Here is a 72089-nt window from a genome sequence, read left to right as displayed (position 1 = left end):
ACTTTGTGTTTCTATGGGGGTGCAAACTGTTGAAATCTTTACTTAATGTATACTAAACTGATCCTCTGTAAAAAAAATAAATAAATAAATTATCAATTCCCAACTTGACTCTCACTGGGATTAAACATGACAATAGGTCTGATCTGATTTCATCATCATTTAAAAAAAATCTTCTATTATTTTTCACTTTATGTTTCTGTGTGGGAGCAAACTGTTGAAATCCTTACTTAATGTATGCTAAGCTGATCTTCTGTATATTAAGATAATGGAAAATGAATCTTGATGTGAATGGAAGGGGAGAGGGAGTGGGAAAGGGGAGGGTTGTGGGTGGGAGGGACGGTATTGGGGGGGAAGCCATTGTAATCCATAAGTCGTACTTTGGAAATTTATATTCATTAAATAAAAGTTAAAAAAAAAGAAAAGAAAAGAAAACATCAGAGGAACTTTGCAAGATATTGGCACAGGCAAAGACTTCTTGGAAAAGACCCCAGAGGCACAGACGGCCAAAGCCAATATTAACAACTGGGGTTACATCAAATTGAGAAGCTTCTGTACAGCAAAAGAAATGGACAGGGGGCCGGTGCCGGGGCTCACTTGGTTAATCCTCCGCCTGCGGCGCCGGCATCCTACATGGGCGCTGGGTTCTAGTCCCGGTTGCTCCTCTTTCAGTCCAGCTCTCTGCTGTGGCCGGAGAAGGCAGTGGAGGATGGTCCAAGTGCTTGGGCCCATGCACCCGCGTGGGAGACCAGGAGGAAGCACCTGGCTCCTGGCTTCGGGTTGGTGTAGCTCTGGCCGTAGCGGCCAATTGGGCGGGGGGGGGGGACCAATGGAAGGAAGACCTTTCTCTCTGTCTTTCTCTCTCACTAACTCTATCTGTCAAATAAATAAATAAATAAAAAGAAACAGACAGGAAAGTGAAGAGGCAACTGACAGAGTGACAGAAATTACTTGCAAATTATGCAACTGATAAATGATTAATAACAAGAATCTACAAAGAAATCAAGAAACTCCAGAACATCAAAACAAAAAACCCACTTAAGAGATGGGCCAAGGACTTCAACAGACATTTTTCAAGAGAGGAAATCCCAATGGCCGACAGACACATGAAAAAATGTTCAGGATCACTAGCCACCAAGGAAATGCAAATCAAAATCACAATGAGGTTTCACCTCACCCCAGTTAGTATGGCTTTCATATAGAAATCAACAAACAACAAATGCTTGTGAGGATGTGGGGAAAAAGGGACACTAACCCACTGTTGGTGGGAATGCAAACTGATAAAGCCACTATGGAAGACAGTATGGAGATACCTGAGAAATCTGAATACAGTACTACCATGTGACCCAGCCATCCTACTCCTTGGAATTTACCCAAGGGAAATGAAATTGGCAATTAAAAGAGCTGTCTGCACCTCCATGTTTATTGCAGCTCAATTCACAATAGCTAAGACATGGAATCAACCTAAATGTCCATCAGAGGAAGACTGGATAAAGAAACTATGGGATATGTACTCTATGGAATACTACAAAGCAGTAAAAAAAAAATGAAATCTGGTCATTGGCAACAAAATAGAGGAATATGGAAAACACCATAGCCACTCCCAAAGGGACAAATATCATGTTTTCTCTGATCTGTGACAACTAACTGAGCACCTAAAAGGAAACCTGTAGAAGTGAAATTGACACTAAGAGAAGCAATGACTTGATTAGCCCTTGTCCTGACTGTCAAGGAACAGCTTACTATTTTATTATTTTTATTGTTTTCTTTTTCTACATTTTTTAAAGAATTATTTTATTTACTTGAAAGACAGAATTACAAAGAGAGGTAGATCCAGAGAGGGAGAGGTCTTCCATTTGCTGGTTCACTCCTCAAATGACCGCAATGGCCAGAGCTGAGCCCATCTGAAGCCAGGAGCCAGGAGCCAGGAGCTTCTTCCAGGTCTCCCATGCAGGTATAGGAGCCCAAGAACTTGAGGAATCTTCTACTGCTTTCCCAGACCATAGCACAGTGCTGGATCAGAAGTGGAGCAGTCTGAACTCAAACTGATACCCATATGGGATGCTGGCACTGCAGGCTGGGGCTTTAACCCATTGAGCCACAGTGCCGGCCCCAGTTTTCTTTCTCTACTTAATACCATCGGTTGAACTCTCTACTTAACACAAAATTATTCATAGGTGTTTAAATCCAATTGAAAACTGATCCCTGTAAAAAAAATATGAGTGGAATAAGAGAAGGAGGACATGTATAGTTCCACACATGTTTCCATGGACTTACCCCTAAGGATAAAGCTAAAACCTTGCCATGAGACTCCAAATCCCACTAAATTGGGTGGTACCATGCCATCTTACTAGTTAAAGTGAACATTTTAAGTTTGTAACTGATCATAAAGTTAGGAATCATTGTCAAAAGGATCGCATAAATAAGACCAAGTGTCTGCTAATAACAATAGATAGAATAAAAAGGAGAGAATGATCCAATATGGTAAGCAGGCCACACAGCAGATTCATAGATTGACAAACACTCTAAACAGTACCCTGATGTCAGAATCAGCCTTTAAGGCATTTGGGTCTGGCTAAAAGTCCATGATAGCATTTCAGGCATGGAAAGACAAGATATTGTGGCAAAAAATGACCTACATGAAAGATCTCTTGTGAGTGAAATCCCAGTGGAAAGAAGGGGCCATCAAAGAAGGAGGTACATTTCTCTGAAGGGAGGAAAGAATTTCCACTTTGCTTATGGCCCTGTCTAAATGATGACAGAGTTTGTGAACTCAAAAGGCTCCTGTAGCCTTGGCAGCTCATGACAAGAGCCTCGGGTGATCACGGACGTCATAAATAAGAGTGTCAATTGTTAAATCAACAAAGGAGTCACTGTGTACTTGCTACCCATTTTGGACCTCTGTGCTTAATGAGTTGTACTATGAGAATTAACTGTAAAACTTGAATTCAAATAGTACTTTATACTTTGTGTGTTTGTGTGGGTGCAAACTGTTGAAATCTTTACTTAGTTTAGAGTTGGTCTTCTGTATATAAAGACAATTAAAAACAAATCTTAATGAAGAATGGGATGGGAGAGGGAGTAGGAGGTGGGAAGGGAGTGGGTGAGGGAGGGCGGGTATGGAGGGAAGAATTCCTATATTCCAAAAGCCATACACATGAAGTTTATATTTCATATTAATATTTTATATTAAATAAAAGCTTTCGAAAAAGAAATGTTAATATTAAAAAATATTTGGGGTGCTCCAAGGAAGCCTTACACAAGTCCTATAGCCATAGAGCAATAGCATCACTGACAAAAACAAAGAGAACTAGCTCTGTACTCTTATCAGGCACAAAAGATTTCTGAGGATAAAGTTAAGCTTTAAAGTTGGTGAATATAGTAATCACAGTTTTCTGAAACATACATTTATTGTAATTGTTAATCCTGAAACCACTTCACCCTCATATTCTAGATTTTAAGAAGCATGACATACTATCCCTTGCCTCACCTGAGATTTTATTTGCATTTCCTTTCAATGTTTAATAACTAGAAGATCAAGAACAAATATTGTCTCAAAGGAAAGCTCTGAGGAGCAAATGATTCTGACATTTTATTCATGTCAGCCACACAATTATTCATTCATTCACTTTTGGTTACCGACTATGAGCCAGATACTGCAGGTTTATGATTGAATGTTAAATTATCTCTATCCCTACAAAAGACTCAAAGTCTAGGCAGATAAATAGCAAAGTGACTAAATAAATTAAGTTCAATATGGAAAGTGCCAGAACAGGGATATGATTCAAATGCTCAGTGTAAGCAATTAATTTCTTTCTGAGATGGGGAAAAGTGTGAGTTTTCCCAGGGACAGAAACACTCTTATCTGGCTTCTATTCCCACTGATTTGTTAATATTATCATTGTCAAGAATACTGCAGCTATATGATTTATTCTTTACTTCATAGCTAACATAAAAAGACTAGTAGCTACCATTTCCTATGCTCTATGTGTCACAGATGTTGTCCTTACGTTTCAGTTAATGTCTCCAATATCCATCTAGTTAATCAGATCAAAAACCAGAAATCACTCTTAAGTCTTTTCTTTCCCTTACCTGCTCAATGAATCCATTAGCAAAGCCTCCTGTCTCCATGTGCAACATAAATCCCCACTCCCCTCCTCCATACCTTTCTACTGCCACCATCCTACACTGAACCTCTGTGACTGCTCACCTGAATCGTTGACATGGTCTCCAAAATATCCTCACATTTCCTTTTTGTGCTCCTTATCAAATCATTATTCTCATATAGACCGAGTGGTCATTGATAACACAGTTCAAATTATGCTACTTCTCATCTTAAAGTCCATTGATGTCTTCTATTCATACTTGGAATAAACAGAAAACTTATCACCACAGCCTATAAGAAGCCCCACGATCAGTTCCTGTATCCCTAAAAACTTACAACATACGAATCTTTGTCTCCATTCATTACTGGACACACTTACGTTCCGGATGCATTTTATCACCTCTGAGTTTTTCATCCTAAATCTTTCTGCCTGTGACTCTCTTCCTTTAACTTGCCACTTATGTGATTCACTGCCATTTTCAAGGTTGCAGATTAAAAGTTAACACCTTAGGGAAGCTTTTCTAAAATCACACTCTCCCATTAGCCCTATCTCATTATACTGACCATATCATCTTCACTGTTTTATTTATAAAACATATTAAGTTGTCAAATGTGGTGTTGAGAAGAGGACTTATAGTCACCTTTAACCTGTATCAACATATTCAAAGTCAAATCAAATAACATATAATCTACAATAAAAATATGACTTTCATATGGACACAATTTCTTGTTTTATTTTTATTAACATAAAGATAACAGATTTTTTGCATTCCATAGGTACAATTCCAAGAAGACAGCCACACTTCCCTCACTTACCTGCTCCCCTCATCATTCCCCCCTCCTTCTCTCCCCTCTCTTCATCAGTTTTTGCAGCACCATAATTTTAATCCACTCTGTATACACAGGTTTAATTCATCAATAATCATGATATTCAATAAATAAAATTTAGGAAGAGCACAGTTCCACAGAAGTATAAATGAGGGCTAGAAAATGATAACCATATCTCAAAATGACTATTTCATTCTTACACATTTATGGGCACAATTTCAAGACAACATCCTCAGTTACCCCATCATCTTCCAAACAGGTAAAATAGTCCCTAACACCTAAATAAGCTTCTAAAGGTGTAACTGATTATCCTCAAATATTATTCCATGGCTCATTTTTAAATTTATTTTTTGTCCATCATATTAGAATGTAAGCTGCCTGAAATTCCCAACAAATGCACAGTGCATGGTATCAATAAATAGTAATTAAGCAAATATATGAATCAATTATACAGACATAGTCAGAACTACATTATCGGTAGAATGTGAGGCTCATCATCCTTCTATTACTTTTTCTCTTCAATCCTTAGCTTTTCATTCACTATTCATTTCACTTAGTGAAAGATTACATTTCTAAGATCTCAGGCTATAGAAAGAAAGAAGACAAACTCCTGCTCTCAAAGATCTTATTTTTTCTTATGATTCAGTTGATATAGATGAATAATAAATAAATTAAAAACTATATAATAAATCTATCATTAAAAAATCTAGGTGAGGAAATGAGAGATACCAAGGGAATAGGAACATATTTAAATAGGGAATTGATAATGAGTGACACCTGAACATAGAGCCAGAGCATGTAAGTTATAAATGCAATTGTTAGGATAAGTTTCAGTAAAAATGGTACTGTGCTTGAATGTAAGTCATAGAAATGGAGCTTGAAGAAACACTTTATTTATGCTGCATCCCCACTGTGTCTCCACTCACATTTGCAGCAAGAGAAAAACACAAATTGACTCCCTTACCTCAGACTTCTCCAAAAAGACAGTGAGGATTTCCCTATTCTACTTTATTTCTCATCCCACCCTAGACAAAGGATTAGAATGATTTCAAAATGCTCTGTACAGAGCACTATACTAGTCATGGCCCACAGCCTACAAGATATATGTGATTTTTTAAAAGGAAGCTAGAAATTTGGAAAATGTTGAAACACTTTTAAACAATAATAAATCAAGTTCAGGGATGCAGAGTTACCACGGTATCTCCTTGCTTTCAAAATGATATTCAGCTGCTGAATTAATAAAACCATGAGGCCCAAGAGAATCTCTGGCAAGCTAACAGGCAGTCAGCAAATGCACAGATAGTACCAATTCAGAATTTCCTACTCTGTCTCCCCTGAAGATAAGTTTAAACATTTACATGTTTTAAAATTCCCTAATCTGACTTACCGCAATAATTCTATCCTTCTCATGCTTTCTGATTTGTAATCATTATAAGTCGATTTCTCTCCCAAAGGCAAAATCTGGAGAAACATGTATATAGAGAGATATACATAGCACAGACATTTATATATATTCATCCCAAGGCAGACTACAGCTGATGCAGTTTTTCTCTCCTATTTTTATGTTGCACAGAGAGAAGCTGCAAATCAATGTAGTGCCTTTTTGCCACCTAGTGGGAAATTTAATTTTTCATTTCTTCTCCATCTCTTGTTTTCCAAGAGATGATGAAAGTCTATGCAAATGAAAGAAGGAATGAGGAAGGACAGGTTCATGCCTTCAGCATGCAATCTCAGAAAGACAACAAATATCTCTGAAAGATCTCTCAGAAGCTGGAAGTGCAAGAGTAACATCCTCCTGCTGCATTCTCAAGTCTAGTGTTTTTTGATATCATGGTCCTGTCATTTCTTTCTGCATTTATCTTTTAGATTGCATTTCATCAGATCAATACTGTACATAAAATCTTATTCTGAAGAGTATAGCTGTAATAAATTAGTTATATTCATATTCAGGGTGCTTATGAACTTCAAAGACTCTTAAAAGAAATGGGTGGAAAAGGCCAAGGCTAAAATGTTCAGCTATTAAAAATCTACATCAATAATAATAAGAACTTCAATTTAAGGAAAGTTGATGGTCTACAGGGTGCAATATGATATATGTGAAATGTTGAGCATAGTGGCTGTCACACAGTTATGAACCAATAAATTATTGCTATTTCATGTCAAAAACTGTGTTAATTACCTCATATCTATTATCTTGCTTTATCCTCACTAATTCCTTCAAGGTAATAATTACTTTTCCCTGTTTTATATGACTAGAGAAATTCATTAGTAAACAGAAAAGACGAAATTTTAACCCTTGTGTGTCTGGAACTCATATATGTTTTATAATCTCTATTTTTATTGTCCAAATAAATGAGTTTATAAATTCCTTCTGCTCTTGGTAAGTGGAAATTTTTCCAATATATGATCACACAGTAATTTTATACAGCTGTATATCTTTCTATCCCTATGGATATATTAGACCAAGGAATGATAAGGCTTATAAATACCAAAGCCTGTGAACACATAAGTAATGATCTTTGTGGTTCTCAGTGGCTGCTAAGAAAAGGCCCCACTGCTTCAGAGGAACTTCTGATGGAATTATTACTACTGTTCAAAGCAATATGGTATCAGCATAGTGTCTGACTACCATGAACGGGGCAGTAGTATATTTTGGTGGCATACGAGAGGCCATACAATAGTCACGGATGTGGACTCTGGAGCCATGGAGCCTGTGTTTGAATGATGGATCTGCCATTTGTTAACTGTGTGGCTATCTGCAAGTTACTTTTAATCACTACATGATCCCATTTCTTCACACTTAAAAGAAATAATAAGTAAAATAACTCACCATATGAGTAATTTAGTGTAAATTCCTTAGAATGATGCTTGACAAATAGTGTCAATAAATATTGAGCATCATAAATACATAATTCTTTTTTTCTGGTTGGTGACTTCATATCCAATCTGTTCTTCAGCCCATATAAGGAAAGAGAGAGATCACTAGACTTAAAAGAAATGAAACACTAAAAATATAGAGAAAATTTTACTTATAAGAATTTCTTCTAGCAACAAAGCTCCACTTTGACTGTAAGGATGGACTCATAGGTGTTTGATGTAAAATTTAGGGCTTCTTGATTCCAACCCAATCCAGAGGATATTGGTATTGGCTTCCATAAATTGCTTCAAACTGAGAGGCAAAAATGTTCTGTGTGATAGAAAAAAATGTGAAATACAGAAGGTGAGCGGTAAAGGGTGGGTGGTTGGGAAAATGCAGGAATTAGGCAGTCAGAGGATATTGGGGCGGAAAGTGAGAGAAACAAAACTTCTTGGAGGCAACAATAGCAGAGAAAGTTCACAAAATGGTCTACGAAGGGAACTTTGAGTGTTAAAATTGATCCATCATTCTTATTTCTGTGAAAAATCCAAAGAAATTCTGTATTTCTCCCTAATGCTTTTGTGTGAGGAAAGTGTTTTTGAAATATTCAAAAAGGTGTTTATTCTTGGATTCGGGTAGAAACCTGGAGAACAAAAATAAACAAATGACCAAAAATGCACAGAGGTGAGAACTAAGACAAGGAGCCTGTAAGAGCTGAAATCTCCAGGTATTAGTGAAGGTTGTGAAGAAAGTCATTAGCATTCAAGGTCCTGGGAATGACTAGGGTTTTAGTGGCCCTAACCTCTTCCTTATTTCAATGACTTTAGCGATGTTTTAAGGCTGACAAAAGATCAAGACTTTATTTTATCTTACTATTGATTTTTTTAAGTACAGGAATGTACTCAGCAGGATGTACAAACACAGTTTTTTTTTGATAAAGATATGACATCATATATTATTAAGAATATAGACTGAGAATATTCTACCAAGCAAGAAAATACAAGAGAGAAACAATGCAAAGATCAATGGGAGCCCATTATGGTAATAAGGCAAGTTAAAAAGCTGAATACAGATTAAAGCTCATTTCAATTAATAACAGACATTTTAAAACTTCACAAACATGTTCACACCCATTATTTCATTTATTCCTTCTGCTAAGCCTATTATTGAGATGGGGCACCAATAATTATTCCCATTTCTTAGAAGCAGATCCAACAAACTTTAATAAATTAAATCTTTAGTAGCAAAAACAACTGCAGGCCCGCGCAGTGGCTCAATAGGCTAATCCTCCGTCTGCGGTGCTGGCACCGGGGTTCTAGTCCCGGTGGGGGCGCTGGATTCTGTCCCGTTTGCCCCTCTTCCAGTCCAGCTCTCTGCTGTGACCTGGGAGTGCAGTGGAGGATGGCCCAAGTCCTTGGGCCCTGCACCCACATAGGAGACTAGGAGAAGCACCTGGCTCCTGGCTTCGGATTGGCACAGTGCACGGCGGACATTGGAGGGTGAAACAATGGAAAAGGAAGACCTTTCTCTCTGTCTCTCTCTCTCTCACTGTCCACTCTGCCTGTCAGAAAAAGAAGAAAAAAAGAAAAAACAACTGTAATGTAAATCCACATCATCTGGTCACTGATCTGGAGTTTAGTTTTTCTTTCATTCAACAAGTATGTATTGAGGATCTACTAATGGCCAGGTTCCATGGCATGGTCAGTAATGCAACGTCTCTTGACTACAAATTATGCTTTCTTGGGAACAAAACTATCAGCGCCAAGAGCTCAAGAAAATCTTGCTAGTTATGTGTCCAGGATTTTTTCTTAGTGTTTATACTCAGAAAGAAAATGTATCATTGAAGCAGACATAGGCTACATGTCACACTACATACCAGAATGAAGTTCCAAAGGACATGCCAGAGGATACCTAGATATGACCAAATGTATGCTTTGGATACTCCCTTACTGTAGTTACTCAGTTCCAAGGGCATCTTGTTTTTTAGCCACTAAACACCACTATATAATTTTTAAGTTCATTATCACTGCTTTTGCCTGATTTAAACAAATACAGTTTATGTTTTCACAGTTATACATGGGACATTGGAGACTAGTTCCTAAACTACTTCCAACACAAAAATAGGTAAATCTGTGTCTCTGATCCATGGTTTCATTATTTGTTAAACTGGAATAATAATAGAACCAAATTTGCATGGTTACTATCACATTGGATACACAGAAATATCAAACATATGGCAAGTACTTAATAAATATTTGGGGGGATATACTATTATTTCAATGAATATCCTGTTATATAGATAAGGAGATGAATTATTTAACCAAGATCATGTAAGTAGTCCGGAGTAGAGGCTGAAATCCCATTGATTCTAAAGCTATGGATTTTAACCATTCAACTATCCTGAAGCAAAAAATGTAATTATGTCTGGCAAAGAGACTGAAGCAGAAGGTCAATAAAAATGAAGTTAGAATGGTGAGCATCAATAATAGTATCCCCAAAAAACCTTTACAATAACTTGACAATCAAAGCAATGACTACATTCAGTGAAAAGAAATGCAAGCTAACGAGCCTCAGGGCAAAAAAGCAAGAACAAGGATTATTATTTTAATGGCTCATTTGCCTCTAAACATTAAATCAGTGAAGGATTTCAAGAATATTGGGGGCTAACACACATTGGAAACCTTCCTTACTTTTAAGAAATCATAGAGAACATTGAAAGGCAATACGGGCAGAGTTGATAAGCTAGCAAAAAAAAAAAAGGCAAGGAATTTATAATGGATGTTTTCACATGAAAGTTATAAGAAAACTCTTAAATATACAATAAATTTTGAAAAAGAATTGTCTTATATATTAACATTAAACAAGGAAAAATGATTTAAAAATTACATAGCAAAATGCCCTGACTTCCTAGGTTTCAGTATCCTTTGCAATGACTAATTGTAACACACTTTTTCAAATAATATGATTATTTACTCAAAGGACAGATGTACCAGAACATATCCATTGTCCTTTATTTCTCACTTTTAGCTATTAATATATTTTAAGTAGCTATACTTGTCTAATATTATGTCCTAAAACCTAATGCTACTACAATGATGTCTTATATTTCATATATTTCATAATTATCTGGGTTGATTGATTCTTAGCTTCTTGGCCTGTGTTCACCTGTTTGTTTTATGTAGCCATGGTCAACTGGTACTGCTAGAATGGTAGCACTTCTCTTCCCATGTGACATTTGATCTTTTATTTCTCTAGCATGGCAACTTCTGCACAATGCCTCAATAGGTCAAAAGTAGAGGCTGCACAGAAGAGGAAGTCAGTCTGAATTTCCCACGTGGATGGCAGGAACTCAACAGCTGCCTACCAGGGTGTACATGAGCAAGAAAACTGGAATTGGAAGAGGAGCCATGACTTGAGGCAAACATTCTTACATGGGATGATTGGGTTCCAAGCAGTGGCTTAACCACTATGCCAAACATCCACCCCACAAAAATGTTAATTCACTGAGGTGGTAAAGACAAGTCAAAATATATGTGTGTTAGGACAAAACAATTCTTTTACACAAGATTTGAGAGTCAACGTTAATACATGATGACACAGATTGTTGTAAAATCTTGAAAGAAATTATGTGAAAGATATCAATTTGCTTTATTAATCTCATGTAGCTTTGGTCTATTTCAGTGTTTTTTTAATCCATTTAAATACATATCATGAGACTGAGGAAGAGATGTTGGTGGCAGTAGTGACAGCAAAGTCAATTGTCCCTGAGAAAACCAATTGCAACTTACACACTTGTCCAAACATAAGGATGTCCTACCATACATGAGGGCTTTTCTGAAATTTGGAGCAGAGATAATGCAATTTTAACTGGTCTCACTTTGGGGAAGAGTCTAAGATTAGTAAGAAAATGAAAAAAAAATGAGTAAATGTTCCTTACAAATGTCCATCTTGCAATAAAACTGACACTGTTACTTTAAAAAAGGATTGTGGACTGACTGGGATATAAGGATACTATAAGAATTTCTTTCAAGTTAGACCTAGCACAAAATGCACATTTACTTAAAATACTATGTGCATCTTCCAGAGTAAAGGATTCCAAGCTGTGGTGTCAAAATGCCAATAGCTACCTAACAAGATCTTCACTGATGTGTGTTATCTAGTTCCATACCTAACAAACCACACACCATGGGAATAAGAAAATTGCTGACAAGGTGCAACTTGAGTCTGTTTACTATCTCATGAGTGATGCTTAGATGCTTGGTCAGAATATTAGCAAGCACTTTTCTTGTTCCCTGGAGACATCTCAAAACTGGCAGTTGAAAAAAATTCTAAACCAATTAATTTTGTGAGAAGTAATGAGAAGCATTCCATACATAAAACAACCTTGCAGTACCTGGAATGCATCAGAACACAGGGTAGGTGAGCAGGAATGTTTCTGGAATTGAACTGCTGAAAGGAATGACTAACTGACTCATAGAGCAACCCTTGTAGAAACAACACATTATGTGGTTACCTCGAATCTTTATTATTATCATTTCAACCAGGATATTGTGGCACTGAATTGGCTATATGTATTCCTAACTAATATGCCAGTTAACAAAATGATCATAATTTATTTCGCAATGCAGTAGCTTCTACATTATTCTTTGTTTTAAAGATTTATTTATTTATTTGAAAGGCAGAATTACAGACAGAAAGAGGGAGAGACAGAGAAAGATCTTCCATATGCTGGTTCACTACCCAAATGGCTGCAACGACTGGAGCTGGGCTGATTTGAAACCAGGAGCCAAAAGCTTCCTCAAGGTCTCCCATATAAATACAGGGGCCCAAGCACTTGGGCCATCTTCTACTGCTTTCCCAGGCCATACAAGAGAGCTGTATCAGAAGTGGGACAGCCCGGTCTTAAACCTGCGCCCACAGGAGATGATGGCACTGCATATGGTGCCTTTACCCGCTATGCCATAGCACCGACCCTAAACACAGCTTTTAAGAAGGAAAGTGACAAATGTGACATGGTGATTTCAGTGTCTGTCATGTTTATCCTCTTTTCCAGCCTCAGATAATTATTTAGTTCAGCAAGATCCTGATCATCTCTTATGTCTTGTTAAACTTCTAATTCCCAGTCATCTGCCCTTCCTCTTCTAATCTTGTTCTCTTCCATCACCTCTCTGCATCCAGAGTAACAACCAAAACGTATAAACTATAACAACAATAGTTGACATATATGGAATCCTCAGATAAGTGAGCAAAAACAATCAAGAGTCAAGAATAAGTGTGTATATATATATATATAAACAAATATATATATGTATATATTTATATTTGATCCTTTGACCCTCTCTGTACTGCAATAGATGCACTTTCAGTCCCTTTATAGAAAGGGAATATAAAATATAGAGAGTTTAAAATCATTTATCAATTTAAAAAAAAGAAATGGGTGTAACAGAATTGATTACCTTCTGGAATATTTGAGTAGAAACTAGAAAATAATGAGTATTTTAGAAACAAATTTCTCTACTCAGGTGGAAGTCACATCTGATGACTTTTAAGATCTACCTCCTTCTAAGATTAAGGCTTCTAAGGGGTTTGAGCGCAATTTTTAGGGAGAGAAAAATGAAAAACTAAAAATTTATAATAATTGTTTTTGATAACAAAAAATGAAGGAACATTTAGAACTGGCAACAGCAAGGAATCCATTTATTCAATAAATTTGAAATCTCTCTTATATGAATTGGTGCCCTTTCACTGCCTTTAAGACAAGACTTATATAAATAAATGATAGAAAAAATAAAACAAGAAAAAACACACAGAAGACTTGTATATGCACTTAACAGAAGAAAATATTCAAGTGACCAATAAGCAACATAATTAATTATCCATACAATGCAAATTAAAAACACAACAGGATACCACTTGCTACAAAACAAATTTAGATTTAAAAATCTCAAGCATATCATATGTTTGAGTATGTGAAACAACTGAAACTCTAATGTACTATTGATACAAACACTCTGGAATGCTGTACAGTAGCATCTTATAAAGTTAACCAAATGCCCTAGGAATCAATCATAGATTTGCCTAAGGGATGTGAAAACATATGTACACAAAAATTAAACGTACAAAAAATATTCTTAGAAAATGTACTACTGGCCGGCACCGTGGCTCAATAGGCTAATCCTCTGCCTGCGGCACTGGCACCCCGGGTTCTAGTCCCAGTTGGGGCGCTGGATTCTGTCCCAGTTGCTCCTCTTCCAGTCCAGTTCTCTGCTATGGCCCAGGAGTTCAGTGGAGGTTGACCCAAGTGCTTGGGCCCTGCACCTGCATGGGAGACCAGGAGAGGCACCTGGCTCCTGGCTTCGGATCAGCACAGTGCGCTGGCCGCAGCACACAGGCTGCAGAGGCCATTGTGGGGTGAACCAACGGAAAAGGATGACCTTTCTCTCTGTCTCTCTCTCACTGTCCACTCTGCCTGTCAAAAAAAAAAAAATGTACTCCTAATAAATGAAACTTAGGAAATGTCAATGTATAAAGTAAACTCTGATACAGTGGAATGAATGCTAACCAGCTCTAAAAACAAATGCTGAAACAACAAACTACATGGGTGAAATTTAAAAGAAAAACAAAACTGAATTTTGGTACCATGGCTAGTGTTTCTCAAAACTCATGTTGAAGTCCAAATTCCTAAAAGAACTGAATTTGGATATAGTAGGTCTTTTAGGAGGTAATTAAGTTTAAATGAAGTCATAAGGGTAGGATTCTAATCCAACAGAGTAGGTGGTCTAAAAAGTAGAGGAAGCGAGAAATACAGACATGACCTCCTCCTTTCACACACATTGAGGAAATATATGAGGACACAGTGAAAGAGCAGGTTTCTCTAAGTCAAGAATGAAATCAGCCAGTACCTTGATCTTGAACTTTCTGGCCTCCAGAGCTTTGTGAAATAAATTCCTATTGTTTAAGTCTTCCAATCTATAACATTTTATTTTATGTTAGCCCCAGCAAACTAATACACTTGACCACTGATAGAATTTGCAATGTAGATTGTCTAGAAACAATCTTCTGAAGGTTACAATATGGAAAAGTGTTAAGAAAAATAAATCACTTGGCTAATTCTCCACCTGAGGTGCAGGCACACCAGGTTCTAGTCCCCGTTGGGGCGCCGGATTCTGTCCCGGTTGCTCCTCTTCCAGTCCAGCTCTCTGCTGTGGTCCAGGAAGGCAGTGGAGGATGGCCCAAGTCCTTGGGCCCTGCACCTGCGTGGGAGACCAGGAAGAAGCACCTGGCTCCTGGGTTTGGATCAGCACAGTGCACCGCTGTAGCGGCCATTTGGGGGTGAACCAACGGAAAAGGAAGACATTTCTCTCTGTCTGTCTGTCTGTCTCTCTCTCTCTCTCTCTCACTGTCTAACTCTGCCTGTCAAAAAATAAAAATAAAAAAATAAACAGTGGAAAAAACTAACAAGCACTGTCTCAGTCAGATTATCACAGTGATCACCAACAGTTATATTGATAGTGTGTACCCTAATACCAATCTAATCATGAAAACACATTAAATAAATTACAATAGGAAGATAACCTACAAATTGCTTGTCTGGTACTACTCAAGATTGTCAAGCATATCATCAACAAGGAAAGTGTAAAAAATTGTCATATCCAAGAAGAATCTAAGAAAACATGAAATATGACACCTAAATGCAAATGTGATATCCTCAAACACATAAGGGGCAATGTTGAAGAGAAGACATCTGGGGGCTGTGCTGGTGTAGTGGGTTAAGCCTCCACTTGCAATGCCAACATTTCATGTGTGCCCTGGTTGGAAACCTGGCTGCTCTGCTTCCAACCCAGCTCCCTGCTAATGTGCCTAGGAAAGCAGTGGAGGATGGCCAAGGTGCTTGGGACCCTGCACTCATATGTGAGACCTGGAAGAAGTCCCAGGCTTCTGGCTTAGGCCCGGCCCAGCCAGCATTTGGGGAGTGAACCAGAAGATAGAGTATCACTCTCCTCATCCTCCTCTTCCTCACCCTTCCTCCTCCTCCTCTTCCTCTTTGTAACTCTGCCTTTGAAGTAAATACAACATAAATCTTAAACAAACAAACAAACAAAAACAAAAAAACTGAGGTTGATATTGTGGCATAGCAGGTAAAGACACCACCTAGAGTGCTGGCATCTGATTCAAATCCCACTGTTCCAGTTCTGATCCAGCTTCCTGCTAATGAGCTTGAATCATCAGAGGATGGTCCAAGTGCTTGGTCCCCTGTACACATGTGAAAGACCCAGAAGAAGATCCTGGCTCCTGCTTTCAGACTGGCCCAGTTCTGGCCATTGCACCCATTTGGGGAATGAAACAGAGGTTGGAAGATCTCTTTCTCTCTCTCCCTCTCTCTATCTGTAACTCTTCCAAACAAATTAAACAGAAAATTTAAGGTGCTGGTAGGAAATTCCAGGTGGTGTTACCCCCGCCTCCTACCTCCCTGCACCTCGCTCCCGAAGTTTGCATCTAGAATCTTCAAAACTATCTGACAAGAAAAATTTATGAAGATGAAAAGTTTTTTGTACTACTTGAGTTGGAAAAACTAACTTTTGGGCCACATACAGAATAGTGTCTTCTACATGAGCATTCTCTCCAACAATTTCAGAATACCTTTGAAACTAATTGAGAAAACACACAAGATCTTGCAGACAGATGAGATTACCAATACCCAAGTTTTTAGAAAAGGGAATAGGAAAGGGACAGAGACAATTGACTAAGAAAATGCAAATAGTGAGATGGATAAATATCCCATGCTTTGGAAATGCCTTTCTGCCTGGTGAGAACTCCAACACCTTTAGAAGAACTGTCAAAGGAGGAATTGTGCACCAAAATAAAAAACCAGAAAGAAAAACTAACCAACACCAGGAAAGAAAATGGCTGACTCCAGCAGTCTTTGGTCATGCTACAACTGTAACCACATGCAGCCACCCAGTTTGAAGAATTGGTCAGTATGTCAGAGATCAGAAACCTGGATTCTGGTCTGAGCAATAATTCGAGTGTTCTGTGACAACGCCAAAGTCATTTATGCTCTCTGGATTTGTTTCTTCCTATAATAAATGAGTAGTTTGATAAAAGGTAACTGTTGCTGTCCCTGCATACTTCAGTGACAATAAGAGTTCTTAGTTAGAATTTATGAATATAATAATACTCTTAAAAATCATGCCCTGGTTTTCAGAATAACCTTCTCAGTTGATATATTTTTGTATAAAATGAATTATGGTTAAATCACTCTATTACCATTTATATATCTAATTGGTTCTTATATTTTTGCATTTTTAAACATGCAATAAGCTATAAATAACTATGAAGAAAATTCTTAATGATCACTATTAGATACAACATTAATCTACATTCTATAATTGTCCTTGAATATAGCCTACTGTTCAAGATGGCAGCTGATTGACTTGTTGGTTGCATAAATTAACTTACTGAAAATAAACTTTGGATAAGTTTTCAGATTCTCTTAAGGCATATCATAGTTATTTTCCTGGAAGATTTTTAATCTAACAATGTGATAAAAGTTAAAACATGATGATTTTATATTCTTCTCTCTGAATAATCATAATTGATAAATCACTCAAAATAAATTATTGGTCCTAAATGGATACTTACATATTATGTAATTTATGGTTAAAGCAATAAAATTTAATATTAGTACTTCTTAGAACTTCACAATTCAAGAGAAAATCCATTTGAGTTCTACTTCTAGGAAAGAGTGGTATCCATTGGAGGAAAAGACTCAATAGGACTAATTTTCAAAACTAAGATAAAGTCTTAATTTATTAGTTAGTTGTCAAAAAAGCAATATTTAAAAATCAACATTTTGTCACATTTGAATTTATTTCTAAATTGAAAAATATGACGTTATCACATGCCAGGGAAACTTTCCACTTATCTATCTGAATCAAACATTCATCATCATGATGATCAAATGCTTCATGAAAAAGAGAAATGTTTGTGATGATAAAATATGAGCAAAATAACCTTTAACTAAGACATTTTGTTTGATAAAATCTAATATTCCTTTCTATGATTTTAAGGAGTGCTATTCTTGTTAGAAAATCATTTTTTACATAATAAAGTTAATGATATTGTAATAGAGCAATTAAAATTAATGAAAAAATCCCAAATTGTTTTCTCATCTATAGACAATTACAATGAAATCCAAGACAATAATTCTTCCATTTGATTTTTAGGATTTCATGTAAAAAATGTGTTTGAATCTCATTTTTTTTGGTTTGGATTTTTGAAATATAGTCTATCTTTTTAAAAATTTTATGTAAGAAAAGTTATTTTATTTAAACCCATCTGACCCTCTAATTTATTTTTTATGTTATCTTGACCAATATTCTTTACAAATTCTTATGAACCTAAGTTATTACCTTTTATTTTAGTGTGAGTACTGCCTATAATTTTTTTGCCAACCAGTTAGTAAAGCATACACTCAATTTTCCTTTATAGAAAAATATATATAGTATATCATCTACAGTCATGACACTCTGTAATCCTATCTATCTATAACTGAGTACCCATTGGTCAAATTTTCTCTATACTTCTCTCCCCAATTTCTTCTCTGGCTTCTAATAACCACCGTTGTTCATTTAACTTCTAATTAAATCAAATATTTTTTGACTGTGAATAATGTGAAATATGGCTTTCTGTCCTTGGTTTATTTCATTTAACAAAATTAGCTCCAGATCCATGCACATTGTTGCAAATGAAAATATTTAATTACTTTTTGTGAGCAAGCAGGATGTCATTGTGTACATGTATCGCATTTTCTTCATTTATGCATCAGGGGTGAACATTTAAGTTGCTTCCATTTCTTGGCAATTGTGAATAGTGTTACAATAAACATGACGGAACAGACAACTCTTCAACAGATGGATTTCATTTCCCTTGAATATTTATCCTGTAGTGGGAGTGCTGTATCATATGCTAACTATATCTTTAAATTTTTGAGAAATCTTTGTGCTGCTGCTTTCCACAATAATTTACTAATTTGCATTCCTACCAGCAGTGGGCAAGTGTCCTTTTGCTTCACATTCTCACCAACACTGATAATGTTTTGTATTTTTGATAATCTTACTGAAGTGAGGTGGAATTTTCTAGTATTTATTTACATTCCTTTGATGACTAATGATGTTGAACACTTTTTCAAGTACCCATTGGCCATTTGTTTGTCTTCCTTTGAGAAATGTCTGTTTGGACTACTGCCCAGTTTTAAATTGATTATTTTTGCTTTTTCCTATTAAGTTGCTTGAGATCCTTATGTATTCTGTATATTACCCCTTTGTCAGAGGCATAGCTTGAAAATATTTTTTCCCTCTCTATAGGTTCTCTCTTCATTCTGTTGATTGTTGGATTTCCTATGCAGAAGTGCTTTAATTTGATGAAATGCCATATGTTGATTGCTTCTTTTGTTTCCTGTGCTTTTGGAGTCTGTCTCTATTTTTTTCCCTTTTTTTTGGGGGGGTGGGGGGCAAGCAGAGTTAGACAGAGAGAGAGAGAGAGAGAGAAAGGTCTTCCTTCCGTTGGTTCAATGGCCGCTATGGCTGGAGCTGCACCAATCCGAAGCCAGGAGCCGGGTACTTCCTCCCGGTCTCCCATGCGAGTGGAGGGACCCACACACTTGGGCCATCATCCGCTGCCCTCCAGGGCCACAGCAGAGCTGGACTGGAAGAGAGGCAATGGGGACAGAATCCGGTGCCCCAACCGGGACTAGAACCTGGGGTGCCGGCGCTGCAGGCGGAGGATTAGCCAAGTGAACCACAGCGCTGGCCGCTTTTGGAGTCTGATCCAGAATATTCTTTCCCATTCCAATGTCCTGAAATACTTTCCCTACATTTTCTCCTAGGAGTTTCAAAATTTCAGGACTTGCATTTCAATCTTTAATCCATCATGAATTGATTTTTGTACATGGTGAGAAATAGGAAGTCCAGTTATAGACTTCTGCATATGAGTATTCAATTTTTGTGGCAACAGTTGTTGAAAGCTATTCCTTTCCTAATACATATTGTTCGCACCTTTATCAAAAATCAGTTGTCAGGGCTAATGCTGTGGCATGGGGGTAAAGCCACCACCTGTAGTGCTAGTTTCCATATGGGCACCGGTTTGTGCTCTTCCTCCGATCCAGTTCTCTGCCATGGCCTAGGAAAGCAATAGAAGATGGCCCAAATCCTTGGGACCCTGCACCCTCGTGGGAGACCCAGAAGAAGCTACTGGCTCCTGGTTTCATATCAGTGCACCTCTGGCCATTGTGGCCATCTGGGGACTGAACCAGTGGATGGAAGACCTCTCTCTCTCTCTCTCTCTCTCTCTCTCTCTGCCTCCACCTTTCTGTAACTCTGCATTTCAAATAAATAAATAAATAAATAAATCATTTTTTATAAAATGATCAATTGGTTGTAGATACATTGGTTTACTTCTAGGATCTCTATTCTAGTGGCTTATAGATCTCTATACCAATATCATGCTGCTTTAATTACTGTAATTTTGTGCTTCTGTTTTAAAGTCAGGGAGTGTAATGACTCCTACTTTTTTTTCTTTTGTTCAAGATCACTTTGTCTATTTGGGATCTTTTGTGGTTCCATAAAAATTTTAGTAGCATTTTTTTCTAGTTCCATGGTAAGTGTCATTACAATTTTGATAGAAATTGTATTGACTTGATAAATCCCTTTGGGCAATATGTATATTTAATGATATTAATTTTTCTAATCTGTGAACATGGGATATCTTTTCGTTACTTTGTGTCTTCTTTAATTTCCTTTATCAGTGATTTATAGTTTTCAGTGTAGAGCCCATTCACCTCTTTTTTTTTTTTTTTTTTTTTTTTTTGACAGGTAGAGTTAGTGAGAGAGACAGAGAGAAAGGTCTTCCTTCCGTTGGTTCACTCCCCCAATGTCTGCTACAGCCAGAGCTGCACCAGTCCAAAGCCAGGAGCCAGGTGCTTCCTCCTGGTCTCCCACACTGGTGCAGGGGCCCAAGCACTTGGGCCATCCTCCACTGCCTTCCCGGGCCATAGCAGAGAGCTGGACTGGAAGAGGAGCAATCGGGACTAGAACCCGGTGCCCATATGGGATGCTGGCACGGCAGGCGGAGGATTAACCAAGTGAGCCATGGCGCCAGCCCCCATTCACCTCTTTGGTTAAGTTTTTATCTAGATGTTTTATTTTGGGGGGAGCTTTTGAAAAGCAGTTTGCTTTCTTAATTTCTTAGATGACTCACTATTGGTCTATAACAATAATATTCATTTTTGCATGTGAACCATATCCAGCAACATTGCTGAATTTTTAAAATAGTGCTAGCAGCTTTTTAGTGACGTCTTTAGGGTTTTCTATATATAAGATCATGTCACCCGCAAACACTTACAACTTGATTTCCCCCTTTATGACTTGAATGTTCTTTATAAATTCTTACTCTGACTAGGCTCTCTTTAATTTTTCAAGAATGGATTTTCTGGATATGGAAATCTTGCATAATTGCATAATAGTACTTTTCTTTAAGCACTATTTATGTCATCTCACTCCCTCCCAACTAATTTTATTGAAGAGCCTTTATATTGATGAACTATTATTTTATTGGCTTTAAGGTTCTCTTATCTTTCAATAATTGGACTATGATAAATCTAGATGGGATTTCTCTGAATTTGTATCATTTGGAATTCATTGAGCTTCTTGGTTATTTATATTTAGGTTTGTTATCAAGATCTGGACATTTTCAGTCATTATTTTTTTCAAATAGCTTTCTTTTCTGTCTTCTCGGATCTATAATCCCCAGTACACATATATTGGCAAGCTTATTGTTCCCACAAATCAAAAAGGCTGTCTTTATCTTTCTTCATTCTTCTTTCCTTTTATTGTCCATACTGGATAATATTTTTAAATTTTCAATTCTAATATTTAATTTGTTTTAATAGATTGAAGATGATTTCTAGATAATTTCTAAAAGCAATGATATTCCATTCCTACTTTCTTGCATCCCTCACCCTTTCTTCTTCTCACTGTCCTTCTCTCTGCCTTTCTTTCTGTATTTTTTTTTTTTTTTTAGTTTTTGGGATAACATTTTAAATTAACATTACAGTAAAAAGGCTTAATACTTCACTGAATAAGAAGTTTAACAAGTAAAAAAGCAAAAAGACCCTAATTAGAGGGAATAGGCAATAGCTATAATAATTGAATGAAAAAATGACCATTTTACCCATATACAGTAAATTTTAAAGTAGTCACAAATCATTAAAACTATGGCAGTACAACGTTCTGTTAACAAAAGTATAAAACAAAGTTTTACAAAACTATATTGCAGCAATACTGATACAGGCATTTCTTTCTTTGTTTCTTTTTTTTTTTTAATTTTAGCTCCAACGTTTGTGGGAAAATGTGTGGTATTTGTCTTTCTGGGTCTGGCTAATTGCATTCAACATTATGTACCCCAGTTTGTTCATTTTGCTGCAAATGGTAGATTTCATTCATTATTTTATAGCTGAATAATATTCCATTATGTATATATACCACATTTTCTTTTTCCATCCATCTGATTATGAACACTTTGGTTGATTCCAAATCTTGGCTATGGTGAACAACACTGCTATAAACATGGTGGTGCAGATATCTTGTTGATATATTGTACTCACATCTTTTGGGTATATACCCAGTAGTAGGATTGCTGGATCATATGGCAAGTCTTAGTGTTTTTTTAAGAAATCTCAACACTGTTTTCCACAGGGCCTGCACTAATTTACATTCCCACCAATAGTGTGTAAATGTTCCCCTTTATCAGCATCATTGCCAACATTTGTTACTCTCTATGTTTTGAATATTAGCCATTGTGATAAGTGAGGTGATATCTCATTGTGGTTTTGATTTGCATTTACCTGATGGCTAGTGATGTTGAGCATTTTTTCACATATTTGTTAGCCATTTTTCTTTCTTCTTTTGAGAACTGTCTGTTGAAGTCTTTTTCCCATTTCTAAACTGGATTAGCTGTTTTGTTCTTGTTGAGTTTTTTAAGTTGCTGATATATTTAGAATATTAATCCTTTTTTAGATAAGTGGTTTGCAAATATTTTTTCCCATTCTGTGGAATGTCTCTTTATTCTATTAATTGCTTCCTTTGTTGTTCAAAAGCTTCTGTGTTTGAAATAATCTCATTTGTTTAGTTTTGCTTTTGTTGCCTGTGCTTTTGGGGGTCTTGTCCAAGAAGTCATCTCCTACACCAATGTCTTGAAGTGTTTCCCCTAACTTTTCTTCCAGCAACTTCATAGTTCCAGGTCTTAAATTTAGGTCTTTGATCCACCTTGAGTTGATTTTTATATATGGTGAGAGGTATGGATCTCATTTTATTCTTCTATATATATATGTATCCAGTTTTGCCAGTACCATTTGTTGAAGAGATTATCCTTACTCCACTGTACGGTCTGAGTCTTTTGGCAAAAATCAGTTGGCTGTATGTACATGTATAAGTTTGTGAGCTCTCTATTCTGTTGCATTGATCTGTGTATTGGTTTTTGTGCTAGTACCATGCTATTTTAATTACTGTAATTTGTAATAGTCTTTGAAGTCAGGTACTGTGATTTCTCCAGCTTGACTCTTCTTATTCAGAATCTCTTTGGCTATTCTAGGTCTTTTGTGATTCCATTTGAATTTTAGGATTGTGTTTTCTAGTTCTGTAAAGGATGCCATTGGTATTTTTATAGGGATTGCATCGAATCTGTGATTGTTTTAGGTAGTATAGACGTTTTAATGATATTGATTCTTTTGATCCATGAACAAGGAATATCTTTGCATTTTTTGCTTCTTTGGTGATTTCATTCTCTAATGTTTGATCATTTTCATTGTAGATTTTTTGACTATTGTGAATGGGATTGCTTTCTTGATTTGTCTTTCTGTGAGCTCATCATTAACATACGAAAGAGCAACTGTTTTTCGTATGTTAATTCTGTAACCTGCAACTTTACTAAACTGGTTTATCAATTCTAACAGCTTTTTGGTAGAGTGCTTATGTTTTTCCACATACAACATCTTGTCATCTATAAATATGGATAATTTGACTTCCTCTTTTCCAATTCTGATGCCATTTATTTCTTTCTCCTCTGAATTGCTTTAGCTAAAAATTTTAGTACTATATTGAATAAGAGTGGCAAAAGTGGACATCCTTGTTTTGTTTCATATCTGAGGGGAAATGGTTTCAGTTTTTCCAGATTCAGTATGACATTGGCTGTCGGTTCGCCTATATAACCTTTATAATTTTGAGGAGTGTTCCCTCTGTACCTAATTTGTAGAGTGTTTTTTTCATGAAGTGTTTTTTTCATGAATTTTTTCAAGAAAATTTTTCAATCTTATCAAAAATTTTCTCTGCATCTATTTAGATGACTGTATGGTTTCTGTTCTTCATTCTACTGATGTTATTTGCAAATGTTAAACCACCCTTGCATTTCCAGGATAAATCCCACTTTGTCATTGTGTATGATCTTTTTGATGTGTTTTTCTATTTAATTTGCTAGTGTTTTGTTGACAATCTTTGCATCTGTATTCATTAAGAAAATAGGTCTGTAGTTATTTTTCCTATCATGTCTTTGTTTGATGTCAAAGTAATGTTGGCCTCATAAAAACAGTTTGAAAGAGTTTTATCCTATTCAATATTTAGGAATTTTGAAGAGAACTGGAGTTACTTTCTCTTTGACTGTTTTGTAGAATTCAATGGTAAAGTCATTAGGTCCCAGACTTATCCCAGATGGAAGACTTTTGATTACTGCTTCAATTCATTGTTCAGGCTGGATAATCTTTTATTTTTAACATTTATTTATTTATTATAAAGGAGAGTTTACAAACAGAAAAGGAGAGAAAGACAGAGAGAGAGAGAGAGAGAGAGATTGAATTTTCCCTCTGCTTGTTCACTTCCCAAATGGCTACAACAGCCAGAGCTGAGCAGATCTGAAGCCAGGAACCAGGGGCTTTTTCTAGATCTCTCACATACATGAAGGGGTCCAAGGAGTTGGGCCATCTTCTGCTTCTTTCCCAGGCACATTAGCAAGGAGAAGAATGGGAAGTAGAGCAACCAGGACTTGAACTGGCACCCATATGGGATGCAGGTGTCACAGGAAGCAGTTTTATCCACCATGTCACAACACTGGCCCAAACTGGAAAATTTTAATTTACCTATCTTTAAGTTTACTGATTCTTTTCACAGTTCAAATCATCTCTTGAGTCCTTTCAGTGAAATTTTCATTTCAATTATTGTAATTAGCTTCAGAGTTTTTATTTAATTCTTTTCTACAATTTTCCCTTGTTATTGTCATTTTCTATTTGGCAAGACCTTATTTTAAAACATTCTTTAGTTTTAGACATGGTTCCTTTTAATTTTTGGAGCATATTTATAACAGCTAATTAAAAGCTTTCACATAATAGTTCCCACATTTGGGCTTTCTTATAGCCTGTTTATAGTAACAATTTAAGTAACATGAATTTGAAATCTAAAATACAGACATACCCTCCTCCCCAGGGCTTGTCATTATTGCTCATTTTTCTTCATGTTATTTATTTGCTCAGTGGACTAATTATGTACATTTGTATTATCTGTTGGCTAAGAACACTAATTCTCTATTCATTTAAATTAGAAATCAGCTAGTGACTAGAAAGAGGTCTCTTTAAATATCCTGAACTAATAAGTTTCCAACTCTTTAGTAAGGATACTATTTGTCTTTGTTGGGGACACATCTTCAATTTTCCAGAAGCTCATGATTCTGCCCAAAACTTCATTTTCTGCTGGCACACTCTGTTTAAGCCAGAGCTTTTAGACTGGGGCCTTGGCCATTCTTTTATGTGTACACCTCAAGCCCTGCACATGCATCTGGACTACTAGATCTTTATGAATATTTTGGAACTTTTCAAAAACATCCAGTGTAACACTCATTTCCTAAATTTTCATTTTAAATTTGTGGTCAACCTCTTGTTTTTCTGAGCTGATATTGCCAATTAATGCGGCTGTGATATTAAATTACAGACACTGATTTTTTTTTTTTTTTCAGCAAAAGCATTGGAGATAAGTACTTTATCACTAAGTCAACTCTGAGTTAAGTCAAATAAAGGCAAACATTCTGAGTGAGGATTTTCCAAAGAGCCAAAAAAAAAAAAAAATCAAAAAATCAAATAACGACAATTCCCTGAAGATGAGGTTGTTTGGGAGTTTCATATCCACTCTGCCCCACCAGTGGCTGCTGGTTTTCACAGCTACTATAGTTGCAACACTACATATTTTCAAGGCTACCACAGAGCTGGGAATTGGGAAATGGGAATGTGACAAGTAGAATGCTTCAAAGTGTGCTGTTCATAAAATACTCAGTCGTTTTTCTTGAATAAAACTTCCTTGGGTTGTTGGAAACCTTAGGTTAATTTCCAGGGTTTTGAAAATGTTGATTTTGATTATTTTTATGGCCAGTGTTCTTATTTGTTTATGTAGGAGTGGATTTTCAAAGGTCCTCACCCAATCATTCTTAAAGTGCTTCTTCCTTCCTTTCTTTGTTTTTTAAGAGTCAGATTTGGATATCATAAACTGGGATATTGTAACTTGTTTTTCTGAGATTTAGTTTCTCTTTCTTTGGTATTTGACTAGGAAAATTATATTTTAAATAATTCTTTTCAATTGATATTGTATCCATATTAATATTGCCAGTGTTCTGAAAGTAGCCAAATAGCCATACTGAAGAAAACTAAAATTCATGACTTAATGGAAATATTTTATAAGGAGTTAAGTATAAAATATCATTTATAAACCCAACAATATTATATATATACTATTGCTAGTAACTATGAGACTTCGTACTTAAGCTACATAGAAGATGAGATTGGTATAGTGCATTTCTGTAACTGTAATAACAATCCAGCTTTGGTGTGAATAATAGAAATGATTAGTTTCTTAATTTAAATTTGAGTAAAAGTGACCAGTCTAGAGATAGTAGCTATATCCAAGAAAGTGACAAAAGCATCTGAATAAAAATAATTGCTGGAGAAATTGAAGAAAAGAAAAAAAGATATTAAAATGTTGATATTCATATGCACCCGCTTTTGGATACTGAAAGTCAGATATCTTTAATGTCCTTACATTTTAACAGACACATTTGATTTATGATACATATTATTAAAATATTCTATACTACTTCTATTTGATTATTTCAGATCTTGATTTAGAAATGCCTTTTCCATTGTCCAAAAATCTTGTCAGTTTCTCTATGCATGAAATTGTAATTCTTCCATTTCCTCTAAACTAGATTAAATGAAAGCAGAGGAAGCCTCAAACTAGTTAATGCATTTTTAAAATAAATTTAAAATTATTTAAATTCAGATGACATCAAACATAAAAAACCCCAAGTAGAGTCAGAAAGGAGCTTAGAGTTCATCAGTTTCAACTTTTCACTCAATGATTGAAACCCTCAGCAATGCTCTGATTGAGATTCATCTAGCCTGCACTTGATTCTCAGAGTGACAGGAAATTTACAGCCTGGCAAATAACTTGTTTCACATTGGAATGAATTAAATTGTTGGACAGGTGTTTAAGTTTAAATGTGTTTCAGTACAGAATTTGGTATGGCAACACTTCAGAGCAGTATTTCTGTTTCAGAATTACTTACATTTGGACTGAATAATGACTAATATGGAGGCTGTCTTGTGCATTAGTAGCATCTCTGGCCTCTACCACTAGATGCCAATAGCATATCTTTCCCCTCACAGATAAAAACCAATAATGTATTCAAGCATTGGCAAATGTCCCATCAGGGCAGTATCACTTCATTTGAGAATCACTGCTCTGGAGTCACAGAAAAGAAGAGGATATGGGTTATAAGGACCTGATCTAAAAACATCACGCTGCCATTTATTTTTGCAATCTATATGACTTTGAGCAAGGTACCTTCACTCCCTGAGAATCGAATTCTTTATTTTTAAAATGAGGTTAATCATATCTACCTGAGATAAGGTCAAATTTAATAAAAAGCAGACAAAGCATGTTAGCATTACTTCTTGATACACAGTAAAGGATCAACAAACATTAGTTCCTTTTACAGACAAAAATTTCATCTCAATTGATTCACTCTAGTATAAAACTAAATTAAAAGTCACACAATAATTAAAAGTGAAAGTTGAGAAATATGTAACTATGGAATTATACAAATAGGAAGAATCTTTCCAGTGTTCTATAGCAGCTATAATAGCATAGTTATATACACCTACAAAAATAAAATTATTTCAGCTCATAGACACACATTGTACTTTTATGACCTTGTTGACTATGTTGACACTATTATGCTTTCCTTGGAATTCATTCTCAATCAATGCTACATACACAATAAATTAAAGTCAGAGAGAGAGAAATTTAAGATAGAATAAAAAGGATGCATTTCCATGAATAAAAAAGCCTCCATAGCATTCAAATGAAGGGTCACCACCAATGAAATAACAGAACTGATAACATTTAAATGATATAGAACATTTTAATGCAACTTAATTTGAATTTCATATATATTTCTATATTTTAAAAAATTATTTGCTAGACTTAGAGATAAAATAGTACCAAATACTAATTTTACAGTTTTCTTTTTTCTTCAAGGTTGTGCTTACTAGACAAATATAAGACATTCAGTTAAATTTGAATATCATATAAACAACAAATAAAAGTCTAGTAAGTATGTCTCAAATGTTGCATGGGATGCACATACTAAAAGGTTTTTCCGTTATTTTTCTGAAGCTCAAATTTAGCTGAGAATTTTGTTTCTGTGTTTTCTTGATTTTTGTAAATTTAGTAACCCTATGGAAAATGCAATAATTCAGCTTAATTCAGGGTCTTATCATCTTTATCATAAAACAAGTATCCTCAGCCTTTACCCTTTAATCAACATCCCCATGCCAAACAGTACAGAAGGATGTGTTGCTCTCTGTGGACTGAGTATGACAGTAATATATAATGTTATTCAGAACAATGTAACTCCAAGCCAGGTTGCCTTTATTATTTTAACTCCTTCTTCCTCAAAATACACAAACACATTCCTTTCCCTTGCAGTTTGTGCTCCACCCGCATTTTAGCTTTTTTATAATATCCCTTCTGTTTGTAAAAAGCTTTCTTCTTGTGGTTCTACTATTCGCCTCCTCATTAATTAAATCCAGGCTAAAATATACCCTCTCTGTGTAGCTTTTCACTCCTCCAGGCAGAGTCAGTCACTCCTATATAGGATTGTAATTATGAGTTTATTCCTTTGGTAGTGCTTGTATCACATTGAAATTGTATGTTACTGGGTTGATAACTGGCTTCTTTACCTATTTCCCATTCTTCTAGTGGGGCAGAAAACAAGCTAAAATTTTATCTTGAAGCAGAGGAAGGGGCAAGATTTCTGAAAGAGCCAGCTGCAGCCAACCCTATCTCAGGAAGCCATTGTAGAGGTAAGCAATGGATGCTCAATTCCCTTAAACTCCTTGAATCCAAATACACTTGGTTTGTGAGTAGAATGGGCTCTAAACCCAAGGTTACTGATAAGCTCCTCAATCACTGACAGTGCCCTGGAAAACCACAAAACCACAGTTGTCTCCATTTCTACTCAAGTTGGAACACACACACACTAGTAAATGATATGGGACGGCAACTATGATGGGAAAAAATACAAATTGAATCCAAGAATGTAAAGAAGGCTCATTCTGTGAGGACTTGTATTCAGTAACTGCAATAATGTGACGTTCATTTTTTGTAATATTTTATTTCATGGAGAACTCACTTACTTAGTTTAGACAGGTATTTTGGTATTATTTTTCCCTTAAATGTTTGCTTTATTGAACAATGAGTTCCCTAAGTGCCATGACTATGATTATATATATATATATATATATATATCTGTAATCTTAGAGCCCAACGTGGTACTAGACCCAGAGTAAGTAATTCATAAAAGAATGCAGACACTTGTTGAGTAAATAAATGAAATACATTATATAAATTGTTTTATCAAAAGTGGAAAAATACTTGAATCTGCTTTTAGTATGAATATACAAGTTAACTCTATTGCCCAAACATACCATTTATATTATATTTCATTTTCAACATCATTTATCTCCCCTCTGAAAAGTTTCCTAACACTAATATGTTGATCACTAAACTTGATAATGCCATGGTTGTGTAACACTAAAACATTATACTCAAAAGAGTATTTAAGATACTATAAGAGCCCACCTTTGTGGAATTTGGCAGATTTTGGCTCAGACCCACTAAGATATAGGTTGGAGCTCACCTATCTACCCACAAATTTCATTGTTGGTCATAAAGTTTTTGAAAGAATTGTTAAAATAATTTCCAATACAAATAGCATCCCTCCTGGTTAAAGATAACTGTATGGATGTGTAATGAAATTTATAACAGAAACTTGTATTATTGCTTTCAGTCCAAAAGCTTACCTAAAACTAAATGTGATTATTCTTCGAGTGTAGTTTATAATAGACTTGATTTCAAGAATTTAAACAATTCTTTTAATGACTAACAGATACATATGTAATAAATGTTCTACTCAATGAAATAGTATCACACTAAATATGATGTGATTTAATGCCTTTTTAGAAGATTTCATGTTAATTTAAAAAAAATCTTCTCAGATAATGCTAAATGTTTTGCTTTGTTCCCATAAATATGGTAACTAACAAACAAAGTTTAGCTAATCTAATCTTAGCCAGAACATCAATGCATTATTACATAACAGTAGATGCATTTAGATCAGGATTTCTTTTACCTTTTTGGCTTTTTCTTTATTCATTTTATTCCCTTTGTTCCTTTTCTTTCTTGGTCTCGCTAATCCACATACTGCATGGAAATACAAAGATAATGCTAAACAAACAAACAAGAAATAGAAAGAAGTGTCATTTGGATGCACTGAATTGCTTTCCAGAACAATGTTTTTATTATATTACAATAACATAGATTATAACCAGAATGGAGCTCTTTTCTCATTAGGATGAATATAATGAGAATGATAAATTGATTCCAATAAAATCTACTCAGAATACTCTGCTAGGATTTCTACTTCCTCTTTAAATGTTCTATATTGCCTTGTTTCATGATGCTATTATCTTTTTTGAAATAAACAAAATGTAGCTGACAGTTTAAAGAACCTGTCACATGTACTTTATATGTGTGAACTGCAATCTCACTAATTTAGGAGACATTTTGCTGTCATAGCACTTCTCAGTGATTACTTAATATGTTTGCCACTGAATTCTGGGGAATTTCGAATTATTAGAGATGATATGTATTGTATCAGACAGATTCAGTGCATCTGCATTCTACTTTCAGCCCTGTATTAGTTTCCTATTGCTGCTGTAACAAATTAATGCAAATCAAAGGATTTCAGATGATATATACTTACAAGCCTGACACAGGTCTCACTGGTCTAAAATCAAAATGTCAGCTTGTTGTGCTCCTTCTGGAAGTTCCACAGTAGAACCACTTTCCTTGTCTTGTCCAACTTTCAAAGGCTACCACATTACTTGACCTGTGGGTCCCCATCCTACATCCTCAATGCTGGTAGTTTTGCATTTCTGTGACCATTCTTTCACACTCAGATAGCTTTTAACGCTGATCTCAGCTCTGAAAAATTCTTTTAAGGACTCATGTAATTTGATTGGGAAGGCACAAATCATCCAGGATTATCTCAGTATCTCAAAACTCAACCTTAACTACAACTGGAAGGCATCCTTTCCATGAAGTGCCAGGAATGACATGTGAACATATTGCAGGAGTGGGGACATTATTTAGCATATATATGCTTCATTATTGCCAGTTGGTGACCTTGGTAAAGCATTGACCTGCTCTAGCCCATAGCTTCATCTTCAGCAAAAAAGTGACAACCACTCGGTCAATTACAGTGACCTTTGTTCACTTTATTTTCTTTGCTCCTTTTACTAAAGATTGTAACATAATGTAATGAATGTGGAGCTGTTTGCAGATTAGAAATAAAGTTATATAATTCTCATATTTCCATATCAATTTTATTACTTGTCAATTCATTCACATACTCAGTAAATAAGTATTGAATGTTTACTGTGTCTGACATTATTATTTTGCTGACCCAGTACTGAACAAATAGACAAGGTACTTCCCATCTTGGAGATGAAATTAATAGAATATTTATATTTATATTAATATAGTTAAATTAATGTTAATTATATTAATATTAAAGTATATTGAGTAGCTACTCCAGATAGTGTGAACAAGGACTACTTCTCTGCTGATTCAAGCTGAATGCTGAATGACAAAAAGATCAGAAACATATTTAAATTCACTTGCAAGACAACAGGAAGAGCATTATAAGCAGAGAGAAATGATTCACCATGAATTCAAATTTACTATGCTCTAGGATCTCCTTCCATGTCATGTTGAAATTTAACCCCTAAACAGTGCACTGTTGGCAAAAGATAGATCCCAACAGACTCTGTTCTCTTTGCCTCCCTGCCTTAATTTAAGGTGTCCTCGTTCTACTTTTTGTTGGCACTAAAATTAACTCACTGAATTGAGGGATTGGAACAGTTGACCCTATAGGTTTGCAATCACTGGACTCGTGAGATGATTCGCTTCTCCAAGAGATAACATTCTGATGACCAGTGTAGCACTGAATGGTTTTATTTAAGGGAATTCCAAGTCTCAGCAAGGGAATTCCAGGTCCAATGCAGAAAACAACTACCACTTGCATGTAGCACCCAGGTTGACTGAAGCCCAGTAAGCTATCATAAAAATTCTCTGAAGAATGTGGAATTTCTGATCACTAGGAACTTGGACACAAGATGAACATGTAACTTGTCCAAATAGCCACTGTGGCTTTAATCAGCTTGTTATCTACTGGCCAGAGGATAACACATATCTTTTGTTACCCTAGTTCAGACTCCCTCTTTTTGTAGTCTCCTTAAAAACCCCAAAGCACCCTCACTTATCAAGATGGGAATGCTTGAGGCTCAAAAGTGTGCTGCCTTCTCATCTATCAATTGATTAAACTTCCTTTTACCCTGAAATCTTGTGCTCATTATTTTTTAAAAGACTTTATTTATATGAGAAGTGGACTTATAGAACAAGAGAGAGAGACAGAGAGAAAGGTCCTCCATCTTCTGGCTCACTCCTCAAATGGTGGCAATGGCTGCAGCTGAGCCAATTGGAAGCCTGGGGCCAGGAGATTCTTTCAGGTCTCCCACATGGATGTAGGGGCCATAGTGGTTGGGCCATCTTCCACTGCTTTCCCAGGCCTCAGCAGAGAGCTGGATTGGAAGAGGAGCATTCAGGACATGAACCAGTGCTCAAATGGGATGCTGGTGCCCCAAGCAGAGAATTAACCTACTGTGACACAGCACCAGCCACATGCTCATTATTTTTGTTCAGCACCAGGGACAGCAACTGAGCTTTCAGTAATAATGCTATGGAGTATAATAAGCTAAAGCAAAAATAAAAACGGATGAAGTTAGTGGTGTAGATAAGTCAAGAAATTAAATAGTGACAGATGGTGAGGATAGGAACTATGTTACTGATGGAATCTATTTACATTTTTCTTTCTGTATTCTATTGGTCTTAAAAAGACAAAATAACTTTCCTGGAGAGTAATTCCTGAAGTCAACTGGGCTTTTTTAAATGGACCTAGATGATAAAGAAAAATATTAAATGGTTCTTTAGGAAATTTGGAGAAAAGCAAGCGAACATTAAAGCTGGTAATTATCTCTTCATGATAAGATCTCAACAAATTAAGTGTAGAAGTACTATAATCCAAAGTTATAAAGGCTATCTATGACCAACCCACAGTCATTATCAAACTGAATGGGGAAAAGTGAAATGCGGTTCCTCTCAAATTTGGAACAAGACAAGGATATCCACTTTCAACACTTTTACTCAATGTAGTACTGGAAATATTAGCCAGAGCAATTAGGGAAAAGAAAGAAATAAATGGCATCAAAATTGGAAAGGCAGAATTCAAAATATCCATATTTGCAAATTACATGATTCCATATGTGGGAAAACCAAAACATTCCACCAAAAAGTGTTTATTGTTTTTCCAGAAAGCTTTTAGATCAGATAAACCAATTCAGTAAAGTTTCCAAATACAAAATCAAGATACAAAAAGAAGTAGTATTTTTATGGAATTACATTCAGCACATCATAATTTATTGTCTGTTCTAGAATGCTTCTGATGATGTAAGGATTATCTAAAAGTAATTATATATTTTATTTATTTGAAATACTTATTTTTTCAGTGAATGAGTTTATTGGGGGAAACCTGACAGACTGAAGGGAAGGGGCAAAGAAGGAAAAGAGGCAGAAGGAGAGCATAAAAGAGAGAGAGACAGAGACAGAGATCAGGAAACAGAGAGAAGGAGAGAGAAAGAGAGAGCCACGTGTTCAGGAATAGGTCCTTTTAAAACTTTCCAGGGGGAAGAACAGGGATGTAGGAACATCGAATCCCATTAGGATGGGGGTGGAACTTGACACTGGTGATTGAGCCATGTGGCCACCTGGCTTCCAGCAATAGCGGTGGGGGCTAGAGCCTAGGATGGTATCAGGGTGTAGATCACACCATAGAAAAGACTGCACCATTTTACTAACATTTCCCCCTTTTGATTTTTTACAAAGCAGGAGTTGTATGGGATTACATTAGTCCCAAAAGTCCAGGAGGGGTAGAGGGACAATGTTCTGTCTTTAGAGCTACTTCCTGCTGACATGGGGCAGCGAGGTACTCTTCGCTGGCATGGGGCGATGTCTCAAGCTGCTGTCTCCTGGGTGGGGAGCCGAATATATCCCTGTAGCACCATTTGGTTGACTGCCTGTTTGCTGAAGGCCTTGGTTCATTCCACTATCACCTGCTGTAAACACTTAAACAGAAACTCTAGTATAAAAGACAGGGTGAGAATAGCAACCAATGATCCTAAGAGTGGCATTAACCATAGAGAAGAAGAAATGAAGGGTGTCTCTGGACCCTTGTGAGGACAGTTTGATAGGCATGGTTTAAAGCTGATCCAGCCAAGACTGGTAGAAAAGCCACTCATCTTTTTTGGGTAGAGGGGTTTGTCTATGGAGAAAATCCTGAACAATCATACAACATTGAGTGGGGATGAGAACCATCAATATACACAGGTTGAGAGTAGAGCCATTGATATTAGATAAAGGAATGAGGCCCCAAGTGGGATAGACAGGGTCTAGAACAAAGGACAGACTCATTACTAGAGGACCTAAGAAAGGTGCTGTCTAAGCCATAAATAAGTTTTCCTATTGAGAGGCAAATAGAAACTGACAGAAGGGACCTGTTAATAATCAGGTGGGCATTAAGGTCTTGTAAGTTATGAAGCCCAGACTTATCTATCTCTTCACATGGGGTGCAACCCAAGGGAGGTGTGAACCTCCTTGGGAAGGCACCCTGTTGACTTCCATTACCCAGCTGGCCTGGGAGGAGAGCTGGCCAGGTAAAGGCAGGTGGCATTTCTAACAGGAAATTTATGGTACTGCCTGAAACATTACTGAGCATACTTGGCTGTCCCCTCAGCAGCAGTGGCCACCTTGGAAGCTGGGCTGAGTGAAGAGCTTTTCAGCTTGGAGCCAGCAAGATCTGTGGCTCTGACCTGGGCATCCTTTGACTCCAGGGTAGTTCCATTTGAAATACTTGTTTATTACTTCTCAAATTGTTCTTATTGCACTCAAAACTATTTTCAAAAGTAAAGATTAAAAAATAGAGATAAAATTTATCACTGAATGTTAAAGCAAATATATAAATAGCATCCAACGCTTCATTATGTTAATTCAGCTTTAAAAACAACATAAGCAAAAAATTATTCTTAGCACATTTTTCACATAGTTTAATCAGGTTTTTAGTTACATCTGTGTAATTTTGTAGCACTGATATTTTTCTAATAAAATATGTCTTAGGTTAGTCCTATTATTTTAAGGTTTTCATAAATTGTCTATAATCTTCTGGTTAATAAATTTAAAAGTGCAGACATCTTCAAGGGATGATTTGATTATACTTTTATTAGAAAAATAACTGCTGTATTCAGAGGTAATTGGTAGGCTCAGAGCAAGGTATTCTAAATTAAATATATTTTCAATTCTAATTTTTATTTTATATTAAACCATGTATATATTTCAGGCCCAGTATTTTCACTATGCTATTGTGCATTCATTCATATTAATTCTCTCATTCACATATTTTACAAGACAAAAACTCATCAAATTAGTTGTGACAGTTTTTACAAACTGTGGGGAGCAACCCGGACTGGACTGTTACTGGAATTAAGACTTATTCTATGCATCTGCTCTCCCACAATGTGGCGCTGGGAGAGGAGCGTACAGCTTCTACCCAGCTGCCCTTTACCAACTTGATAAGCTGCAAGAGCCGCTCCTGATTGGAGGAGAGCGGCGCGCTCGGCGCGTGGGTAGCAGAGCACGGATTGGTGGAGAGGACTATATAGGAGGAGAGAGACGGCATGGTGGTGTGGGTTGGTTGGAGAGTGCATTGGAGAGTTCGCGGGGAAGTTCGTTACTTCGTTCTTTCTCACTTCTCTCTACTCATTCTTGCTTTGGGAGTTTGCTGTTTACTTATTCTTACTTTACTATAGAAAGAACTTGTAAAAAAAGGGAACAACAAGCGTCCGGTCCGGTGCGGCTCCTCTGCGTGTGGAGGAGCAGCACAAACTTTATCAAATTAGGTAATATAGCGTGCTGATCCTCAGTTTCACTCTCATTCGATGACTAATATAAATGTACACAATTAAAATTAAGAGCAAACTAAAAATATTGTCCAAAATCAAGATATTTCAAAGTCCAATTATTGAATTTTAAAATTTCATTCTGATCTCCCACTTGGAGGTAATGGTCCAAACACTTGGGCCATCCTCCACAGTTTTTCCAGACCATTGGCAGGAATGCTGGGTTGGAATTAGTAGCATCTAGGATATGAACTGGTACCCACTTGTGATTCTAGTGTCAGAGGTGGTGGCTTTACCTGCTACACCACAAGTCCTCCCCAGTGACAATCGTTCGAAGATGCTATTGCTTCAGTAGATTCATGTCTTTGTAGTCTGTGATATCACTCTGGCATCCATGTTATACTGTAAATACAAATATAGTTTAAGTAACAAAAATAATTAACTGTTGCAAGAGGGAAAAATTCACTTCTTATAATTTTTCCCAAGCACCTTTTTATTGTTAACTCATTGCTTCCCAGGGGGGGTGTTGAAAGATAAATACAAGTGCTATTAAATAATAAAATAGTTTTAGATTACAATAAGCAACAAAATCTCTGTAGTAAGAACATTTTAACTTTTCTCTATCTGGTCTATAGCAGGATTTCTCAGCCTTTGTATCCCACACATGGTACAAGTACTAAGCCTTAATATAACTTAATTCCTACTATTTCCCTCCACTTGTTAACTGAAGTATTTACACATTTTGCTTGCCATAGCCCAGTAAAACTTCTTTGCCCAAAATAGCTTTGATTTGGTGTTTTCAGTCTATATCTAATGGCACTAGGAAAATATGCCTATAAAGAACAAGTCAGGGGCTGAGAATTAAGTCTTCTCTACATCTACATACAAAATTAACTATAAACATTTTGGGGGCGAAGACCTGGCAGACTGTAGATAAAATTCAGTCTTCTAATATACTGAGTGATAATATTATTAAACAACATCTGGCAGAAATTCTAAAAATGATCAATGCACCCTTTTTCGGATCCTAACTCACCTGGGAGGTAAAGCAATCTTCCCTTTCATATAGCTAAGCAGCAATAACCACCTTGCTGGAATTTAGCAGTTTATGTAGCATGCTGATTGACAGATGAAATGCAGGAAAAACTTCCATCTACAGGGTTTGGGAATTGCATGGACCCTTATCCAAGGAAGATGCAAATTGTTTATGTGAACATGGTCAAGCCTTACCTCAGCTATTCTCTGCTACAAGGGTAAAACACCGACAGTTTTATGTAAACATTTGTAGTTTTCTTTTTGTCATATACTACCTATGTGACTTGTTGCTTATTTTCTGACTCATAATAATTATTAAAATTTAGATAAGAGTTGTAATCTCAGGGTGGCAAGTGGTTAAGTTGCCATTTGGGACACCCACATCTGTATTGGAGTATCTGGTTCTAGTCCAAATACTTCAATTTCCATACAGTTTCCTGCTAATGTGCACCCTGGGACAGGGCCAGTAATAACTCAAAAATTAGGGTCCCTTTCACTCACAAGAGAGACCTCAATGGAACTTTGTCCTTGTCCAGCCTTGACTGTTGCAGGCGTTTGGGGAGGAAAGCAACAGATGGAAGATTAACTATCTCTCTCTCTCTCTCTCTCTCTCTCTATCATCTAATCTATTATCTATCTGCCAATTTCTGTTACTCTGCCTTTCAACTAAATACAGATAAAGCTAGTATAATAAAATTGATTTTGCAATGCAAAGATTGAAGTTAAAGTGCTATTTTTGGAAAGAGCAGGAGTACAAGTAGGGCGCAGGTGAAATGAGATGGCAAAAGGAAGGAAAGGCATAAAGATTAAGGGTTCAAGCCAGCTGCCTCTGTTGGCATGGCATCATGATTCCACATAAAAATATTGGGAAATGGTGTAGAAAATATATCTCAGAGTCAACTGCTGCCACAAGAAAAGGCAAAACATCCTTCCAGAGCTTTTGAGAAATTTCTCAAGCAAACTGATGCCAGTATTATCAGTATATTGGTACTGATACTAATGTGGTAGAGTAAGAAAGATACCCTACCAGTGCCTCACATAGGAATAAAATCTGGAACTCTATAAAAAAATTCAGGTGTGGAAGTCACAGAAGAGTCTCATTCTTAGCAGACCAAAAAAAAAAAAAAAAAAAAAAAAAAAAAACCCTAAAATTTTCTTGGAGTGACTGGAGTGCTTATAATTCAAATTCCTATTAAGGATCAAATTGATACATTGTTATTACATCATTGTAAAACCACAGAATTTATTGTTTGTACTTAGTAAATTTGCTTAGTTGGAAAAATTATTTCAGCAAAAAAAAATGTGTAATTCTGTGGCTCTTCCACTGATGTCTTCCAGGATCCAGGTGTCAATAACTATGGGAGTTAAGAAGAAGAGAAAAAGAGAGAGATATCTACTGACATCTACAACTAAACTGACATTAAACAAACAGAAAAAACAAAGGTTTTGAGAGTTGTACTATAAGCACTATAAACTTGGATGCAATTATCTATGAATATTTAAGACTTAAAGGAAAGTTTGGAAATCTAACCTAGAAAACTGTTCAGCTCCCTAGGTAGGCACATCCTTAAATGCCTCCTTTGGATGTGGCCAAAGAAGATTTTGGAAGAGAAAAATAACTCACTGAGAATGGTGCCAAAATCTATAGGAACAATGGATTGTGGATTCTTCTTAAATATACTCTATGCCTAGAAAGGAATGTTCCCCACTTTGAGAGAAGGGGCTTCTTGAAATTCATGCCCAGAAAAATTTGAGAATTGCTATATACAAGTGTAACAGGACATTTTTCAGGGTTTGTGAGAAACTTTCTCATTCTTCCCATTTCTGAATGAGTGTCTCTCTTCTGTCTTCATAATTTGAAAGCTATCAAGACCCCAAACTTTTCATTGACATCAAAGAATTCTGAACAAAGAGGATTCTTCTCTAGAAGTGATGAAGAGGCAATGACTCAGTATGTGATTCTGGATTTGGTTTACAGCAAAGACTGGGTGGACTTCTGGGATTGTTTCCCTTGAAGAATGAATAAGTGAGTTATACATGTAAGAGTGAGGAGGAAATATTTAGTGTATAAAAATGTGGACTGTGGAAGACTAGCAGCAGTTTGCCAATAACTGCTTACCTTCCCCAGTGGGACTCTATTTCTCACTCCAAGGGTCAGGATTGTCTACATGAGTTACTTTAGTTAAAGAAATGTGACAACTGTGAACATTTCAATTAGACACATTCTGACCTTTGATGGTCTTTGAAGCATAGGTAGCATGTTGAGAAATAAATCTTTATTATAAGCAACTGAGCAACATGTAATGGCATTTGTTATCATAGCATAATGTAACCTACCCTGGCTGATAGAAGTAATATATGACATATGACTCTGTTGTACTATTATGTGTCCTTCAGATACAATGAATTAAAATTACATATAAAAATCAATTGACCAATTGACCTGAAACACTTAACAATGAGTTTAAAATAGATGGATGAAGCCAGATCAATTGAACACAGTGTGAAACCATGAGATCCATGGAAAGTATAGATTATTTAAATTCAAAAATACATAAAAGCAGCAACACAGCATATTTTTTTCATAATGGGCATCAATTGCATACATTATGGTGGCTATGGAAGAAAGATAGTCATGGCTTTTTTTCTGTTAGAATAAATTGGTGATCAAAGAGAACCTGGAAGACCACAGCCCCTAAAATTAAAAACTCATGGTTAGGGATAAATAGCAAATTTACATGAATAAATAGCAAATAGCAATGTTCACACATATAAAATGATGGAAATAATAGCAAAAATTCATAAAGTTATTGTGATTATTAAATGAATTTAATGTATAAAAAGAACTTCAGGGTGACATTGAGGAAAATTTTTTAAAATATTTGCTATTATTTATTTATTATTAGATTAAGAGAAACTTATAGAACTTGAAGGTAGAAAGGAAGGATTTGCCTATCTTTCAGGAAGAAAAGATAAATAGTATGTAATACTAAAGGACATGGAGGGTAGAATAAAAGAAAAGGTCAACAAATACAGCAGTTGCAGAAGCAGTTGTAGAAGAGGAAAGATTGTAGAGACATTGAAAAAGATAACTACTGAGAATTTGAAAATTACACAGAGTTTTTAGGGAGGTTAAAAATAATTCAAATTAAGCACATCATAGTGTGCATCATAGTGTGCACATTTTTCAGTGTTCCTGAAAAATGAAATTAAACAATAAATTTCTTTTGGTGCCAAAGAATTTTGAAATTCATGCAGAGTATTTTCATAATATTCAGTGCATTTTCCATGAACTTTTTGAAGAATTTCATGTGGTAAGCTTATAGGATCACTTTCCTTTTGGGGACACTTTATCATAAATTGGACTCAAGCACTGGACAAAAAACCCTTCACCTATAATCATAAACATCTTCTAAGGAATGGGAATGGATGAGGTAAGAAAGTAAATGAAAAATAATGGGAGAGATGAGGGAAGGAGAGGAGAGGAGAGGAGAGGAGAAGAGAGGAGAGGAGAGGAGAGGAGAGGAGAGGAGAGGAGAACTGGTTCCAAGATGGTGGGGTAGGGAGGGAGCTTACTGTTCTAGAAGATAGTTTAGAAAAAGTGGAGATAGTGTAGTCTCAGAGAAGAGTTAGGGAGGAAATGGCAGAGGGAAGTCTACCAAAATTACAGGGACATTGTGCATCTACATGGAGGGCATGGGCACCCACAGTTCCAGACTCCAGCAGCGGAGATACTAGGCACAAGTGTTGGAAAGTGAGGTGAAATCAAATTGCAGCAGCCCAAGTCACCAGAGAAAAAGTTGCAGGAAGACCCTAGAGGTTACTCGACTTGGAGCCCCATGGGAGATAGTGTACCAGCCAAACTAGGGGAGAAAAAAAAAAGGACAGGATGGACACATTTCTCTCCCACCAGATCACTTTACAATGGCATCCTGTAACAAACTGATGGAGCAGGCACCATTTTGGACATACATAACAACTTGTGTCTGTGCCCAGCAAATGGGGGGCTAGGAGCTGGTGACAGTGTGAGGCTTCTCTACTGGATCTGTGAAAAAAACTGAGGGTGTGAGGGAGGACTCATGGTGTGGCTAGGACTTGGAGTAGACACAGTGGGATGCCACATGCTCAGGGTTTCTTGGTTACCTGATGAGAGACATTGCTAGGGAAACTGAACTTACACTAAGGACTGTACAGATCCATGTGTGGTCCTTGGGACAGAGCAGACTGATATTATGCCCACTGGAGCTAAAGCACAGACACTGCTCTCCTTTGAGGAGAGGATCTCAGCTGAGCAGAAAACATTTCCCTTCTAATTAAAAAAAGAAAGAAGATTTACCATGCAAAACCTAGGTGTGTCACCTTAGGCACACCCTTAAACCTGGAGAACTGACAGAGCTCTCTGGCCACACCCACTACAAGCCTCTAGATATTCACTGAAAGCACATATTTCATTTATCTACAGAGTCATAATACAAAGATAAAAGTCACCACAGCAATAAACAAACAAACAAAAAAAACAGTATCTCCACAAATGCTGAACAACAAACACACCAGTAAAAGAAACAAAAATAAGGAAGACAAGATAATGCCCCCAAAAGAACATGATATTTCTTTTTTTTTTCTTTCTTTATTTTTACAGTTTTATTATATCAAATTTTTTTTTAACTTTTATTTAATGAATACAAATTTCCAAAGTACAGCTTATGGATTACAATGGCTTCCCCCCCATACCGTCCCTCCCACCCACAACCCTCCCCTTTCCCACTCCCTCTCCCCTTCCATTCACATCAAGATTCATTTTCGATTATCTTAATATACAGAAGATCAGCTTAGTATACATTAAGTAAGGATTTCAACAGTTTTCTCCCACACAGAAACATAAAGTGAAAAATAATAGATGATTTTTTTTAAATGATGATGTAATCAGATCAGACCTATTGTCATGTTTAATCCAATTGAGAGTCAAGTTGGGAGTTGATAATTTCTTTTTTTTTTGTTTTTGTTTTTGTTTTTTTTTTTTTACAGAGGATCAGTTTAGTATGCATTAAGTAAAGATTTCAACAGTTTGCACCCCCATAGAAACACAAAGTGAAATATATTGTTTGAGTACTCGTTATAGCATTAAATCTCAATGCACAGCACATTAAGGACAGAGATCCTACATGAGGAGTAAGTGCACAGTGACTCCTGTTGTTGACTTTACCAATTGACACTCCTGTCTATGGCATCAGTAATCTCCCTATGCTCCAGTCATGAGTTTCCAAGGCTATGGAAGCCCTCTGAGTTCTCCGACTCTTATCTTGTTTAGACAAGGTCATAGTCAAAGTGGAGGTTCTCTCCTCCCTTCAGAGAAAGGTACCTCCTTCTTTGAAGACCTGTTCTTTCCACTGGGATCTCACTCGCAGAGATCTTTTGCCAGAGTGTCTTGGCTCTCCATGCCTGAAATACTCTCATGGGCTTTTCAGCCAGATCCGAATGCCTTTAGGGCTGATTCTGAGGCCAGAGTGCTATTTAGGACATCTGCCATTCTATGAGTCTGCTGAGTATCTCACTTCCCATGTTGGATCACTCTCCCCTTTATTTATTCTATCGGTTAGTGTTAGCAGGTACTAGACTAGTTTATGTGCTCCCTTTGACTCTTAGTCCTTTCATAATGATCAATTGTGAACTGAAATTGATCACTTGGAATAGTGAGATGGCATTGGTACATGCCACCTTGATGGGATTGAATTGGAGTCCCCTGGTATGTTTCTAACTCTACCATTTGGGGCAAGTCAGCTTGAGCATGTCCCAAATTATACATCTCTTCCCTCTCTTATTCTTTTTTTGCTTTTTTAACTTTTATTTAATGAATATAAATTTCCAAAGTACAGCTTATGGATTACAATGACTTTTCCCCACCTCCATAACTTCCCTCAAACCTGCAAACCTCCCCTCTCCCACTGCCTCTCTCCTTCCATTCACATCAAGATTCTTTTTCAATTATCTTTATATACAGAAGATCAATTTAGTATATACTAAGTAAAGATGAAACAGTTTTCACCCACAAGAAACACAAAGTGTAGCTGGCGCCGCGGCTCACTAGGCTAATCCTCCGCCTAGTGGCGCCGGCACACCGGGTTCTAGTCCCAGTTGGGGTGCTGGATTCTGTCCCAGTTACCACTCTTCCAGGCCAGCTCTCTGCTGTGGCAAGGGAGTGTAGTGGAGGATGGCCCAGGTGCTTGGGCCCTGTACCCCATGGGAGACCAGGAAAAGCACCTGGCTCCTGGCTCCTGCTATCGGATCAGCGCGGTGCGCCGGCTGCAGCGTGCTGGCCTTGGTGGCCATTGGAGGGTGAACCAACGGCAAAGGAAGACCTTTCTCACTGTCTCTCTCTCTCACTGTCCACTCTGCCTGTCAAAAAAAAAAAAGAAAAAATAAAAAATAAAATTAAAAAAAAGAAACACAAAGTGTAAAGTACTATTTGAGTACAAGTTATAGCATTAATTCACATGGTACAACACATTAAGGACAGAGATCCTACATGGGGAGTAAGTGCACAGTGACTCCTGTTGTTGACATAACAAATTGACACTCTTTTTGGCCTCAGTAATCTCCCTAGGCTCTTGTCATGAGTTGCCAAGGCCATGGAGGCCTTTTGAGTTCGCCAACTCTGATCATATTTAGACAAGGTGATAGTCAAAGTGGAGGTTCTCTCCTCCCTTCAGAGAAAGATACCTCCTTCATTGATGGCCTGTTCTTTCCACTGGGATATCCCTTGCGGAGATGTTTCATTTAGGTCATTTCATTTTATTTCTGGCAGAGTGTCTTGGATTTCCATGCCTGAAATACTCTCATGGGCTTTTCAGAGTGATCCGAATGCCTTAAGGGCTGATTCTGAGGCCAGAGTGCTGTTTAGGACATCTGTCATTATATGAGTCTGCTGTGTATCTCACTTCACATGCTGGATTGTTCTCTCCCTTTTTTATTCTATCAGCTAGTATTTGCAGACACTATTCTTGTTTATGTGATCCCTTTGGTTCTTAGTCCTATCATTATGATCAATTATGAACAGAAATTGATCACTTTTACTAGTGAGATGGGATTGGTACATGCCACCTTGATGGGATTGAATTGGAATCCTGTGGCACGTTTCTAACTCTACCATTTGGGGCACGTCAGATTGAACATGTCCCAAATGGTACATCTCTTCCCTCTCTTATTCCCACTCTTTTATTTAACAGGGATCATTTTTCAGTTAAGTGTCAACACTTAAGAATAATTGTGCATTAATTAAAGAGTTCAACCAATAGTATTTAGAAGAACAAAAAATACTAAAAGGAATAAAGTAATAAGTTGTTCATCAACCATAAATGCAAGGGCTGATCAAGTCACTGTTTCTAATAGTGTCCATTTCACTACAATGTTTCTTTTTTAGTGCTCAGTTAGTTGTCACCAATCAGGGAGAACATATGATATTTGTCCATTTGGGACTGGCTTATTTCACTCAGCATGATGTTTTCCAGATTCTTCCATTTTGTGGCAAATGATCGGGTTTCATTGTTTTTGACTGCAATATAGTATTCTATAGAGTACATATCCCATAATTTCTTTATCCAGTCTACTGTTGATGGGCATTTGGGTTTATTTCAGGTCTTAGCTATTGTGAATTGAGCTACAGTAAACATTAATGTGCAGACAGCTTGTTTCTTTGCCAATTTCATTTCCTTTGGGTAAATTCAAAGGAGTAGGATGGCTGGGTCAAACGGTAGGGTTATCTTCAGGTTTCTGAGGAATCTCCAGACTGACTTCCATAGTGGCTTAACCAGTTTGCATTCCCACCAACAGTGGGTTAGTGTCCCTTTTGCCCCACATCCTCTCCAGCATCTGTTATTGGTAGATTTCTGAATGTGAACCATTCTAACTGGGGTGAGGTGAAACCTCACTGAGGTTTTGATTTGCATTTCCCTGATTGCTAGTGATCTTGAACATTTTTTCATGTGTCTGTTGGCCATTTGGATTTCCCCTTTTGAAAAATGTCTATTGAGGTCCTTGACCCATCTCTTAAGTGGGTTGTTTGTTTTGTTGTTGTGGAGTTTCTTGATCTCTTTGTAGATTCTCGTTATTAAGCCTTTATCTGTTACATAGTTTGCAAATATTTTTTCCCATTCTGTTGGTTGCCTCTTCACTTTCCTCACTGTTTCAGAAACTTCTCAATTTGATGCAATCCCAAATGTTAATTTTGGCTTTGACTGCCTTTGCCACAGGGGTCTTTTCCAAGAAGTCTTTTCCTGTGCGTATATCTTGCAGGGTTTCTCCAATGTTCTCTAATAATTTTATGGTGTCGGGTCATAAATTTAGGTCTTAAATCTTATTGAATAGATTTTTGTGTAAGGTGTAAGGTAGGGGTCTCACTTCATGCTTTTCCAAATGGAAATCCAGTTTTTCCAGTACCATTTATTGAATAGACTGTCCTTACTCCAGAGATTGGTTTTGGATGCTTGATCAAATATAAGTTGGTTGTAGATGTTTGGATTGATTTCTGGTGTTTCTATTCTGTTCCATTGGTCTCTCCATCTGTTTCTGTACCAGTACCATGATGTTTTGATAACAATTGCCCTGTAGTATGTCCTGAAATCTGGTATTGTGATGCCTCCAGCTTTGTTTTTGTTGTACAAGATTGCTTTAGCTATTCAAGGTCTCCTGTGCCTCCATATGAATTTCAGCATCATTTTTCTAGATCTGAGAAGAATGTCTCTTGTATTTTGATTGGTATTGCATTGAATCTACAAATTCCTTTTGGGAGAATGGACATTTTGGCGATATCCCTGGTATGCAGGGATGGTTCAATGCTTGCAAATCAATCAATGTGATACACCACATTAACAGACTGCAGAAGAAAAACATTATGATTATCTCAATAGACACAGAGAAAGCATTTGATAAAATTCAACACCCTTTCATGATGAAAACTCTAAGCAAATTGGGTATGGAAGGAACATTCCTCAATACAATCAAAGCAATTTATGAAAAACCAACGGCCAACATCCTATTGAATGGGGAAAAGTTGGAAGCATTTCCACTGAGATCTGGTACCAGACAGGGATGCCCACTCTCACCATTGTTATTCAATATAGTTCTGTAAGTTTTAGCCAGAGCCATTAGGCAAGAAATAGAAATTAAAGGGATACAAAGTGATCCCTGTTAAATATAAGAGTGGGAATAAGAGAGGGAAGAGATGTGCAATTCGGGACATGCTCAAGCTGACTTACCTCAAACAGTAGAGTTAGAAACATACCAGGGGATTCCAATTCAATCCCATCAAGGTGGCATGTACCAATCCCATCTCACTAGTCCCAGTGATCAATTTCTGTTCACAATTGATCATAATGATAGGACTAAGAGCCAAAGGGAGCACATAAACAAGAATAGTGTCTGCAAATACTAGCTGATAGAATAAAAAAGGGAGAGAATGATCCAACATGAGAAGTGAGATACACAGCAGACCCATCGAATGGCAGATGTCCTAAACAGCACTCTGACCTCAGAATCAACCCTTAAGGCATGTGGATCCGGCTGAAAAGCCCATGAGAGTATTTCAGGCATGGAAAGCCAAGACACTCTGGGGGGAAAAAAAAAAAACCTAAATGAAAGATCTCCATGAGTGAGATCGCATTGGATAGAACGGGTCATCAGAGAAGGAGGTACCTTTCTCTGAAGGGAGGAGAGAACTTCCACTTTGACCATGGCCTTGTCTAAATATGATCAGAGTCAGTGAACTCAGGGGGCTTCCATAGCCTTGGCAGCTCATGACAAGAGCCTAGGGTGATTACTGATGCCATAAACAGGAGTGTCAATTTGTTAAGTCAACAACAGGAGTCCCTGTGCACTTACTCCTCATGTAGGATCTTTGTCCTTAGTGTGCTGTACATTGAGATTTAATGCTATAACTAGTACTCAAACAGTATTTTTCACTTTATTTTTCTGTGTGGGAGCAAACTGTTGAAATCTTTACTTAATGTATGCTAAACTGATCTTCTGTATATAAAGAGAAACGAAAATGAATCTTGATGTGAATGGAAGGGGAGAGGAGTGGGAAAGGGGAGGGTTGCGGTGGGAGGGACATTATGGGGGGGAGCCATTGTGATCCATAAGCTGTACTTTGGAAATTTATATTCATTAAATGAAAGTTAAAAAAATTGGGAAGGAAGAAGTCAAACTGTCCCTCTTTGCAGATTATATGATTCTTTAGGGGATCCAAATAACTCTGCTAAGAGACTATTGGAATTCATAAAAGAGTTTGGCAAAGTTGCAGGATATAAAATCAATACACAAAAATCAACAGCTTTTGTATACACAGGCAATGCCATGGCTGAGGAAGAATTTCTAAGACCAATCCCATTCACAATAGCTACAAAAACAATCAAATACCTTGGAATAAACTTAACCAAGGATGTTAAAGATCTCTACGATGAGAATTACAAAAATCTTAAAGAAAGAAATAGAAGAGGATACCAAAAAATGGAAAAATCTTCCATGCTCATGAATTGGAAGAAAGAACATGATATTTCAATACTAGATCGTGAAGATAAGGAGATGGAAGAAATGCAAGAAATGGGACTCAAAAAACTGATCATAAGATTACATAGATGTGTTCATAAGCAAATGCACAAACTACTGAAATCAATAAAGGATAGGAAAGAAAATTTCCCCCATGAAATTGAGATCTTTAAGAGAAATCAAAGTGAAATGAAGAATTCAATAAAACAAATAAAAAATGCAGTAGAGAGCTATAACAATAGAATCAGTGAAGCAGAAGAAAGAATATCAGACTTAGAAGAAAAAGCACAGGAAATTAAACAGTCAAACCAAAGAAAAGAAGAGGAAATTAGAAAACTAAAAAACACTGTTGGGAATCTACAGGATACTATAAAAAGACCCTATATACAAGTTCTTGGAGTTCCTGAAGGCATGGAAAAAGAGAAAGGATTAGAAGGCCTTTTTAGTGAAATAATAACAGAAACCCTTCCTAGTTTGGAGAAAGAAATGGATATCCAAGTGCAGGAAGCACACAGAACTTCTAATAGGCATGACCAGAAAAGATCCCTGCCATGACACATTGTAAGCAAACTCACCACAGTGAAACATAAAGAGAAAATTCTAAAATGTGCACCAGGGAAATGTCTGATTACTTTCAGAGGCTCTCCAATAAGACTCACACAGACTTCTCATCAAAAACCCTATAGGTTATGAGAGAATGGTGAGATATAGTCCAAGTCTTAAGAGAAAAAAAATGTTATCCCAGAATATTATACCCTGCAAAGTTCTCATTTGTGAATGAAGGTGAAATAAAGAACTTCCATAACAAACAGAAATTGACAGAATTTGTCACCACCCATCCAGCCCTAAAAAAGGTACTTAAGGATGAATTGTACACAAAAACACAGAAACATGGTCATCAATAAAAAAGAAGGTAAAGGAATAAAATCTCTCAGTAAAAAATCAAAGGAAATTCAAACTAAAAAATAGGAATATTTTTGGACAAATGGCAGGGTAAAGTTGTTACTTATCAATAGTCACATTGAATGTAAATAGCCTCAACTCCCCAGTTAAAAGACATAGAATGGCTTAATGGATAAAAAAAAATCTATTTGCTGCCTACAGGAAACACACCTCACCAACAAAGATGCATGCAGACTGAAAGTGAAAGAATGGAAAAAGATATCCCATGCCAACAGAAACCAAAAAAGAGCTGGTGTAGCCACTTTAATATCAGACAAAATAGACTTTAACGCAAAAACTGTTAAAAGAAAGAAAGAAGGGCACTATATAATGATTAAGGTATCAATTCAACAGGAAGATGTAACTTATCAATGTGTATGTGCCAAATTATAGGGCATCTGGCTATTTAAAAGAACTGGTAAGAGATTTAAAGGCAGACTGAGACTCTAACACAATAGTGTCTGGGGACTTCCATACTCTACTTTTAGCAATGGACAAATCAACTAGACAGAAAATCAGAAAGGAAACAGCAGATATAATCGATACTATAGACCAAATAGATCTAATGGATATCTACAGAATTTTTCATCCTGTAGTAGCTGAATACACATTCTTCTCAGAAGTGTGTGGAATTTTCTCTAGGAAGGACCACACACTAGGCCATAAAGCAAATCTCAGCAAATTCAAAAAAATCAAAATCATACTATACATTTTCTCAGACCACAATGGAATGAGGCTGGAAATCAGCAACTCAGGAATCCACAGAGCATATAAAAACACATGGAGATTGAACAACATGCTCCAGAACGAACAGTGGGTCACAGAAGAAATTAAAAGAGAAATAATAAAATTTCTAGAAACAAATGAAGTTGACAACACTGCAATTGAAATTTATGGGATATAGCTAAAGCAGTGTGAAGAAGAAAGTTAATAGCAATAGGTGCCCAAGTCATGATATTGAAAAAACATCAAATAAATGAGCTCTCAATGCATCTCAAGTATCTAGAAAAACAACAGCAAACCAAATCCAAAACCAGTAGGAGAGAAGAAATAATTAAAATTAGAGAAGAATCAACAAAATTGAATCCAAAAAAAATGCAAAAAGGAAGCAAATGAAGAGCTGCTTTTTGGAAAAAAATCATCGAAATTGACACACCATTGGCCCAATTAATCAAAAAAAGGAGAGAGAAGTGCCAAATCACTAATAGTAGAGATGAAACAGAAAATGTAACAAGACACTACAAAAAATAAAAAAGAAACATCAGAATTTACTACAAAGTGTTATATGCCAACAAACTGGGAAACTCAGAAGAAATGGATAGATTCCTGCATGCATACAACCTACCTATATTGAACCACAAAGACATAGAAAACCTAAATAGACCCATAATGAAGAAGGAAATTGAATCAGTAAAAAAGGACCTCCCAACAAAGAACAGCCCAGAATTGGCTGGCTTCACTGCTGAATCCCCCAGCCAATTAAAGAAAAACTAACTCTAATTCTTCTCAAGTTATTCAAAACAATTGAAAGAGAGGGAATCCTCCCAAATTCTTTCTGCGAAGCCAGAATAACCTTAATTCCTAAACCTGAAAAAAATGCAACACAGAGAGAGAATTACATATCAATTTCCTTGATGAACATAGATGCAAAAATCCTCAACCAAATTCTAATCAATCAATTCCAACAACACATCAGAAAGATCATCCACCCAGAACAAGTGGGATCTATCCCTGGTATGCAGGAATGGTTCAACAATCGCAAATCAATCATTGTGATACATCACATTAACAAACTGCTGAACAAAAACTATACAATTATCTCAATAGATGTAGAGAAAGCATTTGATAAGCTGCAACATCCTTTCATGATGAAAACTCAAAGCAAATTGGGTGTAGAAGGAACATTTCTCAACACAATCAAGGCTATTTATGACAAAGCAATGGCCAGCATCATATTGAATGGGGAAAAGTTGGCCACATTCCCAGTGAGACCCAGTACCAGATAGGGATGACCACTCTCACCATTGCTATTCAATATAGTACTGGAAATTTTAGCCAGAACCATTAGGCAAGAGAACGAAATCAAAGGGATACAAATTGGGAAGGAGGAAGTCAAACTAACCCTATTTGCAGAAGACAGGATTATATGTACAAGGGAACCAAAATAAAGAGACTATTGGAACTCAGGAGAGTTTGGCAAAGTAGCAGGATATAAAATGAATGCACAAAACTCTACAGCTTTTGTATACACAGACAATGCCACATCTGAGAAAAAACTTCTAAGATCAATCCCATTCATAATAGCTACCAAAAAATCAAATACCTTGGAATAAATATAATCAAGGATATCAAAGATTTCTACAATGAGAATTACAAGACATTAAAGAAATATAAGATACAAAAAAGGTAAAAATCTTCCATGCTCATGGATTGGAAGAATCAGTATCATCAAAATGTCCTTTCTTGCAAAAGCAATTTATAGATTCAGTGCGATACCAATCAAAATACCAAAGACATTCTTCTCATATCTGGAAAAAATGATGCTGAAATTCACATGGAGGAAAAGGAGACCTCAAATAGCTAAAGCAATCTTGTACAACAAAAACAAAGCCGGAGGTATCACAATACCAGATTTCAAGACATACTACAAGGCAGTTATAATCAAAACATCCTATACTGGTACAAAATTATATGGATAGACCAATGGGAAAAAAATAGAAAAACCAGAAATCAATCCAAACATCTACAATCAACTTATATTTGATCAAAGAGCTAAAACCAATCCTTGGAGCAAGGAGAGTCTCTTCAACAAATGGTACTGGGAAAACTGGATTTCCACATGCAGAAATATGAAGCAAGACCCATACCTACACCTTACACAAAAATCCAGTCAACATGGATTAAAGATCTAAATTTACAACCTGAAACCATCAAATTATGAGAGAATATTGGGGAAACCCTACAAGACATTGGCACAGGTAGACGTCTTGGAAAAGACCCCAGAGGCACATGCAGTCAAAGACAAAAATTTACAGATGAGATTACATCAAACTGAGAAGTTTCTAAATGACAAAAGAAACAGTCAGGAAAGTGAAGAGGCAACCAACAGAATGGGAGAAATCATTTGCAAACTTCAAGTCTGCAACTGTAAAGGATTAATAACCGGCATCTACAAATAAATCAAGAAACTCCACAACAACAAAACAAACAACCCACTTAAGAGATGAGCCAAGGACCTCAATTAGACATTTTTCAAAAGAGGAAATCCAAATGGCCAACAGACATATGAAAAAATATTAGGCTAACTAACCACCAGGGAAATGCAAATCAAAACCATAATGAGGTTTCACTTCACCCCACTTAAAATGGCTTTCATATGGAAATCAACAAACAACAAATGCTCCTGAGGATTTGGGGAAAAAGGAACCCTAATCCACTGTTGGTGGGAATGCAAACTGGTAAAGCCACTATGGAAGTCAGTTTGAAGATTCCTCAGAAACCTGAATATAGTCTTACCATATGACCCAGATATCCTACTCCTCAGAATTTACCCAATGGAATTAAATCAGTAAATAATAGAGTTATCCGCACCCCCTTATTAATGCAGCTCACACAATAGCTATAACATGAAATCAACCTTAATGCCCTTCAGCAAAAGACTGAATAAAGAAATTATGGGATATGTTCTCTATGGAACACTACACAGTGGTAAAACGAAATGAATACTGGTCATTTGCAACAAAATGGAGAAATCTGGAAAACATCATACTTGGTAAAATAAGCCAGTCCCAAAGGGACAAATATCATATGTTCTCCCTGATCTGTGACAACTAATAGTGCACCTAAAAGGAAGCCTGTATATGTGAAATTGACACTATGAGAAACATTGACTTGAATAGCCCTTCTTGACATTCGAGGAACAGCTTATTATTTTATTTTTTATTATTTTGTTTTTCTTGAACACGGAACTCTTAACATGGAATTATTCATAGGTGTTTAAATCTAATTGAAAGTAGATCCCAGTAAATAATAAGAGTGGGAATGAGAGAGGGAGGAGATGAACAGTTCAGCACACATTCCCATGGCCTGACCCCTAAGGGTAAAGCTAAAAAGTTTCCATGGGACTCCAAATCCCATTAAGCTGCATGGTACTAATGTCATCTTACATGTTAAAGTGATCATATTACGTGCATAATTGATCATATAGATAGGATTAAGTGTCAAAGGGATCACATAAGACCAAGTGTCTGCTAATAACAATAGATAGAATTAAGAAGGAGAGAATGATCCAACATGAGAAGCAGGCCACATAGCAAACTCATAGAATGACTAATGCCCTAAACAGCACTCTGACCTCAGAATCAGCCTTTAAGGTATTCGGATCTGGCTAAAAAGCACCTGAGAGCATTTCAGGCATGGAAAGCCAATACACTGTAGCAAAAAATGATCTACATGAAGGATTTCTGTGAGTGAGATCCCAGTGGAAAGAATGAATGAATGAATGGTCATCAATGAATGATGTACTTTTCTCTGAAGGGAGGGGAGAATTTCCACTTGTTTATGGCCCTGTCTAAATACTGATGGAGTTTGTGGACTCAAAAGGCTTCCATAGGCTTGGCAGCTCATGACAAGAGCCTCGGGTGATCCTGACTTCATAAATAAGAGTTTCAATTGTTAAATCAACAACAGGAGTCACTGTGCATTTACTCCACATGTGGTACATCAGTCCTTAATGAATCATACCATGAGAATTATCTGTAAAACTTTTCTCAAACAGTACTTTATACTTAGTGTGTCTGTGTGGATGCAAATTTTGGAGATCTTTACTTAGTATAGAGTTGGTCTTCTGTTAATTAAAGATAACATTCATCTTTAACATTAACATTAACATTCACTGAAGAATGGGATGGGAGAGGGAGTAGATGGTGGGACGGGAGTGGGGATGGGAGGGCGGGTATTGAGGGGGGAAGAACCATTATATTTCTAAAACTGTACCTATGAAATTTATAATCATTAAATAAAAGCTTTCTAAAAAAAGAAGAAGAGAAGAAATGGAGAGAGAAGGGAGGACAATAAGAGGGGAAAGGCTTTAGGAGCATATATATAGTCCTCTTGGTGGAGAAAAAGCCAAAGTCTACCATGAATCTGTAATGTTTTCCCAGTTTTCAATCTGATTATCTCACTCTTTCTAAATTTTAAAAACAGTTTTTGATTCTTCTAATGCAAAAAAAAGTGCTCTATATATTGTTTTGTGTGCTAATCTTTGAATTTTTATCTATTTTGCATCATATATATACCATGACTATGTACCATGTCCATATACCAGAAAGTTGCTTCCTGCAAGTCCCAATTATTACATTCGCCACCCAGATAGTTAGAGGGAGTCACTACTCTATTAACTATCACCATAGATTAATTGTGCTTGTTCTTGAAACTGAGATAAACATAACTATATATTGTATTGACATTTTGCTAAAGATAAGGTTTTCTTTTTTTTCTATATATGGTATATTCCTTTGTATTACTGCGTGGTGTCTCACTGTAGGAATGTGAGTGTACCTCAAAAATTTCATGGGATGGAGATTCAAAAATACATTTATGTTGATGAAAAACAATTTCTTAAATGCCTGAATGTATCACTCATTACCCAGTTGCTGACTGAAAAACATTTAAGTTGTCTTTATTACAGCATTATTACAATTAAATCTACCATAAGAGAGAGAGAATACCCAAATCTCCAAACAGGCAAACTTTCGCATGTATGATGAAGTTCCCTCTGCTTTAACCTTTACAAGAAAAAGTAACATTGGAATAATACACTTTTACTTTTTTTTCTCTGCTTTCTCTAGCTCTTTTTTGCCTGTAAAACCAAACTACTTTGCTCAGCTCATCAAAATATTCCTCCTATCATTTTTTAGAGGAATATTTATTTTTTTATTTGACAGGTAGAGTTATAGACAGAGAGAGAGAAAGAGAGAGAGAGAGAGAGAGAAGTCTTCCCTCCATTGGTTCACCCCCGACATGACAGCCACGGCCAGAGCTACACCGATCCGAAGCCAGGAGCCAGGTGCTTCTTCCTGGTCTCCCATGTGGGTGCAGAGGCCCAAGTACTCGGGCCATCCTCTACTGCTCTCCTGGGCCACAGCAGAGAGCTGGACTGGAAGAGGAGCAACCAGAACTAGAAGCCGGCGCCCACATGGGATGCCGGTGCCACAGGTGGAGGACCAACCAAGTGAGCCACAGCATCGGCCCTATTTGTCCTATCTTATAAAATGATGTGCTAAGAAAATGATGTGTTATCTGATTCTAGAATCACAAAAAGCTAATTAAAACTTCAAGATAAATTTGTTTTAATTTTGTCTTTTGACAGCACTTAACATACTCATCTGTTAAAAGATCACAAATACTTACTCCTGTGTTTTCCTTAATGCTCACATTCAGATCTATGATCTAAAATTAATTTTTGTATATGATATAAAATAGGTGTTAAAGTTCAGTTCTGTTTCTATTGGACATCTGGTAATTTAATGCAATGTATTAAATAGATCTTTCTTTTCATCATTGGATTTCATTAGTATCTTTGTCGAAATGACTATTTCTCTTTTTAACCCAAATAGAAAAGGTAGATCAGCTTGTCATTGTGCAATTCAACACGAAATGTCCTTCACAGAAACCAGAAAGAATATGAGGTCACCTTAAGATATAAAGAAGCTGGACCTTGCATTAGCTTTTGAAATGAAAAGCCAGCCTCAAGGATCTCTACTTCTTTCTTTAAAACCATTGCCATTCACATCAGCTACAAGAAACACTCAAGTGTTATTATAATTATATGGCTCCCTTGATCAAAACAGTTATTTTCAGACATGTTTGGTTCTAAATGACCTTGACCTGATAAGCTTTTCTGCTTCTCCCTGGGATGGCATTATCATTCAACTGTGTGGCTGTGTGTTTTGATATATTCTAATTTAAGAAATTGGTGACAATTCCTCCCCCTAGATTGGCATATTGGGGATGACCTTGGGCATGCAACTTATCAGTCTTTGTTCTTAGTGTCCTCATCCATCAATAGATGGTGTTGGATAGATAATCTAAAAAACCCTTCAGCTTGCCATTCTAGGATTCAATGAAGGAGCTGGACATTTTGCCATGATTAACTGCCTGTGCTTCATCACCCATTACTGTGTTTGATAGGAGTGGAGAGTGGCAAGCTTACCCCACCCCCAACTCCTTTTATTCAAGTACCCAATCCAATTAACTCCAATTAAAATTTGTAGTTTTAATTAGTTTCTCTGATGGTTTTTTTTAAAACCTCATAAATGTAAATCTTTGCCCTCCGCTTCTCAGGCTTGTCAGTTGTCATGCTTCTTTTAACTTAAGCTCCTCTCACCCACTGGTGCCACCTCTGATTCATTTTTCTTTGTTCCTATTTATTGATCATGAGTTTCTCCTCCTTCTCCCTGTAATTATAACACCCTGCTTAAGCAGAATTTTGGGAGGAGAGTCACAAAGATTCTAAATTACCTAGAAACTATCTGATTCATGTGAATATTAAATATTGTTTAAAGGGCTTGTAGCCCCGCTGAAATGTGTCAGCATCCCAGACATATGCTTTTAACACTTTTCAAACATACATCACTCTCCATGGCCTGCTGAAGCTAATGCCTAAATCATATGTCCTGGAGAGTTCAAAGAAACTCCTCTCTACACTCAAATATATTTCCCCCAGCTGCACGTGTTCACTGATGCTAGTGTTTATGTATGCTGTGTTTACTCATTTTTTTTTTTTTTTGACAGGCAGAGTGGACAGTGAGAGAGAGAGAGAGACAGAGAGGAAGGTCTTCCTTTTTCCATTGGTTCACCTCCCCGCCCCCATGGCAGCTAAGGCTGGCGCGCTGCGGCCGGCGCACCGTGCTGATTCGAAGCCAGGAGCCAGGTGCTTCTCCTGGTCTCCCAGGTGGGTGCAGGGGCCCAAGCACTCAGGACATCCTCCACTGCCCTCCCGGGCCACAGCAGAGAGCTGCACTGGAAGAGGAGCAACTGGGACAGAATCCCGCGCCCCGAATGGGACTAGAACGCGGGGTGCTGGCCCCGCAGGTGGAGAATTAGCCTATTGAGTCACGGCGCCAGCTGTGTTTACTCATTTCTATCTTACTGTAGTTCTCTTCATCAAAAATAATTTTGTAGGAATCTTTTTTTTGTGAAAATGAAAGATTTTTGTCAGCTTTTGAAATTTTGTATTCCTAGCACTTAAAATAATATCGGAAAATGAGATGCATAATGAGTCGTTAAATTAATGAATGAATTTATAAATTATAAGATGAACTATTACATTAAATAAATTTATTTAGCTGTATTTTTCCTTTTTTTTTTCCAAAACTCTTGCCCAGAGGGCAGGAACTTGGCTCAATAATTAAGACACTGCTTCTGACTCCTGTGTCCCATATTGGAGTGCCTGGGTTCAAGTCCCAGCCCTGTTTATGATTCCAGCTTTCTGCTAATGCGCACTCTTGGAGACAGCAGGTGATGGCTCAAGAAACTGTATTTCTGCCATCCCCATGGGAGACACAGATTGAGTTTTAGGTTTCTGGCTCTCACCTGGCTCAGTCCTGAACACTGAATGCATATGTGCAGTCAACCAAAAGTATGAAGATATCCTTTTTAAATAAAAATATTTTCTCTTCTATTATCGTGGGTTTATGGTTTTGACAGCATATCAGGAACCTTACTATGGGTCAACTATCACAGTAAAAGTTATTTTTATGGGCATTCCTTCATCTACTGTTCAGAAATATCATATGAGGTGATTCCTAATTTTAATTATTTTTTTAATTATTAAATATATTTAATTTCATTAAAAAATCAATCTACACTCAAGAAAGAATGCAAGAACAAAACAAATTGAGAATAGAGGGAGGTTTTTGCTTTGTCTGTCTTTTTTTTTTAAACTTTTATTTAATGAATATAAATTTCCAAAGTACAGCTTATGGATTACAATGGCTTCCCCCTATAACGTCCCTCCCACCGCAACCCTCCCCTTTCCCACTCCCTCTCCCCTTCCATTCACATCAAGATTCATTTTAGTTTCTCTTTATATACAGAAGATCAGTTTAGCATACATTAAGTAAAGATTTCAACAGTTTGCTCCCACACAGAAACGTAAAGTGAAAAATACTGTTTGAGTACTAGTTATAGCATTAAATCTCAATGTACAGCACACTAAGGACAAAGATCCTACATGAGGAGTAAGTGCACAGGGACTCCTGTTGTTGACTTAACAAATTGACACTCCTGTTTATGGCATCAGTAATCACCCTAGGCTCTTGTCATGAGCTGCCAAGGCTATGGAAGCCCCCTGAGTTCACTGACTCTGATCATATTTAGACAAGGCCATGGTCAAAGTGGAAGTTCTCTCTTCCCTTCAGAGAAAGGTACCTCTTTTTTTGATGACCCGTTCTTTCCACTGGGATCTCACTTGGGGAGATCTTTCATTTAGGGTTTTTTTTTTTTTTTTTTCCCAGAGTGTCTTGGCTTTCCATGCCTGAAATACTCTCATGGGCTTTTCAGCCAGATCCGCATGCCTTAAGGGCTGATTCTGAGGCCAGAGTGCTGTTTAGGACAGCTGCCATTCGATGGGTCTGCTGTGTATCGCACTTTGAATGTTGGATCATTCTCTCCCTTTTTTATTCTATCAGCTAGTATTTGCAGACACTAGTCTTGTTTATGTGATCCCTTTGGTTCTTAGTCCTATCATTATGATCAATTGTGAACAGAAATTGATCACTGGGACTAGTGAGATGTCATTGGTACATGCCACCTTGATGGGATTGAATTGGAATCTCCTGGTATGTTTCTAACTCTACCGTTTGAGGTAAGTCAGCTTGAGCACGTCCCGAATTGCACATCTCTTCCCTCTCTTATTCCCACTCATATTTAACAGCGATCACTTTTCAGTTAAGTTTCAACAGTTGAGAATAACTGTGTATTGATTACAGTATTCAACCAAAAGTATTAAGTAGAACAAACCAAAAAATACTAAGAGGGATAACATATTAAGTTGCTCATCAACAGTCAGGGTGAGGGCTGATCAAGCCACCATTTCTCATAGTGTTCATTTCACTTCAACAGATTTCCTTTTTGGTGCTCAGTTAGTTGTCACCTATCAAGGAGAACAAGTGGTATTTGTCCCTTTGGGATTGGCCAATTTCACTCAGCATAATGTTTTCCAAATTCCTAACAGGGATCACTTTTCAGTTAAAATTTAAACACCTAAGAATAATTGTGTTTTAATTACAGAGTTCAACCAATTGTATTAGAACAAAAAAAAATACTAAAATGGATAAAGTATTACATTGTACATCAACCATCAGGACAAGTGCTGATCAAGTCACTGTTTCTCATAGTGTCCATTTTATTTCAACACTTTTCCCCTTTGGTGCTCAGTTAATTGTCGCCGATCAGGGAGAACATATGATATTTGTCCCTTTGGGACTGGCTTAATTCACTCAGCATGATGTTTTCCAAATTCCTCCATCTTGTTGCAAATGACCGGGTTTCATTGTTTCGTTGGATTAAAGACTTAAATCTACGACCTGACACCATCAAATTATTAGAGAGCATTGGAAAAACCCTGCAAGATATAAGTACCGGCAATGACTTCTTGGAAAACACCCCAGAAGCACAGGCAGTCAAAGCCAAAATTAACATTTGGGATTGCATCAAATTGAGAAGTTTCTGTACTGAAAAAGAAACAGTCAGGAAAGTGAAGAGGCAACCAACAGAATGGGAAAATATATTTGCAAACTATGCAACTGATAAAGGGTTGATCACTAGAATCTACAAAGAAATCAAGAAACTCCACAACATCAAAACAAACAACCCACTTAAGAGATGGGTCAAGGACCTCAATGGACATTTTTCAAAAGAGGAAATTCAAATGGCCAACAGGCACATGAAAAAATGTTCAAGATCACTAGCAATCAGGGAAATGCAAATCAAAACCTCAGTGAGGTTTCACCTCACCCCAGTTAGAATGGCTCACATTCAGAAATCTACCAACAATAGATGCTGGAGAGGATGTGGGGAAAAAGGGACACTAACCCACTGTTGGTGGGAATGCAAATTGGTTAAGCCACTATGGAAGTCAGTTTGGCGATTCCTCAGAAACCTGAATATAACCCTACCATTCAACCCAGCCATCCCACTCCTTGGAATTTACCCAAAGGAAATGAAATTGGCAAAGAAACAAGCTGTCTGCACATTAATGTTTATTGCAGCTCAATTCACAATAGCTAAGACCTGGAACCAACCCAAATGCCCATGAACAGTAGACTGGATAAAGATATTATGGGACATGTACTGTATAGAATACTATACAGCAGTCAAAATTTTAATTATTTTTAAAGATTTATTTATTTGAGAAGCAGAGTTACAGAGAGAGAGAGAGAGAGAGAGAGAGAGAGAGAGAGAGAGAAGAGATAGGGAGAGGTCTTCCATCCACAGGTTCACTCCCCAAATGGCTCCAGTGACCAGAGCTGGGCCAATCCAAAGCTAGGAGTCAAGAGCTTCTTCCAGGTCTCCCACATGGGTACAGGAGCCCAAGCATGTGAGCCACCTTCTACTACTTTCCCACGCGATCAGCAAAGAGCTGGATCAATAGAGGAGCAGCCAGGACACTAACTGGAACCATATGGGATGCCAGCACCAGAGACCAAATCTTAACCTCTTATGCCACAGTGCCAACCCCCTGATTTTAATTATTAAATTCAGATTTACAAATGACAAACCACTAATCTACATCATAATTATCAAGAGACAGAATCAGAATTAGGGCTCAGTGGCCAGCATTGAAGCACAATGGGTCAAACTGCCACTTGGATTGCTAACCTCCCACATCAGAGCACTGGCTTGAATCCCAGCTGCTCTGCTTCCAATTCAGCTCCCTGCTAGTGCATCTAGGAAAGCAACAGAAGATGGCCCAAGTCCTTGGACCTTTGCCAATCACATGGTAGACCAGAAGTGTGTTCCTGGATCCTGGATTCAGCCTATCCCTGCTCTTGCTACTGTGGCAATTTGGGGAGTAAACTGGTGGATGGAATCTCTCTCTCTCTTTCTCTCTCTCTCTCTCTCTCTCTCTCTCTCTGTGTGTGTGTGTGTGTGTGTCTCCCCCTCTCTATGTCACTTGGTTTTACAAATAAATAAATCTTTTAAAGAATTATGACTCACAAACACCCACACAGAAAAATTTAAACACTGAGAAAGAAGGGGGAAATAGTGTACCACCTTAACATGACAACTATAAAAATAGTATGAACATTCTGCCTTTCTTCACCATTAATTTTAATTTTATATAATAACATCAAAATATATAAGTACCATCTCAAATATTTATTAATTGCTCCAAATAAGATGGCTAAGATTTAAAAAGAATATTTACTGAATATTGACATATACTTTATATGTATTAATATATTTGTTTTCCACAACAACCCTATTGTATAAGGAACTTCCTTTATCACCACTTTACTGATAAGAATATTAAATAATGATTTCCCAAAGCTATTCACTGTTGGACCTAGGTCTAAACGTAGGTGATCCATTTTCAAATCCTAAGCAATTAATCATGGCATCATACCTACCATATCAATTCAAGGAAAGCAAGAGGGGCAGGTAATTCATACTGATAGATTCTGTTGTGACAAGATACATAAAATAAACATCACCTTACATATAAAGTTAAAAGGTAATTATCTGTTCTACCTCCCCTCATTTTCCAAATAAAATATGATAAAAATACAATGACACATTGGGAAATCATGAATTTGCCCAAAGACATGGATTCAGCATTCTCAACTCAGATACTTCACATCATCCTACAAAATCAAATGCACCTGGTCTTTTGAGAGTGCGTAGGGGCCAGTGTTGTGGCATAGAGGGTAAAAGCTGCTGCATGCAGCTTTGGCATCCTGTATAGGTGCCATTTTGAAACCTGGCTGCACCACTTCTGATCCAGCTCCCTGATAATGTGCCTGGGAAAGCAGCAGAAAATGGCCCATGTACTTATCTTTCTTCTTCTGCCTCTCCCTCTCTGTAATTATTCTTTACAAATAAATAAATAAATAAATATTTTTAAAAGATAGTGATTGATTTATAAATGGTATGATTTACAGGTGGTTTGATCATCAGGCAGTTTTATAAAGGCATAAATTCACAGATCCACCATTTCTCCTGATTCCTTTCTTCTTCAACATCACACTTAAAAAAAATTCACCATTGGCTAATGAGAATAGCATTTTTTTATACTCATCCTAGGATAGAAAATAAATGATAAGCTAATTAATCTTACTTATACTTGTCCTAAACCAAGCTCTGTACTAGTCATATTGTAAACATTTAAAATAATTGTTATTACCTGGAGAGAAAGATAGAATGTTGTGCATTAATACGGTACTTATTTTAATTTTCTCCATGCCTGAAATATTCTATTCCTCAACAAGATATTTCCCATACAAAAAGCTTCAATTCTTCTCTGCTAATTTCTTTTCTTTGGTTTCTTTCAAAATCCTACTCTTTTGAGGGACCATCCCACACACTCACTATGCCACCAATATGGTCATGCACCAGCCTTTGTAATGTTGTGCAGTTTTACACTTAGTTCTTCATATGGTATTCATAACAGAGCACCATCAGGTTTATTTACCTATATTTTTCGAAGGGCAGTAAAATATTTGAGGATCCACTGAGTCTTACATCTCCCCAGTTACAACTTCAGTTTATTTTTTGTTGAATAAGTAAACAATGAGCATCATGGATTTGCACCAAGCCATACCTTGTCCAATTTAGCTTTCTCATGGCCAGTCTTACTCATTGGCAAGAGTTCTGATTGCCATGGAAAAGGATAACAATAAGAAGTCCTAAAAAAAAAAAAAAACAAACAACCCATTACTTCAGTTTTTTTGAAAGTTAACATGCTCCTGTCCTAAACTGATGTTTCTATCCTATGAAACTCTTCATGAATGCTAATATTGAGATTGTCAATTTTTTTCTATTCTTATACGCACTTCAATTCTAGAATTACAACTCTTAAGTTGAAGATTACATCTTATTCAGGATATTCCCTAATATACTCAGTGTGCTTTCAGCACTCTGTCATTACCAAGTACAACATTTGATTATACTATCTCCCTAGATTAACAGAGAATTTATATGTTCCATAAACATATGCCATTTCCATGCTATGCTATCCATTTGCTTTGTTCAGAACAAGGACCTACACAAAATCAGATACAAAGTTCTCAGCTCAATATTTCATCCACTACATGAATCCTCCATTGCTTCTAATGCAAATTTGACACATCATTTAGAAGTTAATGACAAGTTCAACACTGAAGAGTTTGCCTGACATCTGTGTACCATAGCTGACCTGGGGAAAACTGTATTCTCGAGAGGATTGTTCCCACCTTTACACCTCTGGGCATCGATGAAAATCATTTCACCACTACCCTTTTGATTTCAGGTACTCACATCTTTCTCAAATAAACTCTTCAGGAAAATAATGACAGTTATGTCAGAATAAGGAATTCTTGATTCTCCACATACACACCCCAAATTATTTCACAGCAACATCATTATTGAAAATGTTCACATTTATGCTGTAACTATTTTAACATCTGCAAAATTTATTCTTTTTTTTTTAAGAATGTGATCTTATTGTGGAAAAGGAGCTCATAGATTAGTTGTCTGGAAGTCTCTAGAGTGGTCATTCTGATCGTTTTTTGTATGTCCTTTCTATATGTCAATAGGGGCTACGTTGACCCTCCTTTTCCTTAGGAGAAATGAGAAGTAAAACAGCATTCAGCTCATATGATACATTGGAAAGACATGTCTGAAGATCCACATAAATTTCATATCCTTTCACTTTGTAAGGTCCAAACATTGTCAGTATTTGTATTGGGCATGTGTGGATGTGGATGTGTGTGTGTGTAAATGTACACATAATTGTTCTTAGCAGTTATTCTTAGTAAGAACTTATACTTCATCCTTTTCCTTAAGAAAAGGTAAAAACCCACAGAAGTCATCCAGTGCGATAGTCTAAATTCAAGCCAAGCAGGAGATTCACTGCATGTAACCAGTAATCAGCCTTATACCTGTACTCTCCACTCAATCCACTCTCCAGCATCCTTGCTGCTTTTTTTGCCATGAAAAGTAAATTTTACACAAATTAAATTCAACTGAAGAGATGTGACAAGAAAATTTGACAAAAACAGTAAACATGAAGCAATTACACGGACCTCTGTTTTATTTCCATTGCACTTGTCCCAATCATCTATTCTAACACCATATTGAATTGTATACACAATGCAATAGCTTGCCAATGGTGTTTGATAAATGACAAATTGTAAGTTATATGGAGCATGGGAAGTTTGAAGTAGTACTAGAAATTGAACTCAGTTATGCTGAATTAATAAGACTTGTATAACCTCGATGTAGAAAGGTGTATGGATAAAGATGCAGGAGACAAAATGAACTTAGTTCATAGTGGAACAGTTAGATGAGTTCACATACAGAGGTGTGGGTCATCTTATAATCTGTCATCTCCAGCCAATCCAGTCCCTGAAGTATAATGTTTTATGGCAAGGAAGAACAAAATATCTTCTTTTGTGTTCATTCTCCAATACTTCTAGTGAATGACTCAGGTACTTTGGGCTTTTTGCAATTACTAATTAAATTGGAGGCTACAAAGCAATGTGGATAAATAAAAGAAAAAACATAGAATACATTTATCACAGCTCAATTAAGTTTTCATTAGGGGAGGGGTAAGGGCCAGAGCAAAGATGGTTATGGCAGAGGATTGAACTTACCTTAGTCTAGAAGAAGGAAACTGTATCCTCAGAAACTGGAGGAGAAAGAGGGACATGGTGTATCTACCTGGAGGACACAGGCACCCATGGCTTGGGAGCCCAGCTGCCGAGAATCTTTTCCTCTGCACCAGCGCTGGAAAGAGAGGTGAGGTGAAACTGCAGTAGCCTGAGACACTGGTGGAAAAGCAGCAGGAAGAGACTAGAGGGAACAAGACTTGAAGCCCCGTGGAGGAAAGTACACCAGCCTGTTACTGGAGAATGCAAGGGTTCTTGATTTTGTGCAAGAAAGAATTCAGGTGTGAGACAGAGAGTAAGTGGAAACCAAAATAGCAAGGTTTATTAGGATAGGGACATCCGTAAGAATGGATGGGCACCTCTCCAGACAGAACCTGAGAGAAAGTGCCCAGCTGCTCAGACTGGGGGAGAGTGAGGTTACATGGTTGAGAGGAGAGAATACACCTGGCCAGGCCAGGCAGTGGCTCAGAAGAAAGGCAGAGTGCTGAGCATGCAGTCCGGTTGAGGCCGGGAGTTTTTAAGGGGATGGGTCTTTGTCTTCCCACAACTTCTCCTCTTGGAACAAAGGACTTTTTGGATGTAAATACTAAAAATTCCTTTCTGAGTTTTCTCCCTGAAGTTATCAGACAGGAGGAAACCTAGCATGCAACGCCTGGGTTAGAGGAAGGATGGGTAAGATGTTTGAAGTGCAGATACTGGGCTGCACCTGGAAAATTATCAGGTAGAAGGTTCAGGGACCCCCACCTGGCAGGTTATTGGGTAGAAGGGGCAGGGCAGGATGTTTGAAGTGCAGATACTGGGCCGCCCCTCAAAGGTTATCAGAAGACTTTGAGATGCACATGCTGGACCTAGATATCTCCTTAGGCCTTTGTCTCACACACACACATAAGCTTATATCTGACTTCCTACCTAACATAACTAGCGAGAAAAAAACAAAAGGGACAGTACATGATTATCTCTCTCCCCACACCTTACAAAGGCGTGCAAGACAATAGAGCAAGCGCAATTTCGGACATATGTAACAGCTGTGCCAGCTCGGGACTGTTCCCACCCTCAGCCAAACAGAAAAACTTGACTCTGGTTGGGAGTAATAACAGGAGACTAAGACCTAGTGAATGTGTGGAGCTTATGAACTGGGACTGTGAAAGAAAAAAAAAAAATTGAGGGTGTGTGGGAGAACACATGGTGTGGCTGAGACATGAGTAGTCTTTGTGTGAGATGCCACAAACTCCGTAGCCTTGGCTACTGGTGAGAGACATTGCAGGGGAATCTGAGCTTACACTGAGGACTGAACAGATACTTTGTGTTGACACTGGGCAGAGCAGATGAATATTATACCCACTGGGGCTAGTGCTCAGGCACTGATTGCCATCAAGGGGAAGAGCTCAGCTGAGCAGAATTACTTTCCCTCTGAATAAAAAAAGAGAGAGAGAGAGAGAGATTTACCACAGAAAACCTGGGTGTGTCACCTTTGGCACACCCTTAACCCTGAAGAACTGAATAGAGCTCTTTGGCTACACCCACCACAAGCTTCTAGAGATTCACCAAAAGAAGACAGTCCACTTAATCTAGAGTCATAGTATAATGAGAAAAGCCAGCACAGAAAAAAAAAAAAGAAAAAAAAAAACAAGAAGAAACAAAAGAATATCTCCACAATGCCAAACAACAAATGCAAAAACTGAGAAAACAAGAACAAGGAAGACATCATGACACTCCCAAATGAACATGACACTCCAATACAAGATTAGGAAGATGATGGGATAGAAGAAATGCAAGACATGGAATTCAAAAAATTTGTGATAAGAACATTTAGAAGTTACCAAGAACAAATGCATGAACTACAGAAATCCATACAGATCAGGATAGAAAATCTCTCTCGTGAAAATGAAATCTTAAGGAGGAAACAAAATGAATGAGGAATTTAGTAGGACATGAAATTGAGATATTGAAGAAAATCAAAATGAAATGAAGAATTCAATTGAACAATAAAAAACACATTTGAGAGCATTAAAAACAGAATTAGTGAGGCAGAATAGAGAATATCAGACTTAGAAGACAGAACACAGGAAGGTATACAGTCAAACCAAAGAAAAGAAGAAGAAATTAGAAATTTAAAAAATATTGTTGGGAATCTACAGGATACTATTAAAAAAAAAAAAAAAATTCGGGTTCCAGGAGTTCCTGAAGGCATGGAAGAGAGAAAGGATTAGAAGGCCTTTTTAGTGAGATACTAGCAGAAAACTTCTCAGGTTTGGAACAGGAAAGAGACATCCAAGTACAAGAAGCACATAGAACCCCCAATAAACATGACCAAAAGAGATCCTCACCATGACATATAGTTATCAAACTCACCACAGTGAAACATAAAGAAAAAGATTCTAAAATGTGCAAGAGAGAAATGTCAGATCACTCTCAGAGGATCTCCAATTAGATTAACAGCAGACTTCTCATCAGAAACCCTACAGGCTAGGAGGGAATGGAAAGATATAGCCCAAGTACTAAGAGAAAAAAAATTCCATCCCAGAATATTATATATGCAAAGCTCTCATTTATGAATGAAGGTGAAATAAAGACATTCCACAGCAAAAAGAAAATGAAAGAATTTGTCACCACTCATCCAGCCATGCAAAAGATGCTTAAATGTGTGTTACAAACAGAAACACGGCCATCAGTATGAAAGAAGATAAAGGAAGTAAACCTCCCAGTAAAAGATCACAGGAAGTTCAAAGCATATATTAGAAAGATTTTTGGGAAAATGGCAGGGCAAAGTTACTACTTATCAATAGTCACATCGAATGTTAATGGCCTCAACTTTCCAGTTAAAAGACACAGACTGGCTGAATGGATTAAAATCCAAAACCCATCTATTTGCTGCTTACAAGAAACCCATCTTTCTAACAAAGATGCATGCAGACTGAATGTGAAGGGTTGGAAAAAGATGTTCCATGCCAACAGAAACCAAAAAGGAGCTGGCTTAGCCATATTAATATCATACAAAATAAACTTTAATACAAAAACTGTTAAGAGAGACAAAGAGGGGCACTATATAATGATTAAGGGATCAACTCAAAAGGAAGATGTAACTATTATAAATGTATATGCACCTAATTACACGGCACCATTTTATTTAAAAGATATGTTAAGGAACTTAAAGGGAGACTCAAGACTACAATACCATAGTATTGGGGGACTTCAATACTCCACTTTCAGCAATGGACAGATCTACCAGACAGAAGATCAACAAGGAAACAGCAGATTTAATTGACACTATATCCCAAATGGATCTAACAGATACCTACAGAACTTTTCATCCTACACTTAAAGAATACACATTCTTCTCAGCAGGACATGGAACCTACTCTAGGATTCATGACATACTAGGCCATAAAGCAGCTCTCAGCTAATTTCAAAGAATTGAAATTATACCATGCAGCTTCTCAGACCACAGTGGAATGAAGTTGGAAATTCGCAACTCAGGAATCCCCAGAGAGTATGCAAACACATGGAGACTGAATGAACACTGGGTCATAGAAGAAATCAAAAGAGAAAAAACTTTCTGGAAGTAAATGAGGATAACAACACAACATATCAAAACTTATGGGATACAGCAAAAGCAGTGTTAAGAGGAAAGTTTATAGCAATAGGTGCCTACATCAAGAAAGTGGAAAGGCACCAAATAAATGAGCTTTCAATGCATCTCAAGAATATAGAAAAATTGCAGCAAACAAGCCCCAAAAATAGTAGGAGAAGAGAAATAATAAAAATTAGAGAAGAAATGGCCGGCACCACGGCTCAATAGGCTAATCCTCTGCCTGCAGCGCTGGCACACTGGGTTCTAGTCCTGGTTAGGGCGCCAGATTATGTCCCAGTTACCCCTCTTCCAGTCCATCTCTCTGCTGTGGCCCAGGAGTGCAGTGGAGGATGGCCCAAGTCCTTGGGCCCTGCACCCGCATGGGAGACCAGGAGAAGCACCTGGCTCCTGGCTTCGGATCAGTGCAGTGTGCTGGCTGCAGCGCGCCACCTGCAGCGGCCACTGGAGGGTTAACCAACGGTAAAGGAAGACCTTTCTCTCTGTCTCTCTCTCTCACTGTCCACTCTGCCTGTCAAAAAATTAGAGAAGAAAACAACAGAATTGAATAAAAAATTACAAAAAGATCAGCTAAACAAAGAGTTGGTTTTTTGAAAAAATAAACAAAATTGACACATCATTGGCACAAATAACTAAAAAAAGAAAAGCCCCAAATCAATAAAATCAGAGATGAAAAAGGGAATATAACAGACACCACAGAAATAAAAAGAGTCATCAGAAATTACTACAAAGAGTTGTATACCAGGAAACAAGGAAATCTATCAGAAATAGATAGATTCCTGGACACATGAAACTTACCTAAATAGAACCATGAAGACATAGAAAACTAAACAGAATCATGACTGAGATAGAAATAGAATCAGTAATAAAGTCCCTCCCAACAAAAAAAAGCCCAGGACTGGATGGCTTCACTGCTGAATTCTACCAGACATTTAAAGAAGAACTAACTCTAATACTTCTCAAACTATTCAGCACAATGGAAAAAGAGGAAATCCTCCCAAATTCTTTCTATGAAGCCAGCATCACTTTAATTCCTACACCTGAAAAAAATTAGGCAGACAAAGCGAATTACAGAAACATTTCCCTGATGAACATAGATACAAATCTCCTCAATAAAATTCTGGCCAATAGAATACAACAACACATCAGAAAGATCATCCACCCAGACCATGTGGGAATTATCCCTGGTATACAGGGATGGTTCAATGTTCGCAAAACAATGTGATACAGCACATTAACAAACTGTGGAAGAAAAACATTATGATTATCTCAATAGATGCAGATAAAGCATTCGAAAAATTGCAACACCCATTCATGATCAAAACTCTAAGCAAATTGGGTACAGAAGGAACATTCCTCAATAAAATCAAGGCTATTTATGAAAAAACACAGCCAACATTCTATTAAATGGGGAAAAGTTGGAAGCATTTCCACTGAGATCTGATACCAGACAGGGATGCCAACTCTCACCATTACTATTCAATACAGTACTGGAAATTTTAGCCAGATCCATTAGGCAAGAAAAAGAAATTAAAGGGATACAAATTGGGAAGGAAGAACTCAAACTATCCCTCTTTGCAGATGATATGATTCTTTATTTAGGGGATCCAAAGACTCTACTAAGAGACTTTTGGAACTCATAGCAGAGTTTGGCAAAATAGCAGGATATAAATTCAATGCACAAAAATCAACAGCCTTTATATACACAGGCATTGCCATGGCTGAGAAAGAACTTTTAAGATCAATTCCATTCGCAATAGCTACAAAAACAATCAAATACCTTGGAATAAACTTAACCAAGGAAGTTAAAGTTCTCTACATTGAAAATGACAAAATAGAAAGAAATAAGATACCAAAAAATGGAAAAATCTTCCATGCTCATGGATTAGAAGAATCAACATCATCAAAATGTCCATTCTCCAAGAGCAATTTATAGATTCAACATGATACCATAAAAATATCAAAGACATTCTTCTCAGATCTGGAAAAAATGATGCTGAAATTCATTTGGAGACACAGGAGACCTCGAATAGCTAAAGCAACAAAAACAAAAACAAAGCTGGAGGCATCACAATACCAGATTTCAGGTCATACTACAGGGCAGTTGTTATCAAAACAGCATGGTATAGGTACAGAAAACAGATGGATAGACCAATGGAACAAAATAGAAACACCAGAAATCAATCCAACATCTGCAGCTAACTTATATTTGAACAAGGAAAAAACAAATTCCTGGAGTAAGGACAATCTATTCAATAAATGGTGCTAGGAAAACTGGATTTCCATGTACAGAAGCATGATGTGAGACCCCTACCTTTCACCTTACACAAAAATCCACTCAACATGGTTTAAAGAGCTAAATCTATGACCTGACACCATCAAATTATTAGAGAGCATTGGAGAAACCCTGCAAGATATAGGTACTAGCAAAGACTTCTTGGAAAAGATCACAGTAGCACAGGCAGTCAAAGCAAAAATTAACACTTGGGATTGCATCAAATTGAGAAATTTCTGTACTGCAAAAGAAAGAGTCAGGTAAGTGAAGCTGGCGAGGATGTGGGGAAAAAGGGACACTAACACATTGCTGGTGGGAATGAAAACTGGTAAAGCCACTAAGGAAGGCAGCCTAGAGATTCTTCAGAAACCTGAATATAACCCTACCATACAACCCAGCCATCCCACTCCTTGGAATTTACCCAAAGGATATTAAATTGGCAAATATAAGAGCTGTATGCATCTCTATGTTTATTGCAGCTCAATTCATCATAGCTAAGACCTGGAATCAACCTAAATGCCCATCAACAGTAGAACGGATAAAGAAATTATGAGACGCGTACTCTATAGAATACTATAGAGCAGTAAGAAACAACGAAATCCAGTCTGGAACACATCATGCTGAGTGAATTATATCATATGTTCTCTCTGATCAGTGAAAACTAACCGAGCACCAAAAAGGAAACCTTTTGAAGTGAAATGGACACTATGAAAACAGTGACTTGCTCAGGCCTTGCCCTGTCGAAGAACAGCTTAATACTTTATCCCTTTTAGTATTTTTTTGTTCTTCTAAATACTATTGGTTGAACTCTTTAATTAACACAAAATTATTCTTATGTGTTCAAATTTAACTGAAAAGTGATCCCTGTAATATATAAGAGTGGAAATAAGAGAGGGAGGAGATGTACAGTTTGGGACATGGTCAAACAGACTTGCCCCAAATGGTAGAGTTATAAACGTGCCACAGGATTCCAATTCAATCCCATCAAGGTGGCATGTACCAATCCCATCTCATAGTCAAAGTGATCAGTTTCAGTTCATAATTGATCATAATGATATGACTAAGAGTCAAAGGGAGCACATAAACAAGAATAGTGTCTGCTAAACTAACTGACACAATTAAAAAGGAGAAAATGATCCAACATGGGAAGCAGGATACACAGCAGACTCATAGAATCGCAGATGTCCTAAACAGTACTCTGGCCTCAGAATCAGCACTTAGGGCATGCAGATCTGGCTAAAAACCCCATGAGAATACTTTAGGCATGGAAAGCCAAGACACTTTGGCAAAAAGAAAGAAAAAAACTAAATGAAAGATCTCTGCAAGTGAG

The sequence above is a fragment of the Oryctolagus cuniculus genome, chromosome 1 (assembly GCF_051225735.1).
Source record: "Oryctolagus cuniculus isolate XC-2025 breed Fujian yellow rabbit chromosome 1, ASM5122573v1, whole genome shotgun sequence".
NCBI classification, from domain to species: domain Eukaryota; kingdom Metazoa; phylum Chordata; class Mammalia; order Lagomorpha; family Leporidae; genus Oryctolagus; species Oryctolagus cuniculus.
Note: the sequence above shows the minus strand (reverse complement) of the source record.